This window comes from Lolium perenne, chromosome 5, assembly GCF_019359855.2.
Source record: "Lolium perenne isolate Kyuss_39 chromosome 5, Kyuss_2.0, whole genome shotgun sequence".
NCBI lineage: Eukaryota > Viridiplantae > Streptophyta > Magnoliopsida > Poales > Poaceae > Lolium > Lolium perenne.
Genome location: NC_067248.2, coordinates 138,388,438 through 138,449,385, shown reverse-complemented (window position 1 = coordinate 138,449,385; position 60,948 = coordinate 138,388,438). Strand labels below are relative to the sequence as shown.

Here is a 60,948-nt window from a genome sequence, read left to right as displayed (position 1 = left end):
CCGTATATTATCATCAAACACCAAAAAGGGGGAGATTGAAAGAACATCTCTCACATTATGTTTTGTGTGTTTGATGTCAATATATATGATACACTAATGTTTGTTTAAGTGGTACAGGGATTACATAGTTTCATATTTGTGTGTGTTGGATTTGGTCGGTCTGTCAAAAGTTAACAGGAAAAATGTGGCCAGGCCGGATAATCCGGGCCGGATATTTTTGAAATATCCGGCCCCCTGATTTTGGCTAAGTCGTCGAGTAAATGCAGCGCAGTATGGGGGCCGGACATTTGCCCGGATAATGTCCCGGTATTGTACCAGGGCCGGATTATCCGGGCCGGATATTTTGGAAATATCCGGCCCCCTCGTTTTTGGCTAAGGACTGGAAGAAATGTGAACCAGTACAAGGGCTGGACATTTGGCCGGATAATGTCACAGTTTTGTCCCGAAGGCCGGATTATCCGGGGCGGATTATCCGGCCCTTACTTAGGCCGGATTATCCGGCCCCCCGGAAGCAGCAACGGCTCAATTTTGAGGGGAGGTATAAATACCCCCCTTCTTCTACCTTGGTTGCTTGCTCAATCATTACACAAGAAATCTGCCAAGCCACCTCCATTAGAGCCACCTCAAGAAAGTCAAGATTTGCAAGATCTCCTTCCTCCCCCAACCAAAGCTCTTGATCTTTGGAGATTCGAAGGAGAAGACACCGATCTACATCCTCACCGAAGCGTTCTTCATTTCCCCCTCTCTTGTTTGAGGGATCTCATGCTAGTGCTCCTATTTGGTTCCCTAGTTGATTTGTGTTGATGTATTGTTGTTGATTGTTGTGTTGTAACAGATTTGGGAGCCTCCAATTTGGTTGTGGATGTGTGCCCCAAGAACCTTGTAAAGGCCCGGTTTCCGCCTCGAGGAAATCCCTTAGTGGAAGTGGGCTAGGCCTTCGTGGCGTTGCTCACCGGAGATCTGAGTGAAGCCTTCGTGGCTGTTGGTTTGGCTTTCGTAGCAACCACACTCCTCCAAACGTAGACGTACCTTCTTGCAAAGGAAGGGAACTACGGGAATCATCTCCGTGTCATCGCGTGCTCCACTCTCGGTTACCTCTATCCTATTCTATCTCTATATTGCTTAGATATATCTTGCTTAGTTGTTAGCCTTGTCATATAGGTAAATTCACTTAGTTGCATATCTAGAGAATTTACCTTTTGTGTCAAGCCTAAATTGAAAAAGAACTAAAAATTGGTTAGCACCTATTTACCCCCCCCCCCCTCTAGGTGCGGCATACGATCCTTTCACTAGTCCGTACCGCGCTCGGAGGTGTGTGGCGCGGTACACCCGACCTGGTCTCTGGATAGAAAAAGCCCTATACAGCAAGCACTACAAATGGAACTCGCAGCTCACATCTAGGCACATGTGTTGGGCCGGACCACACTACCCTTTTTCTCTTTCTTCTTTCATCTTTTTCCTTTTCTATTTCTTTTATGTTTCTTCTTGATAGTTTTAAAATCTGAAATTTATTAAAAATAAATATATGTTACATCTGAATATTTTTCAAAAATATAATAATTTTTAAATTTGATTTTTTGAATTTTTTGAATTTTTCATGTACATTTCAAAAAAAAGTTGAATTAGAACATTTTTTGATATTTTCATATTTTTAGAATTGGAAAAAAATTTAGATCTAAATTATAGTAAAAATGAAAAACCGGGCGGAAGAATGAAAACCAAACAAAAAAGCAAAATCTGAACAATAAAGGCAAACAGGGATGTGCGGTGTTGCCTGGGTACTTGCCAAGCTAGTCGGTGTATAGGAACTATTGTCCCGAAGAATCATCGTAGAGTGTGATTCTCCACATCTGAACCATCTATATTTGGGTCTGAGATATTTTTGGGTTAAGTTATATACTCCTTTCAATTTTTATGTAATGCCACTATCGAAAATATATTTTGCATCGATCTATATAAAACCACTATCACACTAATCGAGAAAATTGATTGCATGTGTGCCTTGTAAGATGGTGCTCATTTTTTGCAAACCTTGCATGTAGTCATAATGAAAGAACACCACACGCAACATGTTTAATTAGCCCAAAACACGAGAGAACTTTCACATAATTAGATGTGATTTTTATTAGTTGCATGTGTTATACCATAAATATGAATCCATGTTGGGCAAAAAAGTTCCATGCTCCTCATTCCACGTATTTAGGAACACCATATGGGTGTGAATTAGTGCAAGCATGCGAGAATAATTTTAACATCTACTATCAATCAGTCATGTGTGTACGTTCATCGTGCATTATGTCCAAGATGGATATTATAAACGCGACAAGCAAATAACAAAAAACGATAAAAGAAAACACAGTGGAGACACAAGATTTAGCGTGGAAAACCCCTTCCAACACAGAAAGGGGAAAACAACGGGCGCCAGCCAGCAAATACTTCAATATATCGGGGAGTGTTCACAAACACGGTGGGTTATCTTATAATCTGATTTTTTCGATAAAGAGAATATATTAATATCAAAAGATACCAATTACACCCAGCCTCTGCAACAACGCCTCATCCTAATGGCAGAACGGATGCACACAGGCAAAAAAGAGTAAAGAAAACTAAAAAAATAAAGGTCCCGCTACAGCATTCCAGACCTAGCAACAGCAATACAACCACCGTGACAACACCTGAAATACAGACTCTCCAAAAGCAACGCCTCCAAAAGGGAACAGTGCACCACGCCGTCGTCGCCCGACCAAAGGTCTTAGGTTTTCACCCTGAAGATAGTCCCCATTCTCAAAACAATGCCTCCAACAAGGCATTGCCAGGCACAACCAGTTAAGGCCAGACCTTGGTTTTTCACCCTGAGAGGTAAGACTCTGAAATTCACCTGTGTTGTCGCCTCCACATGCATACCACTGCTGCGGAGCCCGGAACGCTAAGCAAATTCCTCAGCATCACGGAGACTCGAACCTCCTTTAGCCAGTCCATCAATCCGTCCTTCATGATATTCCTTCTTTTGACTTCACCATGGACCAAACAGTCACATGATGTAAACACGGAATAAAGCTTCTTGCCGCTCCCTTCGAAACCAAACGGTTGGAATAAAAATATGGGTGTGCGCGACCGAATACCACCCGATCCAGCAAACTCCAGGCAAAAGATGCACTATTACATTCGGCGGCGGAGCTTTCCGGAACTCAACTCTCGAGCCAGATCAAGGCAAACTGACCTCCGAAAGATCTTCATCTTCGCTTGCGAGAAACCCGAGTACCGCCACCAAAAACAAAGCAAGACTAGTAGCCCCCACGTCGCTAGTCCTTCCTGTCGGTTCACCAGGGAAGAGGACGGCGGCACGGATCATGCATACCACCGCTGAACCGAAGGGGGCAGAGGCCGCCACCGCTCCACCAAATCCTCCATGGCTACCGACGGAGAGCCTTAGGCCCTGACCAAGTAGCCGTGCCGCCCGGCTTCCTCCATCGGTGCTTCATCACCTCCCATGGAACGCCGTCGCGGAAACCCTCTCATCCCCCTTGTCGTTCGACGAAGGGGGTGCTGCCACCACCGCTAGGACCGGGGCCGGGTTGTGGCCGTGGCTGAAGCCTGGGCTGAGGCCGGAGCCGGGGCCGGGGCCGGGAACGAGGCCGGCAGCAGCGGCGGCTGTGGGGCGCGGGGCTAGCGGATCCTCTGCCTCCTCCCGGGAGGGGGCGGGAGAGGAGGAGGTAGGGTTCTCCCTTTGTCTAATTGATCTGATAAACCCTAGCCGGCGGCTTACAAGATGTATATATAGGCGGTGACAACAGTCCGTACCGGTGACGGGCCAAGCCTATCGGCGATAGGCCTCGCTCCGCTCGTTAGAAGTTAGCCTCCCTTTAGTATATAAATTTGGATCACAATATCACAATGGAGATGCTATGTTCTAGGGATTTCAGCTGATTCAGAATGTCGCGTCGCTATGCATGAACAGAATGGTGAATTGGTGCAAACACCAATGACGTTGGAGCTTCAATGATGATAATCGTCACTGGGGCTTGTGGTATTGCTAACTTGTTCTTTTGTTCTGCCTAACTTTATAGATTTGTTGTTAGCCTTTTTTGGTTATCGTGGTTTCTTTTGTCGTGGATAATAGCAGTCCCCTATGGTTTCCCGAACTCTCTTTAGAGTTAGGCTGTAGCCTCATCGCATCCCTTGCTATTCGCCGTGCACGGCACGCCGGCGGTGGTGGCCACCTTCAGACCTCATTCGTGTATCTGATGGAAAGAGGAGCTAATGTTGGGATCGATGCTTGGTGTTTGTATCCCTATTAGGCCTTGTTTACTTCTAGAGTATTTATGGGGATGAGAGGGGATTATTTCGTATCCCGGAAAATCCCCACTAGTCCGTTTACTTCTCCGGTTTTGAACGACATAATCCCGAGATATCCCCTCCCATCCCCTCCCATCCCCACATTTTTTGCCTAAATCAAAAACTCTCCATCATACTAGTGTATTTTTGGGGAGGGGTATTTGAGGGGATTGGGTGAACACCAAATCCCCTCCCATCCCCATACCCTTTGGGAAGAAAAATACGAGAGAAGTAAACAAGGCCTTAAAGAGTTGATTGACGGGCACATCGCACGCAGCACTTGTCCAACTCTCGATCGATCGTCTCCCTTCCCTGTCCGCTTTCCTATCATCAGGCCATCACATTCATCTCCCACCATTGGCGCGCGCGCGCGTGCGTGATTCCCCCTGCGCGCGGGCGCCGTCGGCCGGACACGCGCGCGACGTGCCGGAGATGCCGGCCCGGCCCGACCACCGTACGTGGCGCGCCAATCTCCCTCGCCTCGAGCATCGCATCGCATCCCAGACCACTTGTCTGCTCACCAATGTTCCTTCATGCATATTGCAGTTCAAGACAACGAACTGTCCTTCTAAAACTAAGATGCCCATGGCTGTCAGACAACGCTAGTACCTCCTGATGATCTCGAGTTTCAGACTTACTTTGATCTCATACGTGCTGCTGCTTTGTCGTGTCGGCTCTGTCTCTGACAGATGTGTCTTTGTTTCAGTATTATTAGTATTTCTAGGGCGAGCAGCTGCATGTCTGACAGACAAGAGTATCTTGGGGGCGGGCAGGTACATCGATACCTGCGTGCTGATCGATCCAGCGCCCTCGCGTCATGTGCGTGCGCTTGGTCGACGATCGGTTAGCAACTCACGAAACCAGACGAAATTTCAGTTAGCGACGAGCACGATCGATCGAGGACATGGAAACTAACGTCACTTTCGCAAGGTTTGGTGGTGCTGCGGCTACTTGTCTTCCAGGACCAATAGTCAACAAAACAACAGCCGCCGATGTTGTCCCGTGGTAAGGTACAAAACATCAGCTGCGGCTAACTCGAAGTTTCTCTTCGATCTCAGTGGTTTGCGAGCTGAGTTGTTCATAGAAACTGCGGATCGAAGAAGATGGTCCTAATATGAATATACCCTGGGGAAAACGCATCAACCGTAACCTACATGTATATAATATATATCACTGTTAGACAACCGAGTATCCTCAAGATATTCGGTGTAGTTAAAACAATATCTCCTGATATCGCTGCAATCAAACCATATCTGGTGCCCTGCTATGTATAGGAGATTGGGCCTTAGAAAGAACTCCGGAAAACAAGGGGGGTTAATTAGTGAGACCGGTGTCAAATTTCTCCGGAAAAAACTACGTCAGTGCTAAGCTTTTGATTCAGCAGCTTGTTGAATACATGCGCGATTAAAGAGACCTACGACCATTTCTCCAAGGAAACCGATCGATTGATTAATTAGATAAGGATGTAAAGATTGGAGGTTACTGTCAAACTTTCAGCTAGATCAATCACACACATGTATGTCAAAAGCGATGACCGAACAGCTTTGAAAAGATGGGCGAGAACGTACGACGAATACAAAAAACATTTCGTATAATTTATTAGCTATGCTGAACTGCAGTAGTTAAGTATGAATCAATCCGGTCATGCATACTGGTGTACGTACGTGGATCAGATCGCTTGATCAAAATCAATAAGATCTAAGTACTGTCTAGCTAGGAGGGGAGGGCGCCGACGAGCAGTTTCTGCCGGTGGCGGCGTCGCCGCAACCGCAGGTGCGCGGGGTGAAGCCGCAGGTCCCGAAGGGCTTGCCGGGGATGTTGCAGTCGATGCCGTAGCAGCAGCTCGTGTCCACGCACGACGAGCTGTTGTTCGCCGCCCCCGCGCCCGGCGGGCAGCAGCGGCACCCCATGCACAGTTCGAACGGCGCGTACGCCGCCGCCGTCCAAGCCGCCGACGCCGCCGGTGCCGACCGGTACACCACCGTGCGCACCGGCACGTACCCGTCCAGCGATGCGCCGCCCGCCACGCCTCCTCCGTGGGCGGCTTGGAGCAGGAGGAGGAAGAGGAGCACGACGCCAGCGAGAGGGTCCACGGACGCGGCCATGGCTGGTTTGGCAGCTTCGAATTCTACACTGGTCACTGGGGAATGAGGTGGGTTTGGCAAGATGGCAACACCGTTCCACGTAGTGGTGGAATATATATGCGTGGACGATCCGTGGTACCGTGTTTTTTTTTGGTGTTGATGGAAAGGAAACGCACAGACAACCAAATCGAAGCCCCTAAAGGCTCAATAAAGCTCGTTTTAAGTCAAATATAAACTCCAAAACCTGATTAGAGCAATTCCAATAGTGTAGCCAACAGCTGGCTATAAGCCAAGTGCCATGTCATATATAGCCAACTTACAGCCAACATATACAATAGTGAGCTATAAAAATGTAGTACTTTATCAATGTATGACCCACCTTTCACTCTCACAAAGTGCCTAGGAGCACGTGCTAGAGCTGGCTCTTGCATAAGACTAGCCACAATGGGAGTATCATAAGTAGTATCATGCATGCCATGTTGGCAAAAATCTGATGTGGCGCACCAATTAATGATGTGAGACATGGGAGTGGTATCATAATATGATACCGTATCATAGCACGTAAAACTAAAAAACTTAATGGTAAACACATCATGTACACTAATTTGCATTGAGATTCTACAAAATATTAAATATGATGATACTATGATATTATCTTATGATACTATGCATTGTGAGGATAGTATCATAAACTAGTATCATGTGCATGATACTAGTGTATGATACTTCCCATTGTGACTAGTCTAAGAGCCCACTCTCCTTCTCTCTCCTCCTCTCTCTCCTCCAACTAAGCAATAATATACTATTTTAATCCTTATAGCCAGCTGACTAGTACTTATTGTACTTGCTCTTAGATCACCATAAACTATTCCTGGAATTCAGGAATTGAAATTGACCGATCCTTGGCTGGCCAGAAGGATGATTTTACACACATCAGAGTTTAAACCCTTTGGCATGGCATGTGTGCCTCGTAAAGGCGGAAACAAATTTAATAGGAAGTGATGTTTCCGATAACTAGACGCATGTACCATCAATCTCAAGACCTGGCCCGCCGGTTTAGTATTTCGGAGGTGCCCATAGAGATAGGGTGTGCGTATGTGCGTTCATAGGGGTGTGTGTATGCACGTGTATGAAAAGCGTCTATGTTTGTACTGTGTTTCTAAAAAAAGGTTAACTCTAGTAACAAATATGTTGGTTGCCACAAATATAGAATCTTAATTTGCTGGGTTGAAATTTGGCCTAACTAATTGTTTCTATCTTGAAGAGTTGGGTAGAATTGGCAGGTCCTACAAGGAACAAGCTACCCAACTCATGAAATAAATAACTTTCACACTTGGGATCCAAACAAAGTAGTAGAATTAGAATTATTCAGAGTCAAGTTGAATTCTATTGAAACATGGTTTAGGTGAACTAAATGAACAGAACTCAATGCTTAGGAGAAAATGATATCTAATTGCTAAACGAATTCCAAATCGAATAGAAACATGAAAGGCTTAATAAAATTTTAATACAACAGATATGATACCTTCAGGTTTAAAGTGGTTTAAGACAAAATTGATGTCACATCAAGTTGGAAATCAAACATTAATTGAGGCCACTGAGCTTTACCACGAAAGATTGCTCCTCCAGTTTACCTTTTTCTGCATCGAAATATTGGGTTTATGTTGCAAAATCCAATCAACGGTTTTTTGAAACACGCGAATTCTAAATGTGCGCTCCAGTTTCTTAATGTAACTATTTTTGTGAGTGGTAGTGTGGTTGACCTAGTATATCACTGCATGTTGTAGTATACAAGTAATTGGCATAACACTCACGAAACACCGTTTCATAAATATTGCACCCTCAAAGTGGCCTCCCTGGCTTCCCTACGGCATCTACATCATTCGTGTTGGTGCTGGCGTGGCATGGTGCCGGCCGAGACGCCCATCTGGGTGCTCCATTTTTTTGTTGTGCCATGTCTACCTCGTCATCGGTCCCCGCTTCACCATCGGTTGAGCTCTAGATCATCTAGGTTCCAGGATTAGGGCTTGATCGGTGCTTACCATGTCTGGCTCGAGTTCTACGACTTTTTTGGTGTTCTAATTGGTTGTTTTGATGTTCCTTGTTGTTAGGATTACTAGGTTTACTTGTATAATTATCCTAGGGTTTAATTGCTTCCTATTTCTAAGCATCGACCGAATCTAGGATTACCTTCGTCAATTAACATCTAACGCCAATTTTAATTAGTTTTAGGGTTCTTAAACACTCTATAAAATTATCTAATACTCAAATTCTTCTAATTTTGACAGTTCTTGCTATTTGTCTTAGTGTTCTTAGTTGTTCTTATTTGATCAAGTGTGTATAGTAATTTATTTGTTGGTTATTATCTTTCAATAGCTTAGGGATGAGCTTAATATCTTATTTTATTAGCTTAGCTTGTAGGTTTTATTTTATGTAATTTTTAAGTGTTTATCTCAACTGCTAGTGTCTTAGTAGATGCTATAGTAACTCTCTCTGCTCTCTTAGGTCATAGTTGCATGCTTGGCTATGAAATCATAGCTTCCATTTAAGAATGGCTAGTAAACATATGGGTGTGCCTTCTGTCCTTCCTTATAAGGGTTTTTTCCTAGGCACCTCATGTGTGAGAGTGCCAGGAATTTCTCTAATAAGTGGTCAGTGGTGCATGTTTATGCAGCCATTAGCAAGAGCATATGTGCATGATCTGTTGATGCACTACCAAGGCTTTATCCACTCGATCAAATCATATCCTATAATTGCTACTATATCCAAGGCTCTATTCCTAACGGCATAGACTAAACCTTTGAAGACCGATACATTCGTATTCATGTTGTTGATGAAGAGTTGAACTTGATCCTCCCTCCAGCTTCTCCTTGCTTGCCTTCCCTCTTAGATCTCTCTCTAACACTACTATATGTGTTCGAGTCTAAGATGGATAGGTGAGTTGTGAGCTCTGGGGTATGAGGGATACCCTATTTATAGTGTGAGCCAGAGGTTGTGGTAGTGACATATGCCGTGCATCTAGGTGACTAGGGTGCTTGTACCGCCTCTATTTGTAATTTGTATGTGACAAGCGAGTTGTATTCTATGGTCAATTCACTCAAAATTTTGGTTTCTAGCGGCTTGGCAAATCAGGTAGGTCGGTTCACCAACTGTTTCTTTTTCCTCATGCTTAATTTCGATATCGCCAAGTGGGCAAATGCGATTTTTTCATGTCAATTCCTAGAAATTATTTCCTAGTTTCTAATGATTTGTTTGTTGGAGGTCCTTGGATTACAGGGATTTGATTTGACCATCTTTTGATTGGATAACTTGATGAATTAATAACTGTTCATTATATTTATTATTCGGTTTGATTTCTCTATGGATCCAAAACTATAGTGAGGTACTGGTCTTTGATGTTCTACGGGATATCCTTAGATAACTTGTTCACTGAATTATGTAGTGACTTTTTCTTATGATTGGTGGCTGTAGGGTTCATTATTGCTAGTTACTACTGCTACTATTGTCTATCAAGGTTATTTCCTAACATTGGTCTTAGTCATGGGTTACTGCTGCTTTCTATGGGTTGCTACTCAGGACGCTTTGGTTTGTTGCTAAGGGTTATTATCTTCGCATCTTATTCCTTTGCATTTCTGGTAATTTTTCTTTTTTTTCTAAAACCTCACTCATGTTCCAGGAATGATTTAATGGGACATCACTTGGATCCTATATCAAATGGATTCACCTTAGGGTGGATTCAACATTTTAATCATCACACATGATTGCTTGAGTTTGTGCCACTTAAGGAAAATATCAAGTGTTGATCAAGAGATTGTGATGGAAATGATGTTTCATGTACTAATGTTGATGGTGAAGATGGTGATTTTGTGTAGATAGGCTAGACTAAGGTTTTATGTTTGGTTTTTCATTTTCCTTAGTTTGTATTAGGTTTTTCCTTGTCTGTTATTTTTGGATCAATCCAACTTGAAAATGAATTTGTAACGATTGGGAAATGACATGGAATAAAATTATGAAGATTTTGATACATAGTTTTTATTTTTATGATTTTTTAAGTTATGAATATTTGAATCTGGTCTTTATTACTAGAACTCAATATGAATTTGAAATCTGTTATTATATTATTTTATAAATGAATATGAGTTTATTTACTATTGTAAATATACCGATATGGTTTGTAGGAATATTTGAATCAAAGACTTAGGTTTTTTACTAAATGTTTTTGAATAAAAGTTTGACTTGGTCAAAATTCAAATTTAAATTCAAAAAATTGAAATGGGTTCATTTGATTTAAAGCTATTAATTATCAAGGTTAATCACACAATGCAACAAATTTATGTTTTCAAGTTTTTGTTTACCCCGCATTTTAAAATATTCAAAGGTCATGTCGAAATTTAAATTTCAAATCCTAGTGCTTGACTTAGGTCAAGTTCAACGGTGGAGTTCAAATTTGATCGCCTTGATTCTTAAAAAGAAAATGTACAAAATTTTCTCGTATTTTAGAGATGCATGCATTGGAAATTCACAAATTTTATATCTACCCTTCCTAGGTCCTATTCTTCGGGATGTTACACATCGCTAGCTAATTGACAATATACTTCATTTGCTCGAAATTACTCCGCATATTAGGTTTCGTTAGGACAAGCTTTTGACCAACAATTACTCGGTCACAATACTATTTTATATGAAGTGAAATTTATAATTTTATTTTTTCATCCAAAATAAAAAATAGTTATGGTTTTATTTTAGAAAAGTTATATTGGAGTATGAGAGTGGATTTTATACACACACGCATAGGTTGCCCTTACGAAATATACTACGCAGAATAATTCAAATAAGAGACTCTTTGATAAGGGATTAACTTATCAATGCCTACGGGTTGTAGACTAGATTTAGTTGGAAGTAGAAAACCAGGGTTGCGGGAAACAATGAATCGATCCTCTCTTTGTCCCTCGACTCCTCCTTATATAGGAGGCGGGGCCGAGGGTTTCGTAATGTACAAGTTACAGAGTCCGGGAGGGTTTCTGAACCGTCCCACGATATTTACAAGTTGATATTCCTAATACAATTCTATCTTTCCAAACTATGTAAAACTTTGGGTCGTGGGCCTCCAGTAAACCCCGGGTACCTTCTTCGGCAGGCCCATTGGGGATGCCTATGTCAGTAGCCCCCGAGATTTTGCTTGAATCGCAGAATCAAGAAAAATCTCCACCTTTACAATCTGCATATGATTTCTGCAAGTCGACAAATTTTTATAAAGGAATTGTATATTGTACAGGGATAACGGTAATTGGGACTGGTTCATCTGACGGGTCAGGTACCAGTTAACTACTCTCGTAGCAATCCACCAAAACCTACTTCAAGATCACGTCCCTGGACATGATCTCGGGATACTGGCGTAATTCGACATGTGCCGCTCAAGGTCTTACCAGATGCCGAATTCCAGTCATGTTTTATCGGGTACCTAACGCGTCCCTTAGGATTTTTCTTCGTATTTGTTGATACGGAAAAAGTAGTAAGGCGCCGTCAGAGGCGGTGCCACGCCGCACAGGACGGATCCCGGGGACTTACCTTCGTAGAGTTTTGCGGGATTCAGAGATTAATTCGCGACTGAGGCGCTCTGAGAATATATTGTCGAGTGCTTTTCCGGCTGTTGGAGTAGCACATTTGTTCGAGTCAACGGATGACTTATATTGTTTTTTAACATAACCTCCCGATGGGAGTATATGAAGAGTTATTTTGATAACTCAGAATATGCTCACCAGGACTTATTCAAATTTCATCGGGCACGCGAACAGCGTTCCCGATGGGAGTAGCCCCCGAGGCTACAGCCAAGTGCTTGTACTTGGTTGTAGGCTCACCTTTTTAGTATCTTTGCCACTATATTGTTATGTTTCATGCTTCTGTTCATATTTATCGGGTGCGCGAACAGCGCTTCCGATGGGAGTAGCTCCCGAGGCTACAGTCGAGGATTTATACTTGGTTGTATGCTCCAATTTTTCTCTGTCGCTATATTTTGAAATGTACCCTTCCGAACCATTGATACGTCTCAAACGTATCTATAATTTCTTATGTTCCATGCTTGTTTTATGACAATACCTACATGTTTTGTTCACACTTTATGATGTTTTTATGCGTTTTCCGGAACTAACCTATTAACGAGATGCCGAAGTGCCAGTTCCTGTTTTCTGCTGTTTTTAGTTTCAGAAATCCTAGTAAGGAAATATTCTCGGAATTGGACGAAATCAAGGCCCACGATCTTATATTTCCACGAAGCTTCCAGAACACCGGAGAGGCACCAGAGGGGAGGCCCAGGGCCTCCACACACCATGGCGGCGCGGCCAGAGGGGGGGCGCGCCCCCCTACTGTGTGGGCCCCCCAGAACCCTTCCGACTCCGACTCTTCGCCTATATAAGTCGTCCTGACCTAAAACATCGAGACGGAAAAGCCACGATACGAGAAAAGTTCCAGAGCCGCCGCCATCGCGAAGCCAAGATCTGGGGGACAGAAGTCTCTGTTCCGGCACGCCGCCGGGACGGGGAAGTGCCCCCGGAAGGCATCTCCATCGACACCACCGCCATCTTCATCATTGCTGCTGTCTCTCATGAGGAGGGAGTAGTTCTCCATCGAGGCTAAGGGCTGTACCGGTAGCTATGTGGTTAATCTCTCTCCTATGTACTTCAATACAATGATCTCATGAGCTGCCTTACATGATTGAGATTCATATGAGCTTTGTATCACAATTCATCTATGTGTTACTCTGGTGATGTTATTAAAGTAGTCTATTCCTCCTTCATGATATAACGGTGACAGTGTGTGCATTATGTAGTACTTGGCGTAGGTTATGATTGTAATCTCTTGTAGATTATGAAGTTAACTATTACTATGATGGTATTGATGTGATCTATTCCTCCTTTCATAGTATGATGGTGACGGTGTGCATGCTATGTTAGTACTTGGTATAATTGCAATGATCTATCATGCACTCTAAGGTTATTTAAATATGAACATCGAATGTTGTGGAGCTTGTTAACTCCGGCATTGAGGTGCTCTTGTAGCCCTACACAATTAATGGTGTTTGTCATCCAACAAGAGAGTGTAGAGTGGTTTTATTATGTGATCAATGTTGAGAGTGTCCACTAGTGAAAGTATGATCCCTAGGCCTTGTTTCCAAGCACTGAAACTCCGTTTATTTACTGTTCTGTTGCATGTTTACTCGCTGCCATCTTTATTTCAGATTGCTATTACCACTCATATTCATCCATAGTACTTGTATTTCACTATCTCTTCGCCGAACTAGTGCACCTATGCATCTGACAAGTGTATTAGGTGTGTTGGGGACACAAGAGACATCTTGTATCGTGATTGCAGGGTTGCTTGAGAGGGATATCTTTGACCTCTTCCTCCCTGAGTTCGATAAACCTTGGGTGATCCACCTAAGGAAAACTTGCTGCTGTTCTACAAACCTCTGCTCTTGGAGGCCCAACACTGTCTACAAGAATAGAAGCGTGTGTAGACATCAACCATCTCTATCAAATTTCTCGAAACCCTTTTATAAAGTAGCCCATGAGCATTTGAACAAAAACTTGTATTTGGTCAAAGGCTCTCGAGATTACCAGTCGTTTTTTACTGTCGCCACTTTTCATAAAATTCCAGCCGAAGTTTTTCATTGGTAGAGTGACATCAGTGCTGACGATAGCCACGATCACTGTATTGGAAAGACGCGGGAGCTGTCCCTTCACTGACCGGCGGGCCCAAAATCTGCGACCTGTTGACACGTTACGCAAGTGGGGGACACACGTTCTCCGCTTTTTCTGGCACGCGCGCTGTAGCACCTGTCCAGTTCCATCGTGGCAAAAATACCGTTTTACCCTTTGATCCACGTGTGAAGCATCAAATCCATTCATAGAGCATCCGACGGTGCGACGTTTTGACTGAACCCGCTATAAATACTCGTCTTCTTCCTCGTTTAATCCTCTTCGCCGCACCATTGCTCATATCTCCTCTGCCCCGATCTCCATTGCCTCCAACGAAACTCCAGCGCTCGCGTACTGCTCCACTTCTTCGACGCCGTTGTTGATGCCGCCGCGGCCAAGACTTTCAAGGTACAGCACCCCCGAAGCAAAGATGGCGGCGCCAGATCTGGGAGCATCTGAGTGGGAAAGATCCAAGATCTCCACTCAAGAAATCAATCTGCTGAAGAAGCTCGGCCTCAACCAGAAGGACACGCTGCGGTTACCCAGCGAGGAAAGCTACCCGACGCCTCCCATTGGTTATCGGGTTAGTTTTGTTGACCATCTTATCCGTGGCCTTGCAGCACCCATCCATGATTTTCTGCGTGGATTGCTTTTTGTGTATGGGCTGCAGCTTCATCATCTTACTCCCAACTCCATCCTCCACATCTCTATCTTCATTACTCTTTGCGAATCCTTCCTTGGAGTCCAACCTAACTGGGCTCTATGGAAGCGCATCTTCCTCCTTCGCCGTAATGGCTCCCACAACATTGCCTATAATATAGGCGGTGTTGTTATCTGCGTCCGCCCTGATGTCGAGTACTTTAACGTCAAATTCCCTGACTCGGTTCAGGGGTGGCGCAAAAAATGGTTGTATGTCCACGAGGAATGCGCCGACTCGGTAGAATACAACATCCTTCCTTTTGACGGCTGCGCATCTATTCTTCGCCGCCGATCCTGGGACGCAGAAGCTACCGAAGAAGAAAAAATAGCGACAGAAGCATTGATGTCCCGTATCCATGAGCTCCAAAATACCCGCGGTACAGAACTGTCGGGTATCCAAATTACAGCATACTTCCTTAAGATCAGGGTGCAGCCTCTGCAAGCCCGCAAGAATCCCCTCTGGATGTATGCTGGCGATGAGGACGTGAATCGTCTCTCGAAGGATCTCTCCATGAAGGACCTGGAAAGGCTTGTCCGAAAAATTTCTTCTCTGAGCAAAAAGGACACCATTCCATCCTCCTGTCGTGTGAAACCGTATAGCAACACCAACTCTCTCCCCAAGGTGAACTATTTTTGTCCTTTCGAAGTTTGGCATTTATCGACTACTATTTTGTGCTGAATTCCTTATTGTCGACATATCCTTTTTTTCTTTTGTCTTGCAGAAACTCCAATTCCTATCTTCTCTTCCTCCGCTACCTGAAGGCGGGGAAGTCGAAGAACGGACCGTCGTTACTGACGACAATCAGGGTACTTCTCGCCCTGAGAGTGAAGTTGCGGGTTCCCACAAATCCACGGCTTCCTCTGAAAAGGAAGTTGAAACTGAGGCTTCCGAGTCTTCACGTTCACTCCCTTCAGCTGCTTCCCCGAAGAATAAGAGGAAAAGGGATGAGCTCGATGATTCCGGCACCTCCAAAGCAGGGGAATCTCCTATCCAGGAGACTTCTCCCGAAAAAGAGAAGAAATCTTTCAACCCCTACGAGGATGCTCTTGTTAGCTCATAAGTTTTACTTCGCCTTGTATTTTTTGTACTATATTGCTTTTCCTATGTCTTCTTATACTATCTTTTGACACAATAGTGGCGACGAGGACGAAGAGCCCATTGTCAATGTAACTGCTCTCACGAGCACGTCACATACTCTGGTGCTATCCGATACTCGCCGTGCTACCGAAGAAACCTCGCCCCCCCAGCGAGATATAGGGGACCTGACTCCTCCCGGCAGCCCCAGTGCCTCTTCGCCAAAGAGAGCAAGGACTGAACCTGTCGAAGGATCAAACCTTCTGCCTGGGAGTTCGTCGACTTCCGCTCTGGATGATGTAAGCATCTTTACCACCTACTTTTACTGCTGTCAAACTTCTCTTCCTCTGACTTTATTATCCCTTTTTGTTTTTTCAGCCTCTGATGCAACAATTTATTCGTCTTGGTACTCAGTTTGTTGGGTACCGCGACCATGCAAATAGTTTGAAAGGTACTTCTCTTCTCTCTTTCTTGTCGGATAATCCTTTCTTCACAACTTCTTTGTAACTTTGTTGCTGTGTTTTACCAGAGGCTCTCGCCAAAGCCAATAAGCGCGCCGATGATCTTGCTCTCGAGCTGGCTAAGAGCGAAAAAGCTCGAGAAAAAACAGAGCTTGAATCTGCCTCAGTTGAGAGTCTTCGAAACAGGCTCCATGACACTGAAAATGCTTTAAGTGAACGCACAGCTCAACAGCTTGCTTGCGAAGCTGCCATCTCAGCGCGCTTGGAGTCGCAAAACCGACGCTTTGTCAGTAAGTACCGCCCATTTTCTTCGAGTTGACTTTAGCACTATTTTTACGTATATTTATTGATAACCCGAAACTTTTCTCCAGCAGGGAAAACCAGCCAAGAATATGGGCTTGAAAAGCCAGAAGATGACCGTCTCCTTGACGCCCTCTCTCTCCTCGAAATTTATGGAGATGAAGTGCGCCAAAGCATTTCTGATGCCAAGGCGGCATTTTCTCGGCTCTTCCCCTACTTCTTCCTGAAGACTGATGAGCCCAACACTTTTGCTGCACTTGCCAAGCGCTTCATTTCGAAGGAAGATCTTGGGCTAGCTCTTCGGCAAGAGAACCTGAAGATTGGCGTTGAAGGCACCATTGCTTTGGTTGCCGAGAGCCAACAGCACGTCGATTGGGCCAAAGTTGGTGATGCGAAGAGTATGGAGACGAAGAAATGGCAATCTTTGATCAAAGCCGCCAAGCCTAGCTCGAAGAAAATCCTTGCCTTCCTCGGATATAAACCAACGCCTTCCTCCAGTTCCGCCAAACCGGAGGTCAAGTAGATCACCCTACCTATCTTTTTTCTCCTTTTTCTTTCTTTTGACGACTGTCGCCCTAGATGTAGCTTGCGAAAGCGTATGGTTGGTTCACTAGGATCCGACCTTTTGTAAGAACCATGTAAATATACTGAAAATCAATGGGAGTCTATTTTTATGTGATGATTGATGTCAAAATTCTCTTTTCCAGTTGGTATTTGACAACTATACTCCAACTCCTCATCCTTCTGATGCTTTGCCTACTTCCTCTTGTTCGAAGAAAATATCAGCTGATGTCGAGTTCATTGAAGATTCTTCGGGTATGGATCCAGCACATGACTTGAAAGAACTCCACCAACAGCTTCAATCGATGAAGAAACAGACACTCTTGACAATGGAACAATCTCGAAAGTCGTCGGAGAGGGAAAAGGTTGCGCTATAGCAGGCTCAGGAAGCTATAGCTTCAAAAGAAGTTGCAGTCGCTGAAGCTACACAGGCTACCTCCCGAGAGAATTTTATGCTCGAGTTGATGACTGAAGCAAGTTTGGAAATGGCAGGTATACTTCTTAAGCCTAAACTTCCTCTGTTTTTTGCTTGTTTTCTGCTTTGTAACTCGTGTGTTGTCGCCAAATAGGTCCCTTTTTGGACGCCGCAGCCAAAGATCAACGGGTGGACACAAGGTCAAATTTCCTTGTTAATCTGGCACTGGACCATGGCTCCCTTTTTTGGGCTACCCCTGAACGTACCCGACAAATCGTCAGATTTCAAGACTGCTCATGCCAAGTTCGTGAGTTCCTTGAATTTTGTACCAAAATGTTGTCCATGGTTTAAACTCCATGTTTCCTCGAAATGTTCAACCTAAGACCCTTCCTGAGCTGATGGACAAATTTAAGTACTCACACAAAATCCACGGTTTTGTAAGAGCTCAACTAGTAGCTGGTGCCAGGTTTGCCCTTATTATGCTTCAGATCTGCCACTCAAAACTCGATATGACAAAGGTGGTTGAAACTGTCCATACCAAGCTGAGGCGACGGCGGAGAGGTGTCGATAAAATCGATGCGGTCGTTACACCAGTGGCTGAAGAGATAATTGGTGACCTTCTTCGAATGGATGCCGACTTTTTTGCAGATGGTCATTATGCCAATTTTCTGGGTGCCTCCGCCGAAGAAGACAGAATAAACATTGATGATTTGTTAGGTCAGGACTAGATTTATTTCTTCGGTAGATAGCTTATTTTGTCGAAAGAAAACTGTAACTTGCTATATATATTGTAATACAAGGATATGTATTTTTATTTTCTCTAGCCCCCGAGTGTTTCGGTGGCTAATGTCTATATTTTTATTTTGCATTCGCGAGGTTTTGTAAACCAAGGCAAATAAATTCTATTGAGTGTATATTGTATTTGCGGGTATGAGCCCCCGAGCCTGTCGAAGAAGAAAGATGTATATCTCCAATATCTTTATTATATTGCAGCACCGCAAGTCCGCCTCATTAAAAACCTTCCAGCCCCACTCGGTGCCCTGAAAGGAAAAAAGTGCATCTGAAAACTTGTGGGCATTTCAGTACATTGTATGTTTACATATATATCTTGACTTAGGCGTAAAAACGCCTAAGTTGCGCCACGTTCCAGGGATTTGGCTCGGCAACCCCTGTCTTCTTGTCCTTTATCCTGTATGCTCCTCCCTCGATGACCTCGGTGACGATATAAGGGCCTAGCCACGGCGACTCGAGCTTTTCATGGCTGTTTTGCGTGAGCCAAAGAACTAAGTCGCCCACCTGGAAAGATCTTGGCCGCAGTCGTCGGCTGTGATAATTTTTCATATCTTGCTGATATTTGGCGACTCTGGACAATACTTCGTCTCGAGCTTCGTCGAGTGCGTCCATACCATCTTCTAGTGCCTTTCTTGAGGTTTCTTCATCAAATTCTGCCACTCTCGGAGAATTGTGTTCTATTTCTATCGGCAGCACTGCCTCAGCTCCATGAACCAGAAAAAACGGGGTTTCCTGTGTTGCTGTGTTGGGTGTTGTCCGTATGCTCCACAGCACGCTGGGTAACTCCTCTGGCCAAGTGTGTCGAGCTTTTTCCAATGGTCCTAACAGGCACTTCTTAAGGCCATTGCAGATGACGCCGTTTGCTTTCTCGACCTGACCATTGGTTTGTGGGTGCGCAACCGACGCAAAATGCAGCTTGATTCCTACTTCCGCACAATAAGCCTTGAATTCCTTTGACGTGAAATTTCTACCATTATCTGTGACGATGCTATGAGGAACTCCAAACCGGAAAACGATGCTCTTGATGAATTTGATCGCTGATGCTGCACCTGGCGAATTTATTGGTTTTGCTTCAACCCATTTGGTGAACTTGTCGACAGCAACAAGCATATACTCGTATCCTCATGGCCACGCCTTGTACAATTTTCCTACCATATCAAGACCACACTGGGCAAAGGGCCATGAAAAAGGTATTGGCATCAGCTCTGCTGCCGGAGAATGAGGTTTTGCGGCAAACTTTTAACACGCATCACAGGTACGTACTATATTTTTTGCATCCTCGATGGCTGTAAGCCAATAAAACCCTGCTCTGAAAACCTTGGCCGCAATAACTCGACTGCTTGCATGGTGTCCGCATACTCCCTCGTGCACATCCTTTAAAAGCACCCGACCTTCTTCAGGTGTGACGCATCGCTGCAAAACTCCCGATATACTTTTCTTGTATAGCTCGCCCTTAACCACAGTAAATGCTTTCGATCGTCGAATAACTCGCCTTGCTTCCACTGGATCGTCGGGTATTTGCTGCCTTGAGATATATGCAATATAAGCTTGCATCCATGGTACTTCTACTACCATTACTTTGTGCGACTCTTCCTCATCTCCAGGTGCACCTGTCTCGAGGGCTGCCGAAGCTCCCGAGCCTTTCTCGACCTTTTCTTTCTTCTTTGGCTGTTTTCTTGCCCTCGTCGACCTTTCACTTATTTCTTCCCAAAATACTCCGGGTGGTATTGCTAGACACTGCGACCCGATATTTGCCAGAATATCGGCTTCATCATTGCTAAGCCTGCTAACATGGTTTACCTCGCATCCGTCGAAAAGCTTCTCGAGTTCATTGTATAACTCTTTGTATGCTACCATGCTGTCATTGACTGCGTCGCATTGATTCATTACTTGTTGAGCCACCAGCTGGGAGTCGCCGTATATTTTTAATCAGGTTGCACCACAGACCTTCGCCATCTTCATCCCATGTATCAGCGCTTCATACTCTGCCTCATTGTTAGATGCGTTGGGAAACGTCATCCGTAGCACATACTTTAACTTGTCTCCTTGAGGTGAAACCAATATCACGCCTGCTCCTGCTCCTTCTAATCTCTTGGACTCGTCGAAGTTCATGGTCCAGGTTCTCGATAAATCAGGAGGTCCCGTGTTTTGTAGCTCCATCCACTCTGCAACGAAGTCTGGTAAGATCTGTGACTTTATCACTTTTCTTTTTTCATACGTGATGTCCCGAGGGGAAAGCTCTATGACACGACCCGTAGCTTCCGGGTTATTCAGTATATTTGACAATGGTGCCTCGTTGACTACTATTATCGGATGTGTCGAAAAATAGTGTCGTAACTTTCTTGTTGTTGTAAATACTCTGTATGCTAGCTTCTGATAATGCGGGTACCTCTGTTTTGAAGGCGATAAAACTTCGCTGATGAAGTATACCGGTCTTTGTACTCCATGTAGTTTCCCTTCTTCCTCTCGCTCAACCACAAGTGCCGTGCTGACCACCTGAGGTGTGGCCGCAATGTATAACAGGAGAGGCTCCTTTTCCTTGGGTGCCACCAGTATCGGGGGTGTCGATATTGTGCGCTTGAGATCCTCAAAGGCTCTGTCCGCTTCTTCGTTCCACTCGAACTTTTCTCCTTGCTTGATCAAGGCGTAAAATGGCAACGCCTTTTCTCCTAGACTGGCGACGAATCTGCTCAAAGCTGCGACTCGTCCAGTTAGCTGTTGTATCTCCTTTAACTTTGTTGGTTTCTGCATTGTTACGATAGCCTGTATTTTCTCTGGGTTAGCCTCGATCCCTCGTGCTGACACCAGGAATCCGAGAAGTTCTCCTGCCGGGACGCCGAAAGAACATTTTGTCGGGTTTAGCTTGAGGCAAAACTTGTCGAGGTTGTCGAAAGTTTCTCTGAGATCGTCGATCAATGTTGATCCTTCCTTTGTTGTTATGACGACATCGTCAATGTATACTTGGACGTTTTTGCCAATCTGCGTGGCCAAGCACTTCTGCATCATCCGCTGGTATGTTGCACCCGCGTTTTTCAACCCAAAAGGCATTGTTCTGTAACAAAACACGCCATAAGGGGTGATGAAATCTGTTTTGACTTCATCCTCTTCCTTCAGCCGAATTTGGTTGTAACCAGAATATGCGTCCAGGAAGGAAAGACGTTCACAACCTGCCGTGGAGTCGATAATTTGATCGATCCTTGGGAGGGGAAGTGATCCTTTGGACAATGTTTGTTTAGACACGTGAAGTCGACGCACATGCGAAGGACCTCTGTTTTTTTTTCGGGACCAGCACTGGGTTTGCTACCCAGGTGGCTTCTGTGTGTATCTCTTTAATGAACCCAGCTTCTCTGAGTCGATTGATTTCTGACAGCATAGTTTTGCGGTTTGGTTCCGAAAAACGCCGCAAGGGTTGTCTGATTGGCCTAGCCAATGGATCAAAGTTTAAGGGGTGCTCGGCAAGTTCCCTGGGTACTCCTGGCATGTCAGCTGGACACCATGCGAAGATTTCCCAGCGCTCACGGAGGAACTCGACGAGCGCGCTTTCTTATGCGAGGTCCATGTTGGTGGCGATAGCTGTCGTCTTTTTGGGATCTGTCGGGTGTATCTGTACCTCCTTCGAGTTCTTGGTAGTATCAAAGGTTGGTTCCTTAAGCGGCCTCCCGACGTTTGGCAACACGTCGTAGTTTGTTGTCAGCTTTGACGCCATATACTCTGCTTGCATCCCGAAAGTTTCCGACGGGCGATGGAAATCCTTGTCGCACTTATCCGCTAGCGCAAAACTACCTTTCACCGTAATTGGTCCCTTGGGCCCAGGGAGCCTCCACAACAAGTACGTGTAGTGGGGTACTGCCATGAATCTGGCGTATGCTGGTCGTCCCGGTAAAGCATGGTACTGTGATGGAAAATCCACGACCTCAAATTCCAGCCTCTCAATTCTGTAATTCTCTCGGGTTCCAAACTGAACATCGAGATTGATCTTCCCCAATGGATAACTTGGCTTGTCTGGCGTGATACCATGGAAACGTGTATCCGTTGGTTTTAAGTTCTCCAAGGATATATTCATCTTCCTCAATGTATCTGCGTACATAAGGTTTAGACTGCTGCCGCCATCTATAAATACTCTCGACACATCGAATCCTGTGATCACTGTAGGTAAAATTAAGGCTGATTGCCCTGGTCGAGGAACTTGCTGCGGGTGATCCGCTATGGTGAAACCAATGTCCTGTCCCGACCAATTTAGATACTCTATTGTTGGTGGCGGCATCTTCTCTGCCATAAAAACTTGTCGCGAAATCACTTTCTGTGCTCTATTGGATGGCCTAGCCTTTTGAATCATCGAGACCGCACTGTTGGCGTGGGTGTCGATGTATGGAGGTGGGTGTGGTGCTGCCGCGATTCTGAGCTGGTGCCGATTTTCGTCCGTAATTGCGGGAGGGGGCGGAAGGTGAACCTCGCTCCTTGGTCCCTGAGGGTATCTGTTTGCTGCCCGTGCGTTGGCATGTCCTGCAAATCTGTTCAGTGCCTGAAAAGTTTGGCAATCTTTCTGCAAGTGTCCTGACTGCCTCTTTCCATTGTTGTCGAGGTAAAAGTGCATTTGGCATGGCCCATTCATCATATCTTCAGGATATATGTACGGCCTCTGGAACCTTGGACCATTATTTTGCCTATTTTGGCGGGGACCATCCCGCTGCTCACCGCTCTTTTGATAATCATCTCGATTGTTTCCTTCATTATTTCCACGGAAGCCGGCTGATATTTGGCCGGGACCGTTGTGATCTGAATACTGACGAGGAAAACATCGTCTATTTTGGAAGTTTCTGTTACGGTCCTCTTCTGGCGACCTGTGTCGCTTGTTGTTGACAACATCCTCTCCATCTGCCCAACGATTAGCTATCTCCATGAGTGCCGCTATTGTCTTTGGATTAGTCCTTCCGAGGTCCTCGATGAAGTCCTTCCTTCGGATCCCACCGACAAAAGCATCTATCGCTCTCTCGTCAGATACATTTTCTGTCGAGTTTTTGATAATATCCCACCTCTGTATGTACGCCCTCATCGACTCGTCATACTTCTGTCGACAAGCTCTTAACTCCTCTATTGACGCAGGTTTCTTGCATGTGGACAGGAAATTCTTTACGAACAGATCCTCGAAGGTTTCCCAACTGTCGATAGACCCAGGTGGTAACTTCTTGATCCATGATCGAGCCGCGCCACTTAGATACACCTGTATGCTTTGCATAGCTGTCGCTTTAGTTCCACCCGTCAGCTTTACAGTCTCTAGGTAATCAACCAACCAATCATCGGGATCTTGCAATCCGTCGAATTTCTTATAACTGTCAGGCAACTTGAAATCTGACGGTACTCGCGTTTTGCGAACTCGTCGGTTGAAACAAGGGAGTCCACACAGATCTTCGTCATCCACTTCAGGTGAGTGCCGACGTTCTCTCCTTTCTTGCCGCGCCCTGTCAACTCGCGTCTGCGCTACTGTATCCCTTGCCGACGTTCTTGGCGGTGGTTGAACTTATCCTGTAGGTCATGGACTATTTTGTCTTGCGGCACCTTCGGGAGGCGTGCTCGTACTTGAAAACGCAGTCCCCATAACTCCGACTCCTGCCAAAGCCATATTATACAATGCCTCTCTTGGATCTCCTGCGGGTGGCCTATTCGCCAGTATGAAGGCATGTGTCGCCATATATCCTGCTTCCGGGGTTTTTGGGATAATGTTCCCTCTTGTGTCGATCGACATGAAGGACATGTCGAGGTTTTGGATTAAATTTTCCCTGTCGGCCTCAGGTATATTTTGCAGCCGAGATCTTGCTCTGTTTCGAGCTGCTCTGTGACTGTCTCCCAAAGTACCTGATTGTCGGCTCAACTCGGCCCTTCGCCTGCTTGACTCGGTAGCTGCCTCTCTTCTTCTATTCAGATCGACTGTCTGTTTTTTCTAATTCTCTTCCGAGACGGGTGAGTTTGTATTGGTATGCTTGTAACTCTTCCGCCGTAGCAGTTGTGGTCATTGGTTCTGTACCATCCATGGCTCTCGCGGCTCTGTCCCATGCTGCTTGTCGAAGTTGAATTCTTAGACGTGGTGTAGGCCCGACATATTAGTGCCTAAACCTCTCCTGAGATCAGCGGGATCGACATATGGGTGATACGTCTCAAACGTATCTATAATTTCTTATGTTCCATGCTACTTTTATGATGATACTCACATGTTTTATACACATTATATGTCATTATTATGCATTTTCCGGCACTATCCTATTGACGAGATGCCGAAGAGCCAGTTGTTGTTTTCTGCTGTTTTTGGTTTCAGAAATCCTACAGAGGAAATATTCTTGGAATTGGACGAAATCAACGCACAGGGGCTTATTTTTCCACGAAGCTTCCAGAAGACCGAGGGAGAAACGAAGTGGGGCCACGGGGCGCCGCCACACTAGGGCGGCGCGGCCTAAGGGGGGCCGGCGCGGCCCTAGCGTGTGGGGCCCCCGTGACTCCTCCGACTCCGCCCTTCCGCCTACTTAAAGCCTTCGTCGCGAAACCCTCTGTACCGAGAGCCACGATACGGAAAACCTTCCAGAGACGCAGCCGCCGCCAATCCCATCTCGGGGGATTCAGGAGATCGCCTCCGGCACCCTGCCGGAGAGGGGAATCGTCTCCCGGAGGGCTCTTCATCGCCATGATCGCCTCCGGATCGATGTGTGAGTAGTTCACCCCTGGACTATGGGTCCATAGCAGTAGCTAGATGATCGTCTTCTCCTCATTGTGCTATCATGTTAGATCTTGTGAGCTGCCTATCATGATCAAGAATTCAAGATCATCTATTTGTAATGCTATATGTTGTGTTTGTTGGGATCCGATGAGTATTGAATACTATGTCAAGTTGATTATCAATCTATCATATATGTTGTTTATGTTCTTGCATGCTCTCTGTTGCTAGTAGAGGCTCTGGCCAAGTTGATACTTGTAACTCCAAGAGGGAGTACTTATGCTCGATAGTGGGTTCATGCCTCCATTGAATCCGGGACAGTGACAGAAAGTTCTAAGGTTGTGGATGTGCTGTTGCTACTAGGGATAAAACATTGATGCTTTGTCTAAGGATATTTGTGCTGATTACATTACGCACCATACTTAATGCAATTGTCTGTTGCTTGCAACTTAATACCGGAAGGGGTTCGGATGATAACCTGAAAGTGGACTATTTAGGCATAGATGCATGCTGGATGGCGGTCTATGTACTTTGTCGTAATGCCCTGATTAAATCTCATAGTACTCATCATGATATATGTATGTGCATTGTTATGCCTTCTTTATTTGTCAATTGCCCAACTGTAATTTGTTCACCCAACATGCTATTTATCTTATGGGAGGGACACCACTAGTGAACTGTGGACCCCGGTCCATTCTTTACATCTGAAATACAATCTACTGCAATTGTTCTTTACTGTTTTTCGCAAACATCATCTTCCACACTATACATCTAATCCTTTGTTACAGCAAGCCGGTGAGATTGACAACCTCACTGTTACGTTGGGGCAAAGTACTTTGATTGTGTTTTGCAGGTTCCACGTTGGCACCGGAATCCCTGGTGTTGCGCCGCACTACACTTCGCCGCCATCAACCTTCAACGTGCTTCTTGACTCCTACTGGTTCGATAAACCTTGGTTTCTTACTGAGGGAAACTTGCTTCTATACGCATCATACCTTCCACTTGGGGTTCCCAACGGACGTGTGCTTTACGCGTATCAAGCTAAATTTCTGGCGCCGTTGCCGGGGAGATCAAGACACGCTGCAAGGGGAGTCTCCACTTCCAATCTCTTTACTTTATTTTTGTCTTGCTTTATTTTATTTACTACTTTGTTTGCTGCACTAAAACAAAACACAAAAAAATTAGTTGCTAGCTTTACTTTATTTACTATCTTGTTTGCGTTCTCCATTTTAAAAACACAAAAAAATTAGTTACTTGCATTTACTTTATCTAGTTTGCTTTATTTACTACTGCTAAAATGAATACTCCTGAAAATACTAAGTTGTGTGACTTCACAAACACTAATAATGTTAATGATGGAGGGGAGATTAGGACATCAATACCCTGCAAGCTCCTAGGAATGCATGAAGCTCTAGAAAATAACTACGGTTGGCTTGTTCCTGAAAATTTGTTTGATGAGAATAGCAAGCCTAAGAGTAATGAAAAAGGAGCCTCTAAAACTTACATAGATAAGATACAATGCATAGTTGAGAAAACTCCAAACCCCTCTGCGATGCTTCATCTCTTGATAATACTTGATTCACACTTTCTGCGCCTAGCTGAAAGGCGTTAAAGAAAAGCGCTTATGGGAGACAACCCATTATTTTACTTCTGCACTTTGTTTTATATTTGAGTCTTGGAAGTTGTTACTACTGTAGCAACCTCTCCTTATCTTTATTTTATTGCATTGTTGTGCCAAGTAAAGTCTTTGATAGTAAAGTCAATACTAGATTTGGATTACTGCGCAGAAACAGATTTCTTGCTGTCACGAATTTGGGCAGGGTTCTCTATAGGTAACTCAGAAAAATCTGCCAATTTACGTGCATGATCCTCAGATATGTATGCAACTTTCATTCAATTTGAGCATTTTCATCTGAGCAAGTTAAGTGCCCTAAAAAATTCGTCTTTACGGAATGTTCTGTTTTGACAGATTCTGCCTTTTATTTCGCATTGCCTGTTTTGCTATGTTTGATGGATTTCTTTGTTCCATTAACTTTCAGTAGCTTTGTGCAATGTCCAGAAGTGTTAAGAATGATTATGTCACCTCTGAATATATGAATTATGCACAAACCCTCTAATGAGTTTGTTTCGAGTTTGGTGTGGAGGAAGTTTTCAAGGGTCAAGAGAGGAGGATGATACAATATGATCAAGAAGAGTGAAAAGTCTAAGCTTGGGGATGCTCCGGTGGTTCATCCCTGCATATTTTAAGAAGACTCAAGCATCTAAGCTTGGGGATGCCCAAGGCATCCCCTTCTTCATCGACAACTTATCAGGTCACCTCTAGTGAAACTATATTTTTATTCAGTCACATCTTATGTGCTTTACTTGGAGCGTCTGTTTGTTTTTGTTTTTGTTTGAATAAAATCGGATCCTAGCATTCTTTGTGTGGGAGAGAGACACGCTCCGCTGTTGCATATGAACACATGTGTTCTTAGCTTTATTCTTAATGTTCATTGCAAAGGTTGAACTACCTCGTTCATTGTAATATGGTTGGAAACGGAAAATGCCGCGTGTGGTAATTGGTATAATGTCTTGAATAATTTGATACTTGGAAATTGTTGTGCTCATATAGATCATGTTTAAGCTCTTGCATCATGTACTTTGCACCTATTAATGAAGAACTACATAGAGCTTGTTAAAATTTGGTTTGCATGATTGGTCTCTCTAAGTCTAGATATTTTCTGGTTGAGGTGTTTGAACAACAAGGAGACGATGTAAAGTCTTATAATGCTTACAATATGTTCATATGTGAGTCTTGCTGTACCTTTTATACTTGAGTTTGCTTCAAACAACCTTGCTAGCCTAGCCTTGTATTGAGAGGGATTCTTCTCGTGCATCCAAATCCTTGAGCCAAAACTATGCCAATTGTGTCCACCATACCTACCTACCACATGGTATTTCTCTGCCATTCCAAAGTACATTACTTGAGTGCTACCTTTAAACTTCCATTCTTTGCCTTTACAATACATAGCTCATGGGAAAATAGCCTTAAAAACTATTGTGGTGAAGAATATGTACTTATGTATCTTATTTCTTAATAAGTTGCTTGTTGAGCGGTAACCATGTTTCTGGGGACGCCATCAACTTTTACCTTTGTTGAATATCATGTGAGTTGCTATGCATGTTCGTCTTGTCTGAAGTAAGGGCGGTTTTCATGATCAAATGGTTTGAGTATGCATATTGTTAGAGAAGAACATTGGGGCGCTAACTAAAGCCATGAATCATGGTGGAAGTTTCAGTTTGGACACAAAACCTCAATCTCTTATGAGAATATTATCTGTTGTTGAATGCTTAAGCATTAAAAGAGGAGTCCATTATATGTTGTCTATGTTGTCCCGGTATGGGTGTCTAAGTTGAGAATGATCAAAAGCGAGAAATCCAATGCGAACCTTCTCCTTAGACCCTTGTACAGGCGGCATAGAGGTACCCCTTTGTGACACTTGGTTGAAACATATGTTATGCAATGATAATCCGTGTTAATCCAAGCTAATTAGGACAAGGTGCGGGCACTATTAGTATTCTATGCATGAGGCTTGCAACTTATAAGATATCTTATACATAACACATATGATTTATTACTACCGTTGACAAAATTGTTTCTATGTTTTCAAAATGAAAAGCTCTAGCACAAAAATAGTAATCCATGCTTCCCTCTACGAAGGGCCATTCTTCTACTTTATTGTTGAGTCAGTTTACCTATTCTTTCTATCTTAGAAGCAAACACTTGTGTAAACTGTGTGCATTGATTCTTACATGTTTACCTATTGCACTTGTTATATTACTTTGTGTTGACAATTATCCATGAGATATACATGTTGAAGTTGAAAGCAACCGCTGAAACTTATATCTTCCTTTGTGTTGTTTCAAAGCTTTCTACTAAGAATTTATTGCTTATGAGTTAACTGTTATGCAAGTCTTATTGATGCTTGTCTTGAAAGTATTATTCATGAAAAGTCTTTGCTATATGATTCAGTTGTTTACTCATTATCTTCATCATTGCTTCGAATCGCTGCATTCATCTCATGTGCTTTACAATAGTATTGATCAAGATTATGATAGCATGTCACTTCAGAAATTATCCTTGTTATCGTTTACCTACTCGAGGGCGAGTAGGAACTAAGCTTGGGGATGCTTGATACGTCTCAAACGTATCTATAATTTCTTATGTTCCATGCTACTTTTATGATGATACTCACATGTTTTATACACATTATATGTCATTATTATGCATTTTCCGGCACTAACCTATTGACAAGATGCCGAAGAGCCAGTTGCTGTTTTCTGCTGTTTTTGGTTTCAGAAATCCTACAGAGGAAATATTCTCGGAATTGGACGAAATCAACGCACAGGGGCTTATTTTTCCACGAAGCTTCCAGAAGACCGAGGGAGAAACTAAGTGGGCCACGGGGCGCCGCCACACTAGGGCGGCGCGGCCTAAGGGGGGCCGGCGCGGCCCTAGCGTGTGGGGCCCCCGTGACTCCTCCGACTCCGCCCTTCCGCCTACTTAAAGCCTTCGTCGCGAAACCCTCTGTACCGAGAGCCACGATACGGAAAACCTTCCAGAGACGCAGCCGCCGCCAATCCCATCTCGGGGGATTCAGGAGATCGCCTCCGGCACCCTGCCGGAGAGGGGAATCATCTCCCGGAGGGCTCTTCATCGCCATGATCGCCTCCGGATCGATGTGTGAGTAGTTCACCCCTGGACTATGGGTCCATAGCAGTAGCTAGATGGTCGTCTTCTCCTCATTGTGCTATCAAGTTAGATCTTGTGAGCTGCCTATCATGATCAAGATCATCTATTTGTAATGCTACATGTTGTGTTTGTTGGGATCCGATGAATATTGAATACTATGTCAAGTTGATTATCAATCTATCATATATGTTGTTTATGTTCTTGCATGCTTTCCGTTGCTAGTAGAGGCTCTGACCAAGTTGATACTTGTAACTCCAAGAGGGAGTACTTATGCTCGATAGTGGGTTCATACCTCCATTGAATCTGGGACAGTGACAGAAAGTTCTAAGGTTGTGGATGTGCTGTTGCTACTAGGGATAAAACATTGATGCTTTGTCTAAGGATATTTGTGTTGATTACATTACGCACCATACTTAATGCAATTGTCTGTTGCTTGCAACTTACTACCGGAAGGGGTTCGGATGATAACCTGAAAGTGGACTATTTAGGCATAGATGCATGCTGGATGGCGGTCTATGTACTTTGTCGTAATGCCCTGATTAAATCTCATAGTACTCATCATGATATATGTATGTGCATTGTTATGCCTTCTTTATTTGTCAATTGCCCAACTGTAATTTGTTCACCCAACAAGCTATTTATCTTATGGGAGGGACACCACTAGTGAACTGTGGACCCCGGTCCATTCTTTACATCTGAAATACAATCTACTGCAATTGTTCTTTACTGTTTTTCGCAAACATCATCTTCCACACTATACATATAATCCTTTGTTACAGCAAGCCGGTGAGATTGACAACCTCACTATTACGTTGGGGCAAAGTACTTTGATTGTGTTGTGCAGGTTCCACGTTGGCGCCGGAATCCCTGGTGTTGCGCCACACTACACTTCGCCGCCATCAACCTTCAACGTGCTTCTTGGCTCCTACTGGTTCGATATACCTTGGTTTCTTACTGAGGGAAACTTGCTTCTATACGCATCATATCTTCCACTTGGGGTTCCCAACGGACGTGTGCTTTACGCGTATCAATGGGCTTCCCGCATCGTCGAAAGCCTCTGATGTTTCCGGCTCTGCTCGACTTGCCTCCTCAATGGCATATACTTGGTGACGTGTAGAAACTTGATTGTCGTCGATATCGGTGACACCATCATATAGATCGGCGAAAACTTCACGAATAGAAGTAGATCTGTCGACGAAATCGAAAGCGTCGCTGCTGTCAGAGTCGCTGCTTATATTTGAGTCCGCGAACGACCCGATGGATATGTTGCTGAAGATCTTGATGAGTTCACCGCTTGATGCAAGCTTGGTGGAGATTGCCGACGAAATCCCTTCATCGACAGACTCAATCGATGAAACCGATCCCGATGAATCGGAGCCAGCTGCACCCGATCTCGCCGAATCCAATCTTGCGAGACGATGAGATCCTTCCTTCCCGACGCGGAAGTGGAACTTTCCGAACGCCATGTCCATGGGCTCCTCCAGATACGCATATGCATCCATACGGGAGGGTGGGTGAGGAACAAAATCGACTAGAGCGGTTTCGATCTGTTTACCTTGATCCATCGCGTTGCTTGCTACCGAAGATGTTGATGATGTCGAACGTGCCATCGAGATCAGAGCCTTGTCGCCTCTAATTCCCACAGACGGTGCCAATTGATAAGGAATTAACTTATCAATGCCTACGGGTTGTAGACTAGGGTTTAGTTGGAAGTAGAGGGCAAGTAGATCTCGAAGGTTTCAGCCGGAAAAGTACTCGACTGCTATGAAAACCAGGATTGCGGGAAACAATGAATCGATCCTCTCTTTGTCCCTCGACTCCTCCTTATATAGGAGGCGGAGCCGAGGGTTTCGTAATGTACAAGTTATAGAGTCCGAGAGGGTTTCTGAACCGTCCCGCGATATTTACAAGTTGATATTCCTAATACAATTCTATCTTTCCAAACTATGTAAAACTTCGGGTCGTGGGCCTCCACTAAACCCCGGGTACCTTCTTCAGCAGGCCCATTAGGGATGCCTATGTCACTCTCAGAAAGTATATGACAATAGAGATAAATTAATACATAATTAAAAAAGTCCGCCATTAAATTGTGTTAGGATACTGAAAATCAATAATGCATATACGCGTACATCAAAATAGTAGCAAAGACAAAATGGGGAAGTATTACATGACCAGTGGAGGAATCAGAATATTGGGTTGATGTCGCCCAATCCAATCTAGGGTATATAAAACGCGGTGAATTCTAAATGTGCACTCCAATTTCTTACAGTAACTATAAAAAGTTCATGGATCCCTCATATGTGGTTTTTGGTAATTAATGACAATTCATATGGACTAATATTTGCATTGAGTTATAATTGTAGGATTGTTTCATGGCACTGCTTGAACCATATGTTGGCTTCAAGGTTGCAAGAAGATCAAGTGTCATGCAAGTCTTGAAGACGAACACTACAAGAAAAGTTGCCATGGCCGACGAAGTTGAAGTCGCGCCGTGGTTGCTGGTGACCATGGCCGACGATTTTTGGTCTCTCCGTTGTGCATGTCAAAACGTTTTTTTCTCGTTTTTGAGGCCACCTAGCCCGACGAAAACGGCCAAAACGTCGCGTATGGTGGCCCGGGACGTGGTGCATCTCGAAATCTCGGGTTCGCCGGCCGAGTCAACGCAAATCCGCACCGCCGAGGGATGTAGGGCCCAGATGGCAGCCTCTCTGGCATTGTTTTTTTTCTCGATCGCGCCATCTCGTTCAACGCTCTTCGATCGAGCCGTTTACGATGCAGGATCATGGGTCCTGCATGTCATCCTCTATGAACCAAAATTCTTTCTATTCTTGGATTTTTTTTGACCCCCTGATTTCTGGCTACTTCCTTTTTCTTTTGATCCCTTGCCGCCTTGGAAACGTTGAGACCGCTGCAGCTAAATGGGACCCGCATGTCATCCTCTATGTACTATAAAACTTTCTTTTCTTGAATTATTTTTGGCACCTCATATTTGGTCACTTGCCTTTTTCTTTCGATCCCCTGCCGCCTCTCAAACGGTGATACCGCTGCTGCTAAATGGGACCCGCATGTCATCCTCTATGTACTGTAAAACTTTCTTTTCTTGAATTACTTTTGGCACCTCATATTTGGTCACTTGCCTTTTTCTTTCGATCCCCTGCCGCCTCTCAAACGGTGATACCGCTGCTGCTAAATGGGACCCGCATGTCATCCTCTATGTACTGTAAAACTTTCTTTTCTTGAATTATTTTTGGCACCTCATATTTGGTCACTTGCCTTTTTCTTTCGATCCCGTCCCGCCTCTCAAACGGTGATACCGCTGCTGCTAAATGAGACCCGCATGTCATCCTCTATGTACTATAAAACTTTCTTTTCTTGAATTATTTTTGGCTCCTCATATTTGGTCACTTGCCTTTTTCTTTCGATCCCGTGCAGCCTCTCAAACGGTGATACCGCTGCTGCTAAATGGGACCCGCATGTCATCCTCTATGTACTATAAAACTTTCTTTTCTTGAATTATTTTTGGCTCCTCATATTTGGTCACTTGCCTTTTCCTTTCGATCTCATGCCACGTTTGAAACGTTGAGGAACCTGCTTGCTCATGGGACCCACATGTCATCCTCTATGTACTATAAAAGTTCATTTTCTTGGTTTTTTTCACCCTCTGATTTTTGGCTATTTCCTTTTTCTTTTGATCCCCTGCCGCCTTTGAAACGTTGAGGACTCTGCTGGCTCATAGGTCCCACATGTCAGCCTCTATGTACAATCAAGTTTCTTTTCTTGAATTATTTTTGGATCCTGATATTTGGTCACTTGCCTTTTTCTTTCGATCTCATGCCACGTTTGAAACGCTGCTGGCTCATGGGACCCGCATGTCATCCTCTATGTACAATCAACTTTCTTTTTCTTTTGATCTCAAGCCGCATTTGAAACGTTGAGACCGCTGCTGCTAAATGGGACCCGCATGTCATCCTCTATGTACAATAAAGTTTCTTTTCTTGGATTATCTTTGGCTCCTGATATTTTGTCACTTGCCTTTTTCTTTCGATCTCATGCCGCCTTTGAAACGTTGAGTAAGCTGCTGGCTCATGGGTCCCGCATGTCATCCTCTACGAACAATAAAAGTTTTCTTTCTTGGAGTTATTTTTTACCCCTAATTTCTGGCTATTTGCCTTTTTCTTTTGATCTCCTGCCCCCTCTGAAACGATGAGGACGCTGTTGGCAGGTCGGTCCCACATGTCATCCTCTATGAACAATAAAAGTTTCCTTTGATGGATTTATTTTGAACCCCTAATTAATTTCTGGATATTTCCCCTACCGCCTTGGAATCGTTGAGGATGCTGCTGCCTCATGGGTCCCGCATGTCATCCTCTCAGAACGGTAAATGTTTATTTTCTTGGATTTTGTTGACCAAACGATTTTTGGCTTATTTTTTCTTTCAATCACCTGCAGCCTTTAAAACGTTGAGGACGCTGCTGGCTCACGGGTCCCACATGTCAACCTCTATGAACAATAAACGCTGAGGATGCTGCTGCCTCATGGGTCCCGCATGTCATCCTCTCAGAACGAAAATGTTTCTTTTCTTGGATTTTTTACCAACATATTTTTGGTTTATTTTTTCTTTCCATCCCCTGCCGCCTTTAAAACGTTGACGACGCTCTTTGGCTCATAGGTCCCCGATGTCAGCCTCCTCGTACAAGAAACATGTGATATCTTGATTATTTTGCAGACAATAAACAGTGTATTTCGCTCTGAGCTATTGCAAACAGATAAATTAAATCTTTATTTTTACATAAACAAACTTATATGTTGAATCTCCTTGTTTTGTGTTTTTGCGAAGCATAGGACTTTCCTGTTTTTTTTAGAAAAATCCGAACTTTCCTGTTTTGGAGTGGGCTGAAATGGTACGAGTCAAAAGGCCCAGCAGGATAGTTCGAAGGCCCAGATGTCCAGATGCAGCCCAATTGAAATCTTTCTTTTCTTGGATTTTTTTCACCCCCTGATTTCTGGCTACTTCATTTTTCTTTTGGTCATGTGCCACCTTGAAAACGTTGAGATCGCTGCTGCAAAATGGGACCCGCATGTCATCCTCTATGTACAATAAAATTTCTTTTCTTGGATTATTTTTGGCTCCTGATATTTGGTCACTTTCCTTTTTCTTTCAATCTCATGCCGACTTTGAAACGTTGGAAGCTACTGGCTCATGGGTCCCGCATGTCATCCTCTGTGAACAATAAAAGTTTCCTTTGTTGGATTTATTTTTTACCCCTAATTTCTGGCTATTTGCCTTTTTCTTTTGATCCCCTGCCCCCTTTGAAACGATGACGGCGCAGCTGGCAGGTCGGTCCCACATGTCATCCTCTATGAACAATAAAGGTTTCCTTTGATAGATTTATTTTTGACCCTAATTAATTTCTGGCTATTTCCTTTTTTTATTTTGATCCCCTGCCGCCTTGGAATAGTTGAGGATGCTGCTGCCTCATGGGTCCCGCATGTCATCCTCTCAGAAAGGTAAATGTTTCATTTCTTGGATTTTGTTTACCAACTGATTTTTGGCTTATTTTTTTTTGTTTCGATCTCCTGCCGCCTTTAAAACGTTGACAACGCTGCTGCCTCATGGGTCCCCAATGTCAGCCTCCCCATACTGCAAATCCTCTTTCTGCAAAGGTTGTATTTCTAGCTAGATAGCTAAGGTGGATTCGAATCTGCCGTGGTTCAGGCAGCTCAGGTAAGCCTTCTTGCACTGATTAATGGAACTAGTGTATAGCAAGGTCAAGACATGTGGCTCGGTGTAATGAATCTATTTGAATCATGTTGTGGATTCAATCTGATAGTTTTCTGACAGGTCAGCCAAAATAGAAATTAAGTTTTTTTCTAAAACGGAAATGCAAATTAAGATGAACACAAACATTAGTTATCATAATAGCTGATCATACATACATACATACTTGCTAAGAGCAAAAGCTTGCCAGAGTTTTACCACCCATACAATTAATTAGCAGTTCAGATAAGATAACCTTATATAAGTATAACTACAAATGCATTTGCTAAGGGCTCATGGGACAACAGAACTAGACAACCGCAAACTTTATGACCAGCATGTCACAGCGGCATCGAAAGATCTTGACCTTCAACTTTGATCCAATGCGAAGTTTGGCACCGTCAATGAACTTTTTCCACCTGGAAGTAACAGCCAAGCGGCCATCTGTGGGACTGACGGAGTACCGTCCCTCCACGGTGAGACCTTCACTCTCCATGATGAGGGAAATCTTGCCCCTTCGGCCAGCATTGAGATCCTTGGAGATACTTTTAGGCAATTTCTGATTCAAAGCAAGAGATACCACCAAAAATTAGTCAATGGCACCAATGCACTGAAGACTGAACCATGTGAGACTTTGAGTAGAGAAGACATCAAGATAAGAGCAGTTATGATGTCATATACTCACGAACATAGCCTTCAGATGCGTCCTGGTCACCACACGGGTGGCCACAGCAATGAGCTGAGACCTCGGTGATCTGGCTGGGGCAGGTGCAGGAGCCTGGGCTGGTACACGAGCTGGTGCTGATGCAAGAGACTGCTGGGCAGGTGCAATAAACGGTGCCTCTAGAGGAACCGGTGCTGATGCAGGAGACTGTTGGGCAGGTGCAGTAAACGGTGCAGCTAGAGGAACCAGTGCTGATGCAGGAGCCTGCTGGGTAGATGCAGTAAACGGAGCTGGTACAGGAACCGGTGCTGATGCAGGAGAGTGGGAAGCCGGTGCCGGTGCTGGTGTGGGTGCCCTTTGTGACATCCGCTCATGTTCCATCAGGGGATCTGTAACTTTGATCATGTTAAACCCAGCAAGCTAGAACAGAGGGAATGGTTTAGAACAACTGCTCAGAATGCAGTAATCAAAGGATATGAGTACAAAAAAGTTACATAATATATATTTCGAAGTGTCTCCAACTCTGTAAGCGATTACGTATATCTGCCCGTTTGAGTTTCGATCCTCACTCGTCGCCCTTCTTCAGACCGTAGTCAAAAGCAAACTTTCTCCAATCATGTCCATACAAATATGTGATGGCCTGCGTCTTGTAGACATACACCTCATAGACCGTGTAGGTGTTCATCAATTTGCCATTGCCATGCATAGTGAAAGACCCTTCATGCGGACAAATCTGGTTAATCATTGGACGAAGTTCACAAGGTACAGTCTGCAGGTGAAAATTGATACTAATGTAAGAAGCAGGAAGACTAAAAACAAGACTTTACTATATGCCAATTCATGCTAAACCACTGAGAATTCATACCTGTAACTCTGTGAAGGAGTTATTAGAAAGGTAGATAGAGCCATAGGAGGTGTTATATGCGGGGTATGTACATGGGCCCGCCATATTCCCGCAAGCTCGGCATCGGGATGGTGAAGGAAACATGGGAGGTACTACTGGTGCGTAGCGCTGAATGTAAGTGGAAGAATTAGGTTGTGTAAAGTGCATAGTTCAGAGCAATGCAAATGTTGACAAGCGAGTGCATAACACTATGTTACAAACTGAACAGTCAAAATTTAGTGTATGATGAATATAAGCATGCTAATTTGGCGTTTCCGAATTCTAAAAAGCATTAGACAGAGCCGGTGATAATATCAGACATAAATCATGGCATGTAAATGTGGCTTAAGAAAATATACCCGAACCCTTGGATGGTTACGGCCCGGCTGTTCCTTGGACTTGAGCTTATATAAGCATCCAGAAGGTGGGGCTGACAGTAACTTGGTGGCAGCCTCTGCAGATGCCTCATCAGCAGCGGTTGCAATCCTTTTGACCAATGAAGGCTTAGCAGTTTCAGTCTGCATATGAAAATTGAAGAGCAACAGACATCAGCAGTGATATATAAAATGAATCTATGAGACACTGATGCATATAGTGCTGGATGTAAGTGGAAGAATAGGGTTGTGTGTGTTTCTGAACTATTGGTAAGCATTAGACAAAGCCGGCAATAAACAGACAAATCAAATCATGTATGAGGATTAAGAAAATATACCTGCTTACTGAAAAGGATACCACCCAGCTGGCCCGTGGCCTTGTGCTTGAGGAGGTTTTCAGAAGATGGTAGCGGCACCATCGTCTTCACAGCAGCCTCATCAGGATCATTTTTTTCCATTTGAGTAGAGGCACAGAAGCTTCATCCTGCATATGAATAGCAACAGAACTCATCATTGATATTTAATAAATCTATGAGATAGACTGATGCAAATAGTGCGGGATGTAAGTGGAAGAATAGGGTTGTGCATAGACAACAGTTGACAACAATGCAAATGATTACAAAAGAAGCCAACGGAACTCAACAGCTTTATATCTTTGGATGAGACAGACTGAAAAGTGAAAAATTAGTGCATGATGATTGTAAGCAAACGCAGTGTTTCTGAACTTTTGGTAAGCATTAGGCAAAGCCAACAGTAATTAAACAGATAATAATAAAATCATGTATGTGGATTAAGAAAATATACCAGATTCATTAAAAGGTCACCACCCAGCTGGCCCATGGCCTCGTGCTTGTAGAGGTTTTCGAATGATGGTGCCGGCACCATCGTCCTCACAGCAGCCTCATTTTGCATCCACTTGAGTAAAGGCGCAGCAGTTTCAGCCTGCATAAGAATGGGAACAGATCTCAGCAGTGATATTGAATGACTCTGAGACAGACTGATGCATATAGTGCTGGATGTAAGTGGAAGGGTATTGTTGTGTATGGACAACCGTTCACAACAATGCAAGGGTGTGTTCGGTTCTGAAACAGCATGCAATGGAATGGAATGGTTCCATTTCAGAGGAATGAAATGGTTACATTTTTGTTCGGTTGGGAAAAATGGAGAGCAGAACAGGTCGAGGTTAAACTAATCATTTGTCTCAAAATTGTAATTAGCAATTGTAAATGACATTTTAATCTCAAAGTCATAATTAACAGCGCCTAATGGTGCTCTTTTAATCTAAAAATCGTAATTAACATCTTTTTTGTTGGGTTAGGGGAACTGGAGAGTAGATGAACATTACTGTATGATGATTGTAAGCAAACGAATTTGGTGTTTCTAAACTTTTGGCTTCGAGATCTTATGGGCTTCAACTCTAGCCTACCCCAACTTGTTTGGGACTGAAAGGCTTGGTTGTTGTTGTTGTTGTAAACTTTTGGCAAGCATTAGAAAAAAACGACAATAAACAGACAAAAATCAAGGCATGTTTTGTGGATTAAGAAAATATACCATATTCATTAAAAGATCACCACCCAGCTGGCGCGTGGCCTTGTGCTTGTAGAGGCATTTAGAAGATGGGGGCGGCATCAACATACTGGCAGCCTGATCAGCCGCAGTTTTGATCTTCCTTTTGAGTAAAGGCCCTAAAGTTTCATCTGCATATGAATAGCAAAACAAAAGGCAGACCTCGGAGGTGATATTGAATTACTGTATGAGATAGACTGATGCATATAGTGGATGCTCTTAGCCTTTTGCACCATGAACACTAGCTATATGGACAGACAAAAAAAACTAGTTGACTCAGCTTTGTCTAGATACCTCCATCCCAAAGCTTAAGGCTTATTTATTTTTGAGAAATCAAAACAAGTAAAGTTTGACCAAAATTTTAGAACATTCTATCAACAAATATAATATTGTGTAGATACCGTAGGAAAATATATTTCACAACCTATTTAATGATATTAATTTTGTATTTTGCATGTTAATGATTTTTGGTAAAAGCTTAGTCAAACATGGTATAGTTTGACTTTCTAAAAATAATATAAGCCCTAAGCTTTGGGATGGAGGTAGTAGTATCTAGAGCTAAAACACATCTAGATACATCCGTATCTACAGATAGTTGAGTCAATTAATTTGGATCTGAGGGAGTATCAGATTCAGACTACATGGTAAGTTGGTTAAAAAAAATTACCCCTGGGCGGTCCCTGCCCAGCTCGGCAGTGGCATTTCGCTTCTTGTGCTGCAGATCTGGCCATGCTCCTGCAGCAGGTGGGGCGCTATCGTTCCCCATAGCCTCAGCACGGAACCTGGAGGTACCAACCTGATACAGAGAATATAGAGCATGGTGTCACAGAGGCTTTACGCACAAACAGCTGAAGACATGTGCTACTTTAAGCATTTTCCAGAACAGGAACAGATTGAGGATGCAGATAGACAGAGTGGATAAGCAAACGGAGTACCTGCTTTGCGGGGCTGGGGACGCAGCTCAGGCTCAGCCAACTGCCCACATGCGTGGTGGCCTTACGCTCCATTGCCCCCCCCCCCACCACCACCACCACCGATCGAGGTCTTCCCTTTCCTGTACAAGCTGACAAAAGATACATTGAGGATCAACAGAGACTACAAGGGTTGCAAATGTCGACAAATAAAGGAAGAACACCCCAATCCAAGCAAAGGTAGCCCCCGCCCCCACCCCCATCCCCATCAATCACTCCCAGCGCGAGGGTGACCAGAAAGACACCCCTTCGCCCAGAATAGGAAATAGATGCGCAAGATATCGAGGTGAGGAAAAAGGAACCGATATCGAGAAAGGATAGAACATTACTAGTAGAGTACTACCTAATCCGCTTGGTCTAGATGCAGCTTGCCCCTCCAAGCTGGATGCCTGGACGGTGGAGGCGAAAGGAGGGGATCGAGCTAGCGGCTTGCATCCGTCGGCTGTCGGCACTCGATCGGGAGAGACAAGGGGGGCTACATAAAGGGGAGGGGTAACATATTTTATTACACAGTGAACTTACTGATGTGACTAGTCATTACATGTCTCACTGAAACTGGGGCCCATAGTGTGGCACCCCAAACTCACTTGAACCTCCCCGGCGGGACACATTGGCGCGTCAAGAAACCCCCCGAATTGTAGCGGGGAAATGAAACATTTCACGAAAATTCGAAATTCAAGCACACTGCCACGCGCCAAGCACGCGGGCTGTTCCTTCCTCTTCCTCGGTTCTTCCTCCCCTATCCGAAAAAACCCCAAATCCCAAGCTCAAACAACAACAAAAAACCCCCAAATCCCCTGGCCGCCATGCATGTCCTCGTTAACCCGCTGGAGATCGTTCCGGGACGAGGCGGACCCCCCGCCCTGAGATCCCGAGTTCGTCCGTTCCGTCCACCTCGAGGCACTGCGTGCTGTCTCGCAGCGGCGGCTTGAGGGCGCTGCAGAGGAAGTTCCACCGGAAAGTGCTCATGGCAACCGTGCAAGCTCACCGGCGTGCCGTATCCCGAGAGGAACTGGTCAAAGCTTTGCTATTCGCAAAAAAAAAAAAAACGGGCCAAGATCTGGTCAAAACTTCGTCGATGGCTTGCCGCGAGAGGCTTGGAGTCCAGAGTCAATAAATTAGCTGCTCGAGGACTTGGGCGGTTTACACCGATTCATATTAACTGACTCAAGTTTGTTAGTCTAGTTAACAAATGCATCTAGATACATCCATATCTAGACAAAATTGAGTCAATTAATATGAATCAGAGGGGAGTGCCTGAAAGTGTTTCATGCTACCAATTAATGCGCTGGCAGGACTGGCTGTAGAAGTAATTGTGCTACTACTCATACGATGAACTGATTGTGTGGGTGTCAAATTTTGCAATGCGATCATCCACTGAATGCTTAATTATAGTTCTAGCGCCAAAGGCGTACAAATCATAACAAAGATAGTACATACTACAGCACCAGAACATAAGAGTACGAATCATAAAGTAGCTCAACATTTTGCATCAGGGCTGGGTGGTCCTGAGACTACCGGGACGCCCCTGATGATCTCCGGGCGTGCATCCACTTCAACGCAAAACTGTGTACTCGGTCCACGGCCTCCTTCTGTAGGCTGGATAATCTCAGGTGCAGGACCTTCATCTATGAAAGGCTCGTCATCAGTACCATTCACAGGTGCATCAGGGCTGGGTGGTCTTGAGACTACCCGGACGCCCCTGATGATCTCTGGGCGTGCATCCACTTCAACGCAAAGCTATGTACTCGGTCCACGGCCTCCTTCTGTAGGCTGGATAATCTCAAGTGCAGGACCTTCGTCTATGAAAGGCTCATCATCAGTACCATCCACAGGTGCATCAAACTGAGATTCATCTTCAAATCTCCCATCAAACTGAGAGACCTCTTCAACTCTATGCTTCTGCAATTAGTACATCAACAGATTAGACAAACATCTAAGGGATGCAACCTGAACAAATGTCGTTTTACATATTTGCCTTCTCATCTGGCACAGCACATGTCCCAGAGCTGAAACCCGTTTCCTGAAGCAAGCGTTTTTTCTCTCCTTCCCGTCCATCCATCTGCAAGAAGTTAAATTTGAGTACAGAACCTTGCACAGCAATGCAAACTATTGATCAAAACAGCGGCAGCATCAATATAAATAATTAACTACATATGCCAGCACACGTACAATGTGAGCAAGATCTGCTTCTCCCGCTGAAGGATCATTATATGGTTCACCATGATAAACCCACCTAACATATGTGCGGTCCATCCCAAAAATGTGTAAATGATCTTCCACTACATGGTGAGGCCTCTTCTCACCATTCATACATGTGCAGCACGGGCATACACGTCCAGGTTGTGACCTTCATGAGCTCTAATAAACCCCATAAAGGGTTGAACACCATTTATATATGAAGGGGAACATAAGTGTCCATGCAGTATCCAAATTCTGTCCATCTGTTTAATTATGAGATACAATGGTTGGTGATTAATTTTTAAGGCGAAGTAGGAAATGTATATCCATCGAGTACAAAACTATACTACATGATTATGCATTTCAGCAATCATGTCGAGTACAAAACAAAAAATGCCCATCGACATTTTAGCAAACAGATCGTGTACAAAACTCTGCCATGGCATTTCAGCAAATTAACGGATCGAGTGCAGAACTGACTCTATATGCCCACGCAAATGAACAAATTGATCGAGGACAAATCGAGCGGAAAACTATAAAGTGCCAATTAGTTCGAGCATACTGACGATTTTTTTTTAGCAGCATCAAGAAAATATAAATCGTTAGGCCGTCTTGCCCGATGCATGATTGAGCTAGAGATAGCAGCCCTACCGTGGATCAACTTGACCGCCGGTGCGTCTCGAGAAGAATGACGGGGAGGGGAAGCTTCTTCTTCGCATGGACGGGACGGGGAGGGGAAGCTCTTTGCACGGACGGGGATAAGTTGTGTAGGGGTGGGTGGGGGGTCATGCGGCCGGGCCGCCCGGTAGGTGGTGTTTAAGGAGTTGCGTGTGTAATTTGCCGTGCACAAGGTTGAGGAATAGGCGGTTCCCTTTGTCGCGCGCACAATTCAAACTATCCCGCCCATGTAGTTTAAATTCGCCCTATTTTCGTTAAATCGACATAAAGTCATGTGAGTGGGTGGAAATTAGCAAAGTTGCTTGAAAAATAGTAAAACTCTGGAATTGTCCTTTAAATATGCTCTACTTCGTGTGAAAATTGGGGTGTGGAGGCATGTTGAGCTGTTTTATTTGTACTTTTTTCATTGAAACTCCCATTTTATGCACTTTGGATGGAAAGAAATCATTTGTACATAAATTTTGACAACGCCATTTGCAAACATTAATTGTTTTACATGCCAAGATGCACCCATCCACCAAATATGGGGCAAAAGTTTATCACAATCTAGATATATATGTATAATTAGTGAGGGACCCCTTTTGATTTTGTGCAATTTCCACTAATTAGCTAGAGAAAAGGGGTCAATTAATTAGGCCATGCATGTTAGGGGCTATGTGTTTTAGATTAGGGTTGTGTGGATTCAAATACAACTTCTTTATTTGTGTGCTATGATTAATCAAAACTAGATCGATCGAATGCGCACACATTATTAGAGGCACATGCCTTTGCGCGCACAAAGTGCAGGTTAGGGTTTAGGGTTTAGTGTTTAGGGTTTAGGGTGTAGTGTTTAGGGTGTAGGGTCTAGGGTTTAGGGTTTAGTGTTTAGGGTGTTTAGGGTGTACGTTTAGGTTATAATTCGGGATTAGGGATATTAGGGTTTTAGGGTTTAAGGTTTAGGGATCATCGATCGAGTGCACACACACATTATTAGACGAACCCGCGCCTTTACGCATAAAGTGCATGCGTATATAAAAATGTGTGTTTTGGCCACCAACGATATATAGATCGAGAGAGAGATTAAAATATATATATATCCCCAAGAATATGTTCAGATATATATTGAAATATATGCACGAATGATATGTGCAAGGTATGACATGCGCGCATGCACACACTAATTGTATATATATATATATTATGAGGCAACTTAATCAAATGTGTTTTCATATATTCGAGAGAACTTGTCAAAATTCAAGTTAATTAATTTGTCAGCACTAATTAGTTGGTCGCCTGCTTGATGCGCAATGAAGTGTCGTTGGCCTATATATATATGTAGGGTTTATTAGGGTTTAGGGTTTAGGGTTATCTAGCTAGGGTTTTAGGGTTAGGGTTAGAGTTAATTAGGGTTTAGGGTTTAGGGTTGAGGGTTTGGGGTTTAGTTTTAGGGTTTAGGGTTTAGGGTTTAGGGTGTAGTGTTTAGGGTTTAGGGTTTAGGTCTAGGGTTTAGGGTTTAGTGTTTAGGGTGTACGTTTAGGGTATAATTAGGGATTGGGGATTAGGGTTTTAGGGTTTAAGGTTTAGGGATCATCGATCGAGTGCACACACACATTATTAGAGGCACCCGCGCCTTTGCGCATAAATTAAGTGCATGCGTATATAAGTGTGTTTTTTGGCCACCAACGATATATAGATCGAGAGAGAGATTGAAATATATATATATCCCCAAGAATATGTTCAGATATATATTGAAATATATGCACGAATGATATGTGCAAGGTATGACATGCGCGCATGCACACTAATTGTATATATATTATGAGGCAACTTAATCAAATGTGTTTTCATTCGAGAGAACTTGTCAAAAATCAAGTTAATTAATTTATCAGCGATAATTAGTTGGTCGCCTGCTTGATGCGCAATGAAGAGTGTCGGTTGGCCTATATATATGTAGGGTTTAATTAGGGTTTAGGGTTTAGGGTTATCTAGCTAGGGTTTTAGGGTTAATTAGTGTTTAGGGTCTAGGGTTTAGGGTTTAGGGTTTGGGGTTTAGGGTTTAGGGTTTAGGGTCTAGGGTTAGGGTTTAGGGTTTAGTGTTTAGTGTTTAGGGTTTAGGGTGTAGTGTTTAGGGTTTAGGGTCTAGGGTTTAGGGTTTAGTGTTTAGGGTGTTTAGGGTGTACGTTTAGGGTATAATTAGGGATTAGGGATTAGGGTTTTAGGGTTGAAGGTTTAGGGATCAACGATCGATCGAGTGCACACACACATTATTAGAGGCACCCGCGCCTTTGCGCATAAAGTGCATGCGTATATAAGTGTGTTTTTTGGCCACCAACGATATATAGATCGAGAGAGAGATTGAAATGTATATATATCCCCAAGAATATGTTCAGATATATATTAAAATATATGCACGAATGATATGTGCAAGGTATGACATGCGCGCATGCATGCACACTAATTGTATATATATATTATGAGGCAACTAATTAATCAAATGTGTTTTCATTCGAGAGAACTTGTCAAAATTCAAGTTAATTAATTTATCAGCGCTAATTAATTAGTTGGTCACCTGCTTGATGCGCAATGAAGTGTCGTTGGCCTATATATATGTAGGGTTTAATTAGGGTTTAGGGTTTAGGGTTATCTAGCTAGGGTTTTAGGGTGTACGTTAGGGTTAGGGTTAATTAGGGTTTAGGGTCTAGGGTTTAGGGTTTAGGGTTTGGGGTTTAGGGTTTAGGGTTTAGGGTCTAGGGTTAGGGTTTTGGGTTTAGTGTTTAGTGTTTAGGGTTTAGGGTGTAGTGTTTAGGGTTTAGGGTCTAGGGTTTAGGGTTTAGTGTGTTTAGGGTGTTTAGGGTGTACGTTTAGGGTATAATTAGGGCTTAAGGATTAGGGTTTTAGGGTTTAAGGTTTAGGGATCATCGATCGAGTGCACACACACATTATTATAGGCACCCGCGCCTTCGCGCATAAATTAGTGCACGCGTATATAAGTGTGTTTTTTGGCCACCAACGATATATAGATCGAGAGAGATTGAAATGTATATATATCCCCAAGAATATGTTTAGATATTGATGCCTACTTTCCCCCTCCTTTCCTGTAGACAGTGTTGGGCCTCCAAGAGCAGAGGTTTGTAGAACAGCAGCAAGTTTTCCCTTAAGTGGATACCCAAGGTTTATCGAACTCAGGGAGGAAGAGGTCAAAGATATCCCTCTCATGCAACCCTGCAACCACAAAGCAAGAAGTCTCTTGTGTCCCCAACACACCTAATAGGTGCACTAGTTCGGCGAAGAGATAGTGAAATACAGGTGGTATGAATATATAGGAGCAGTAGCAACGGTGCCAGCAAATAGCTTGCTGGCGTGTAGTTGATGGTGGTGGTATTGCAGCAGTAGTAACACAGTAAAACAGTAAACAAGCAGTAGTAACTCAGCAGTATTTAGGAACAAGGCCTAGGGATTACACTTTCACTAGTGGACACTCTCAACATTGATCACATAACAGAATAGATAAATGCATACTCTACACTTTTGTTGGATGATGAACACATTGCGTAGGATTACACGAACCCTCAATGCCGGAGTTAACAAGCTCCACAATAATGCTCATGTTTAAGTAACCTTATAGTGTAAGATAGATCAATATAACCAGATAGATCACATCAATACCATCATAATGATAATTAACTCCACAATCTACAAGAGATCATGATCATAGCCTACGACAAGAACCACACGGTGCACACACTAGTCACCTTTACACACGTGCAGGAGGAATAGAACTACTTTAATAACATCACTAGAGTAGCACATAGATGAATTGTGATACAAAACTCATATGAATCTCAATCATGTAAAGCAGCTCATGAGATCATTGTATTGAAGTACATGGAGAGAGATTAACCACATAGCTACCGGTACAGCCCCGAGCCTCGATGGAGAACTACTCCCTCCTCATCATGGAGGCAGCGGTGATGAAGATGGCGGTGGAGATGGCAGCGGTGTCGATGGAGAAGCCTTCCGGGGGCACTTCCCCGCTCCGGCAGGTGCCGAACAGAAGTTCCGTCCCCGAATTGGAGTTTCGCGACGGTGGCGGCGCCCTGGAGTCTTTCTCTGGAGTTTCGTCAATTGGTACTGCGTTTTAGGTCGAAAGGGCTTTTATAGGCGAAGAGGCGGCGCAGGGGCACTGGGGGCGCCACACCCTAGGCCGGCGCGGCCTAGGCCCTGGCCCGCGCCGCCATGTGGTGTGGTGGCCCCTGGCCCCTCTCCGACTCTTCTTCGGTGTTCGGACGCTTCCGGGAAAAATAGGAGGTTTGGCGTTGATTTCGTCCAATTCCGAGAATATTGCCCGAACAGCCTTTCTCGGAACCAAAAACAGCAGACAACAGGAACCGTCACTGTGGCAACTGGTTAATAGGTTAGTTCCGGAAAATGCATGAAAATGATATAAAGTGTGAACAAAACATGTTGGTATTGTCATAAAACAAGCATGGAACATCGGAAATTATAGATACGTTGGAGACGTATCAGCATCCCCAAGCTTAGTTCCTACTCGTCCTCGAGTAGGTAAACGATAAAAGATAATTTCTGAGGTGACATGCTGCCAACATAATCTTAATCATACCATTGTAAAGCATATGAGATGAATGCAGCGATTCGAAACAATGTAAATGCAATGAGTAAACAAGTGAATCATATAGCAAAGACTTTTCATGAATAGTACTTTCGAGACAAGCATCAATAAGTCTTGCATAAGAGTTACTCATAAAGCAATAAATTCATAGTAGAGACATTGAAGCAACACAATGGAAGATTAAGTTTCAGCGGTTGCTTTCAACTTGTAACATGTATATCTCATGGATAGTTGTCAATGCAAAGCAATATAACAAATGCAATAAGCAAGTATATAAGAATCAATGCACAGTTCACACAAATGTTTGCTTCTTGAGGTGGAGAAAGATAGGTGAACTGACTCAACAATAAAAGTAAAAGAATGGTCCTTCAAAGAGGAAAGCATCGATTGCTATATTTGTGCTAGAGCTTTTATTTTGAAAACATGAAACAATTTTGTCAACGGTAGTAATAAAGCATATGTATCATGTAAATTATATCTTACAAGTTGCAAGCCTCATGCATAGTATACTAATAGTACCCGCACCTTGTCCTAATTAGCTTGGACTACCGGATCATCACAATGCACATGTTTTAACCAAGTGTCACAAAGGGGTACCTCTATGCCGCCTGTACAAAGGTCTAAGGAGAAAGCTCGCATTGGATTTCTCGCTATTGATTATTCTCAACTTAGACATCCATACCGGGACAACATAGACAACAGATAATGGACTCCTCTTTTATGCATAAGCATGTAACAACAATTAATAATTTTCTCATTTGAGATTGAGGATATATGTCCAAAACTGAAACTTCCACCATGGATCATGGCTTTAGTTAGCGGCCCAATGTTCTTCTCTAACAATATGCATGCTTAACCATAAGGTGGTAGATCGCTCTTACTTCAGACAAGACGAACATGCATAGCAACTCACATGAAATTCAACAAAGAGTAGTTGATGGCGTCCCCAGTGAACATGGTTATCGCCCAACAAGCAACTTAATAAGAGATAAAGTGCATAATTACATATTCAATACCACAATAGTTTTTAAGCTATTTGTCCCATGAGCTATATATTGCAAAGGTGAATGATGAAATTTTAAAGGTAGCACTCAAGCAATTTACTTTGGAATAGCGGAAAATACCATGTAGTAGGTAGGTATGGTGGACACAAATGGCATAGTGTTGTTTGGCTCAGGATTTGGATGCATGAGAAGTATTCCCTCTCGATACAAGGTTTAGGCTAGCAAGGTTGTTTGAAGCAAACACAAGCACGAACTAGTACAGCAAAACTCACATAAAAGACATATTACAAGCATTATAAAACTATACATCGTCTTCCTTGTTGTTCAAACATCTTACTAGAAAATATCTAGACTCTAGAGAAACCACTCATGCAAACCAAATTTTTAAAAAAAGCTCTATGTATTTCTTCACTAATAGGTGCAAGGTATATGATGCAAGAGCTTAAACAATAGCACAACAATTGCCAAGTATCAAGTTATTCAAGACATCATACCAATTACTACATGTAGCATTTTCCAATTCCAACCATATAATAATTAACGAAGCAGTTTCAACCTTCGCCATGAAAATTAAAAGCTAAGAACACATGTGTTCATACGAACCAGCGGAGCGTGTCTCTCTCCCACACAAGCATTTATTCAAACAAAAAACAAAAACAAGAAACATACAGACGCTACAAGTAAAGCACATAAGATGTGACCGAATAAAAATATAGTTTCAAGAGAAGGAACCTGATAATTTGTCGATGAAGAAGGGGATGCCTTGGGCATCCCCAAGCTTAGACGCTTGAGTCTTCTTGAAATATGCAGGGATGAACCACCGGGGTATCCCCAAGCTTAGAGCTTTCACTCTTCTTGATCATAGTATATCATCCTCCTTTCTTGACCCTTGAAAACTTCCTCCACACCAAACTCGAAACAACTCATTAGAGGGTTAGTGCACAATAAAAATTAACATATTCAGAGGTGACACAATCATTCTTAACACTTCTGGACATTGCATAATGCTACTGGACATTAGTGGATCAAAGAAATTCATCCAACATAGCAAAAGAGGCAATGTGAAATAAAAGGCAGAATCTGTCAAAACAGAACAGTTCGTATTGACGAATTTTAAAATGGCACCAGACTTGCTCAAATGAAAATGCTCAAATTGAATTAAAGTTGCGTAAATATCTGAGGATCATGCATGTAAATTGGCTTAATTTTCTGAGCTACCTACAGGGAGGTGGACCCAGATTCGTGACAGCAAAGAAATCTGGAACTGTGCAGTAATCCAAATCTAGTACTTACTTTTCTATCAACGGCTTTACTTGGCACAACAAAACACAAAACTAAGATAAGGAGAGGTTGCTACAGTAGTAAACAACTTCCAAGACACAAATATAAAACAAAGTACTGTAGCAAAATAACACATGGGTTATCTCCCAAGAAGTTCTTTCTTTATAGCCATCAAGATGGGCTCAGCAGTTTTAATGATGCACTCGCAAGAAATAGTATTTGAAGCAAAAGAGAGCATCAAGAGGCAAATACAAAACAAATTTAAGTCTAACATGCTTCCTATGAAGAGGAATCTTGTACACAAATGAATTCGTGAAGAACAAAGTGAGAAGCATAAACGGATAAAACACGAGTAACTTCAAGATTCTCAACATAAAGACGGGAAACTTAATATTATTAAGATGCATACGACCATATTTCCCTCTCTCATAATAACTTTCAGTAGCATCATTGATGAAATCCACAATATACCCATCACTTAAAACATTCTTATCATGGTTCATATGCATAGAAGTATCATTAAATTTGGCATAAGAAGAGGTATTCTCATTAATAGTAATTGGAGCAAGATTATTATCAAGAATTTGAACATGGTAAACAAGTTGCCTATTAAGAGAATTGTTTTTGGTAACCCAATCATGACTATGACAAGTTTCATAAGGATAGTTAGAACCTATATCATAGCATTCTTTATAATAATCATTAGAGATCGGAGGCATAGTGTCATCATAAGAAATAGAATAGTTATCCTTCACAATCGGTTCATCTGTGTCCACACCATTATTGTTATTAGAAGGAGATGTATCAAGAACATAATGACCAGTAGCTAAAGGATTTGCAAACACCTCTTCCCCAAGCTTAGAGCTTTCTATATCATTATGGGAGGAAGCATGGATAGTACTGACACTATGGCAATTATTATCCTCATCATTTTCAGAATTAGTTTCCCAGAGATTTGCAATATCAAAAGTAGTGTGCTCATTCAAATCATGATTGCTAATGTATGTAAAGGGCATAGGAAGATCATCATATTCAGATTCATTATCACAATAATCATTAGGAGCAACATACTTACGGTTACCTATTGTTATCTCATATACGCGGGGATATGATGTTACCTCTTTCTTTTTATTCCCCTTCTTCTTCTTCTTCTTCTTCATTCCCTTCTTCTTCTTTTTCTCTTCCTTCTCCTTGTTCCCTTCTTCAGGAAGAAGAGGCTTGAAGGGTGGCTTGTCCGCATAACCTGATTTACTTTCAGAAACAATAGAAGAAACTTGGGAAGATCCCTCCTTTTCGTTAATTAGTTGAAAACACACAGCGGTCCTATCATATTTTGGCAAGGTGTCATCTTCTAAAATATTTTGTATGTAAGTATTTGTATGGCTATTATCAATGCAATAAGAAAAACACCCATGCAGGACATCATCAATATCAAGATCACTCATATGTAACAAAGAGATTTTTCTCGACAGTTCTTCACACCCCAAAAATAAAGTAAGTTCATCATGCTGATTAAGAGTAATTTCATCATCACAATACAAATTTGCAGCACTCATTGGGTTCAAATTATCATTGGAGGAGCATTGAAAATTAAAATGACCCAGTTCATGGCAAACTTCACAAATAAAAGGATAGAGGGCACAAACTTTTTTACCAAGATCATCTAGAGCCCTAAACCACTTTCTAGTTTTTTCATTAGCATGATGGATACAATATTCATCTTCGATTTGATTAATTCCACAAGGTCTATGTATTCCACAAAAATTAACATGCTTGTAGGAAATAGCATTCTTAGGAGTTTGAGCATGCTTATTACAATAATTAACAACAATTTCATTCTTCATGCAAGCCTCTTTAAAAGGTTCATGATACTTATCAAAATTCTTTTTAGGCAATTCAAAATGAGAAGCAAAGGCTTTATAAAGATTTGCAGCAACTTGAGAGTCAAGACCATAAGTAGCACTCATATTTCGAAATTTATCGGTATCCATAAAAGCTTCAATGCATTCATAATCATAATTTATACCTGACTCTTTACCTTCATTGTTCTCCCATCCTTCAGCGTTGTCCTCAATCCGATCAAGGAGGTCCCACCTAGCTTCAACCTCCTTGCTTGTGAAAGATCCCTCCGAACACGCGTCCAGATAGTCCTTGTGTTGTCCTGAAAGCCTCGCATAAAAATTGTTAACAATAACATTACGGGGGAGCTCATGAATGGGACATTTGAGCATTAATGATTTCAATCTCCCCCACGCTTGAGAAATACTCTCTCCATCACGAGGATAAAAGTTATAAATATAATTCCTATCAATATGCACTTTATGCGGAGTATAAAATTTAGAATAAAAGAGAGATGCAATTTCCTCCCAACCAAGAGAATGCCTATTCTCCAACAATTTATACCAATGCGCTGCTTTACTGCACAATAAACAGAGAATAGCTTCTTCCTCACTTCATCCATAGAGATACCCGCACACTTGAATAACCCACATAATTCGTGCAAAAACAAGAATGATCTCTAGGATGGACAGTTCCATCCCCTTTATAGTGGTTGTCCATAACACGTTCAATAATTTTCATGGGTATTTTATACGGAATACTTTCAGCAGGTGGATTTAAAATATCAGAAGCATTATTAGAGTTATCGCATATGGGAGATAAAGCATTATCGTAACAAATTTTCTCCCCTAAAGATGGGAAGCTAAAAAGACCACAAAAACTAGCTTCCCCAAGCTTAGACTTCTCCATAGCATTAGCAGTAATTGCATTCATACTAATAACATCGCTACTAACATGCAAATAAGGTTCCATAGGTTTTTTAATTTTCGCATCAAACAATTCTAAATCAGGAAAAAGATTAAAAAGCTCACCAATTTTTTTGTTGTTTTCCATTATGCCTAACTAGTGTAAACAAGAAACAAAAAGTTGCAATTGCAGGATCTAAAGGAAATAGCTTCGAGTACTTACAATGGCGGAAAATAGCTTGGTAGCCGAGGTCCGGAGTATGAGTACCTTTTACCTTTCCTCCCCGGCAACGGCGCCAGAAAAGTGCTTGATGCCTACTTTCCCCCTCCTTTCCTCAGAGATGTTGTTGGGCCTCCAAGAGCAGAGGTTTGTAGAACAGCAGCAAGTTTTCCCTTAAGTGGATACCCAAGGTTTATCGAACTCAGGGAGGAAGAGGTCAAAGATATCCCTCTCATGCAACCCTGCAACCACAAAGCAAGAAGTCTCTTGTGTCCCCAACACACCTAATAGGTGCACTAGTTCGGCAAAGAGATAGTGAAATACAGGTGGTATGAATATATAGGAGCAGTAGCAACGGTGCCAGCAAATAGCTTGCTGGCGTGTAGTTGATGGTGGTGGTATTGCAGCAGTAGTAACACAGTAAAACAAGAAACAAGCAGTAGTAACTCAGCAGATTTAGGAACAAGGCCTAGGGATTACACTTTCACTAGTGGACACTCTCAACATTGATCACATAACAGAATAGATAAATGCATACTCTACACTTTTGTTGGATGATGAACACATTACGTAGGATTACACGAACCCTCAATGCCGGAGTTAACAAGCTCCACAATAATGCTCATGTTTAAGTAACCTTATAGTGTAAGATAGATCAATATAACCAGATAGATCACATCAATACCATCATAATGATAATTAACTCCACAATATACAAGAGATCATGATCATAGCCTACGACAAGAACCACACGGTGCACACACTAGTCACCTTTACACACGTGCAGGAGGAATAGAACTACTTTAATAACATCACTAGAGTAGCACATAGATGAATTGTGATACAAAACTCATATGAATCTCAATCATGTAAAGCAGCTCATGAGATCATTGTATTGAAGTACATGGAGAGAGATTAACCACATAGCTACCGGTACAGCCCCGAGCCTCGATGGAGAACTACTCCCTCCTCATCATGGAGGCAGCGGTGATGAAGATGGCGGTGGAGATGGCAGCGGTGTCGATGGAGAAGCCTTCCGGGGGCACTTCCCCGCTCCGGCAGGGTGCCGGAACAGAGTTCTGTCCCCCGAATTGGAGTTTCGCGACGGTGGCGGCGCCCCTGGAGTCTTTCTGGAGTTTCGTCAATTGGTACTGCGTTTTTAGGTCGAAAGGGCTTTTATAGGCGAAGAGGCGGCGCAGGGGGCACTGGGCGCCACACCCTAGGCCGGCGCGGCCTAGGCCTGGCCCGCGCCGCCATGTGGTGTGGTGGCCCCCTGGCCCCTCTCCGACTCTTCTTCGGTGTTCTGGACGCTTCCGGGAAAAATAGGAGGTTTGGCGTTGATTTCGTCCAATTCCGAGAATATTGCCCGAACAGCCTTTCTGGAACCAAAAACAGCAGAAAACAGGAACTGGCACTGTGGCATCTTGTTAATAGGTTAGTTCCGGAAAATGCATGAAAATGATATAAAGTGTGAACAAAACATGTTGGTATTGTCATAAAACAAGCATGGAACATCGGAAATTATAGATACGTTGGAGACGTATCAGATATATATTGAAATATATGCACGAATGATATGTGCAAGGTATGACATGCGCGCATGCACACTAATTGTATATATATATATATTATGAGGCAACTAATTAATCAAATGTGTTTTCATTCGAGAGAACTTGTCAAAATTCAAGTTAATTAATTTATCAGCGCTAATTAGTTGGTCGCCTACTTGATGCGCAATGAAGTGTCATTGGCCTATATATATGTAGGGTATAATTAGGGTTTAGGGTTTAGGGTTATCTCTAGCTAGGGTTTTAGGGTTAGGGTTAGGGTTAATTAGGGTTTAGGGTTTAGGGTTTAGGGTTTAGTTTTGGGTTTAGGGTCTAGGGTTTAGGGTTTAGGGTGTATAGTGTTTAGGGTTTAGGGTGTAGTGTTTAGGGTGTAGGGTCTAGGGTTTAGTGTTTAGGGTGTTTAGGGTGTACGTTTAGGGTATAATTAGGGCTTAGGGATTAGGGTTTTAGGGTTGAAGGTTTAGGGATCAACGATCGACCGAGTGCACACACACATTATTAGAGGCACCCGCGCCTTTGCGCATAAAGTGCATGCGTATATAAGTGTGTTTTTTGGCCACCAACGATATATAGATCGAGAGAGAGATTGAAATGTGTATATATACACCCAAGAATATGTTCAGATTTATATTGAAATATATGCACGAATGATATGTGCAAGGTAAGACATGCGCGCATGCACACTAATTGTATATATATTATGAGGCAACTTAATCAAATGTGTTTTCATTCTAAAGAACTTGTCAAAATTCAAGTTAATTAATTTATCAGCGCTAATTAGTTGGTCGCCTGCTTGATGTGCAATGAAGTGTCGTTGGCCTATATTTATATGTAGGGTTTAATTAGGGTTTAGGGTTTAGGGTGTAGTGGTTTAGGGTTTAGGGTGTAGTGTTTAGGGTTTAGGGTTTAGGGTTTAGGGTTTAGTGTTTAGGGTGTTTAGGGTGTACGTTTAGGGTCTAATTAGGGATTAGGGATTAGGGTTTTAGGGTTGAAGCAGGTTTAGGGATCAACGATCGATCGAGTGCACACACACATTATTAGAGGCACCCGCGCCTTTGCGCATAAAGTGCATGCGTATATATATAAGTGTGTTTTTTGGCCACCAACGATATATAGATCGAGAGAGAGATTGAAATGTATATATATCACCAAGAATATGTTTAGATATATATTGAAATATATGCATGAATGATATGTGCAAGGTATGACATGCGCGCATGCACACTAATTGTATATATATTATGAGGCAACTTAATCAAATGTGTTTTCATTCGAGAGAACTTGTCAAAATTCAAGTTAATTAATTTATCAGTGCTAATTAGTTGGTCGCCTGCTTGATGCGCAATGAAGTGTCATTGGCCTATATATATGTTGGGTTTAATTAGGGTTTAGGGTTATCTAGCTAGGGTGTTTTAGGGTTAGGGTTAGGGTTAATTAGGGTTTAGGGTTTAGGGTTTGGGGTTTAGTTTTAGGGTTTAGGGTCTAGGGTTTAGGGTTTAGGGTTTAGGGTGTATAGTGTTTAGGGTTTAGGGTTTAGGGTGTAGTGTTTAGGGTGTAGGGTCTAGGGTTTAGGGTTTAGTGTTTAGGGTGTTTCGGGTGTACGTTTAGGGTATAATTAGGGATTAGGGATTAGGGTTTTAGGGTTGAAGGTTTAGGGATCAACGATCGATCGAGTGCACACACACATTATTAGAGGCACCCGCGCCTTTGCGCATAAAGTGCATGCGTATATAAGTGTGTTTTTTGGCCACCAACGATATATAGATCGAGAGAGAGATTGAAATGTATATATATCCCCAAGAATATGTTCAGATATATATTGAAATATATGCACGAATGATATGTGCAAGGTATGACATGCGCGCATGCACACTAATTGTATATATATTATGAGGCAACTTAATCAAATGTGTTTTCATTCGAGAGAACTTGTCAAAATTCAAGTTAATTAATTTATCAGCGCTAATTAGTTGGTCGCCTGCTTGATGCGCAATGAAGTGTCGTTGGCCTATATATATGTTGGGTTTAATTAGGGTTTAGGGTTTAGGGTTATCTAGCTAGGGTTTTAGGGTTTGGGTTAATTAGGGTTTAGGGTTTAGGGTTTAGGGTTTAGGGTTTGGGGTTTGGGGTTTAGGGTTTAGGGTTTAGGGTCTAGGGTTAGGGTTTAGGGTTTAGTGTTTAGTGTTTAGGGTTTAGGGTTTAGGGTTTAGGGTTTAGGGTGTAGTGTTTAGGGTTTAGGGTCTAGGGTTTAGGGTTTAGTGTTTAGGGTGTACGTTTAGGGTATAATTAGGGATTAGGGATTAGGGTTTTAGGGTTTAAGGTTTAGGGATCATCGATCGAGTGCACACATATTAGTGGCACCCGCGCCTTTGCGCATAAAGTGCATGCGTATATAAGTGTGTTTTTTGGCCACCAACGATATATAGATCGAGAGAGAGATTGAAATATATATATCCCCAAGAATATATTCAGATATATATTGAAATATATGCACTAATGATATGTGCAAGGTATGACATGCGCGCATGCACACTAATTGTATATATATTACGAGGCAACTTAATCAAATGTGTTTTCATTCGAGAGAACTTGTCAAAATTCAAGTTAATTAATTTATCAGCGCTAATTAGTTGGTCGCCTGCTTGATGCGCAATGAAGTGTCGTTGGCCTATATATATATGTAGGGTTTAATTAGGGTTTAGGGTTTAGGGTTATCTAGCTAGGGTTTTAGGGTTAGGGTTAAGGTTAATTAGGGTTTAGGGTCTAGGGTTTAGGGTTTGGGGTTTGGGGTTTAGTGTTTAGGGTCTAGGGTTAGGGTTTAGGGTTTAGGGTTTAGGGTTTAGGGTGTAGTGTTTAGGGTTTAGGGTCTAGGGTTTAGGGTTTAGGGTGTTTAGGGTGTATGTTTAGGGTATAATTAGGGATTAGGGTTTTAGGGTTTAAGGTTTAGGGATCATCGATCGAGTGCACACACACATTATTAGAGGCACCAGCGCCTTTGCGCATAAAGTGCATGCGTATATATATAAGTGTGTTTCTTGGCCACCAACGATATATAGATCGAGAGATAGAGATTGAAATCCCCAAGAATATGTTCAACTATACGCACACACATGAATTACTAGAGGCACCCGCGCCTTTGCGCATAAAGTGCATGCATATGTGTGTTGTTCTGACCACCAACGATAGATCGAGAGAGAGAGAGAGAGATTGAAATCCCCAAGAATTAGAGGACCCCCTTGCACAAGTGTTGGCCATCTATATATATTATGAATCCCAATAATGTTCATACATGATAGGGCATATGTGTGAAACAATTTTTTTCTGAGAACTTGTAAAGATTCAAATTTATCAGTGCAAATGGAAACTAGTGCACATTAGAGGACCCCCTTGCACACGTGTTGGCCATCTATGTATAGTTTGAATCCCAATAATGTTCATACATGATAGGCTATATGTGAATCAATTTTTTCTTCCAAGAACTTGTCAAGATTCAAATTTATCGGTGCTAATGGAAACTAGTGCGCACTAGACGATCCCCTTGCGCAAGTGCTGGCCATTACATATAGTAGTTTAAATCTTAAGAATGTTCATACATGATAGGCCATATGTGCAAAGAATTTTTTTTCCCGTGAACTTGTCAAAATTCAAGTTTATCGTTGCAAATGGAAACTAGTCCAAAAAATTACATAGAGGTCCAAAAGAACTAGACAATAACTAATAGGACCTGCAACTTTACAAAAAGGACCCCAAAACATATAGAAGAAAATCAATCGAGTCCTTCTGGACCGCACATCAGATCTCTGCTCCGCATCCTTTCCAGCAACTCCGTCTCCGGGGACGCACCACTTGGGACGGTGTCGCCGGTAGTCGCCAGGACGAAGGAGAAGAATGGCCTCAACAACGGCATATTGGCTCTGAGAAGGGCCGCTGAAAGGCCAAGATGTTCACGGGCAAGACGGATGACACCGTCGTATGCCCCGAGCTTGTGAACGTTAGCAGCTTGACTCCCCCTTGGCCAGATCTGAAGCACTAACCAAAGCAAGCCCCACCGTTAGCGCCATCACCTTGATGGCACCAGATCGGGGTTTGGCCGGCAAGATCCGCCAGATCTGATCCGCCAGATTCACCATAGGCCAGATCAGAAGCCGATGACGAGATCCCCGACTCCATTGCGCCATTCTGCTCATGGGAAACACTGGATCTAAGCTTACAACAACACTAACTCCCTCGGATCCAAATTAGCTGACTCAACTTTGCTTATCTAAATATGGATGTATCCACACATGTTTTTACTCTAGATACATACACGTCTAAGGAAAGTTGAATCAATTAATTTAGTTCGGAGGGTGTACGATATACAAAGAGAAGTCGGCCTCGTCTCCGGCCGGCGAGGCCGCCGGAGAGAAGGGGGAGAGGAGCCGGGGGAGTGAGAGAGACTCGAGAGAGAAAGAGAAGAGGAGAGCTCCCTGGGGAAGAACATTATTTTTGTCGTTCTGCTCGTAGCTTGAAACTGAAAATTTCGGCCCCGCGCCAAATCATCCCGCCGAATCCATTCGAAAATCCCGTGACCAGTTTTACCCTTTTAACCCTGGTCCGGAAGTTACAACCCACCGACCATGGAGGGCTCATTCGGTAACAATGAAATATCTTGCCTAGATCCCGAACCCTCCCCACAGGCCCACACCCACCCACCAACCATTCGCCCCCATTAGCTCAAAAATACTCTCACACGCCAAAGCTCTGACTCTCTACACTACTAGATCTGCTTCGCCGCCGGCATACTCCTCCACAGCGTAGCCTTATCGTGTTGGCTGTCCACCCACCTGATCCGCTCCCCCGCCGCCCTCGCCACCGACGGATCTGCTTCACCGCCGACCTCGCCACCGACGGATCTGCTTCAACGCCGACCTCGCCACCGACGGATCTGCTTCACCGCCGACCTCATCCACAGCATAGCAATCAATGCCTTTTCCCGTCGACGCACCGGATCCTCTCCAACGGAACCGGGTCTACTTCACCGCGCCCCCTCCACGTGCCGATCTATTCCACCGACTAGCTCGGCGCACCGGCCGTATCAACTTCACCGAATCCCTTGCCAGCCAACCAGATCTGCTTCACTAACGCCCGCTTCTACTGAAACAGGGTCGACTCATCGTCTCCCGCGTTCGCCGCCGCTGGAATGCAAGTTGCCGCCCCCGTCCACCCCGTCGCAGCTTGGTTAGTACGCTGGCCCGTTAGATCGCGGTGTTTCTTTAGCCATGTTTTGTGTAGTTATTTGCAGATCTCATATGCCATTAACTTTCTTTATTTATTACTTCGCATGAAGTTCGTTTAAATATTGTACAAGATTTAAAGCTTTATCCGGTCGCTACCATCATGTTCATTCTACTGACACCTGTGTGCATCCACATACTTATAGCCTTATACCCATTCATTTGCTGCCAACTGTTTTTGTACTGCATGCTATTCCTTTTATAGTCATGCTATGGGCATTTCCAATCTGGTTGTTCTTATACCACGTCATTATCTCACCGCTAGCCGCTAGCTGTTTTCTCGTGCCTGCTATTCTCACACTGCTTTTATAATCATGCTATGTGCATTTCCAATCTGCTTGCTCTTATACCTCGTCTTTAGCTTATAGCTATTTTTTTTCCATGAATGCTCTGTCGCACGCCTTGTATAGTTATTGCTGCGTGCATGTCCTGGTCTTTGTATTATCGTAGACTAACCCGTCAATGTTATTTTTCCTAGGGATTGATCATGCGAACCACTTATTAGAATATCCAACATTAACAATGGGACGCTAGGGAAGGTTGGAATCTGAGTTCTTGGTTGGTAATTTTGGCGCTTACTTCCGTCATTATCTATAACCTATATGCATTGTTCCTTATGCAAGAGATTAACACTTGGAACCCCGCCATAGCAATGCCATTCATGCTTTACTATGTTTCGCCTATTTGATATGCTTGTCTTGGAGCAATCGCGAAGGTGATTTGAACTCGACATTTGGTCATTCTTAATGCCGCTTTACTTTATGTGGAAAACCTTGGCATTACCCTACTCTAAATCTGAATGTCTCAAATTCGTATCTCATGAAAAGCAACATATAGTTGGTTTTAATCGATATCCGTAAATATTGGCTTATTCATTTGGCAGCTCAAGTTTTTTGTTATTTGAAACCAATGACTTGGTCTTAAATGTGATATCTAAACACAGATTAAGGACAATGGAGCAGAGGATTAGCATTTCACTTGATGGCTGAACCTAAATGACAGCATGTCGACCACGACTAGTGCACGCAAGAGAAGGACCCAAATGAGCCAAGATGTGCTTAGTACATGCATCTTATCTTATCTTGTGCTTATTTCTCGCTACATGTCGTTATCTGATCTCTACATTGCGTAATACATGTTTGAATAGTTAATTGTTGTAACTATGTTTGCAATATTACCGTAATGCGCTTAATGAAGCAATCATCATTAGAAGATAGTCGCCAAAGCGACCTGTGCAACATTATGATGTAAGTTCTGCTTAGTACAAGTTCCATACATTGTCTTATTTATGGAACTTGTTATTATCTTATATCTACATTGCAT

General features: G+C 43.2%; 1 protein-coding gene across 1 annotated transcript; it reads right to left on the bottom strand.

The window, feature by feature from the left end:
* Positions 1 to 5,907: 5,907 nt before the first annotated feature.
* Positions 5,908 to 6,516, bottom strand: LOC127304824 (uncharacterized). The gene has a single exon (XM_051335404.2). The coding sequence runs from the start codon at positions 6,438 to 6,440 to the stop codon at positions 6,045 to 6,047; it is 396 nt and encodes a 131-aa protein (XP_051191364.1). The 5' UTR covers positions 6,441 to 6,516; the 3' UTR covers positions 5,908 to 6,044.
* Positions 6,517 to 60,948: the final 54,432 nt, after the last annotated feature.

What these genes read in the sequence shown, in the direction of transcription:
- LOC127304824 (XM_051335404.2), bottom strand. Translation starts at nt 6,440, where the DNA reads ATGGCCGCGTCCGTGGACCCTCTCGCTGGCGTCGTGCTCCTCTTCCTC.